This window comes from Strix uralensis, chromosome 5, assembly GCF_047716275.1.
Source record: "Strix uralensis isolate ZFMK-TIS-50842 chromosome 5, bStrUra1, whole genome shotgun sequence".
Lineage (NCBI taxonomy): Eukaryota > Metazoa > Chordata > Aves > Strigiformes > Strigidae > Strix > Strix uralensis.
Window position 1 is genome coordinate 82,522,009 of NC_133976.1, and position 64,764 is coordinate 82,586,772.

General features: G+C 42.8%; 5 protein-coding genes across 8 annotated transcripts in view; all 5 read left to right on the plus strand.

Annotated features, from left to right (window-relative positions):
• The first annotated feature begins 616 nt into the window (after positions 1-616).
• On the plus strand, positions 617-9,826 carry LOC141944810 (C-type lectin domain family 12 member B-like). 3 transcript variants are annotated; one of them, XM_074871996.1, is made up of 7 exons: positions 617-828; positions 3,440-3,538; positions 4,248-4,391; positions 5,514-5,668; positions 7,233-7,348; positions 8,168-8,362; positions 8,460-9,826. In XM_074871996.1, the coding sequence occupies exons 1-6, from the start codon at positions 738-740 to the stop codon at positions 8,331-8,333; spliced, it is 771 nt and encodes a 256-aa protein (XP_074728097.1). In that variant the 5' UTR covers positions 617-737; the 3' UTR covers positions 8,334-8,362; positions 8,460-9,826. The 3 variants fall into 3 exon arrangements, with proteins under 3 accessions (XP_074728097.1, XP_074728099.1, XP_074728098.1); XM_074871998.1 differs by lacking the exon at positions 4,248-4,391; XM_074871997.1 differs by lacking the exon at positions 3,440-3,538.
• Positions 9,827-11,268: 1,442 nt separating this feature from the next.
• On the plus strand, positions 11,269-21,601 carry LOC141944811 (natural killer cells antigen CD94-like). Its single transcript, XM_074871999.1, has 7 exons — positions 11,269-11,305; positions 12,182-12,446; positions 14,363-14,461; positions 15,843-15,929; positions 16,219-16,373; positions 19,942-20,054; positions 20,414-21,601. The coding sequence occupies exons 2-7, from the start codon at positions 12,320-12,322 to the stop codon at positions 20,532-20,534; spliced, it is 702 nt and encodes a 233-aa protein (XP_074728100.1). The 5' UTR covers positions 11,269-11,305; positions 12,182-12,319; the 3' UTR covers positions 20,535-21,601.
• Positions 21,602-25,957: 4,356 nt separating this feature from the next.
• LOC141943839 (C-type lectin domain family 1 member A-like) lies at positions 25,958-30,930 on the plus strand. Of its 2 annotated transcripts, none has more exons than XM_074869502.1 (6): positions 25,958-26,102; positions 27,233-27,322; positions 28,510-28,608; positions 28,862-29,016; positions 29,559-29,671; positions 30,701-30,930. In XM_074869502.1, exons 1-6 carry the CDS (start codon positions 25,991-25,993, stop codon positions 30,822-30,824), a joined length of 693 nt encoding a protein of 230 aa, XP_074725603.1. In that variant the 5' UTR covers positions 25,958-25,990; the 3' UTR covers positions 30,825-30,930. The 2 variants fall into 2 exon arrangements, with proteins under 2 accessions (XP_074725603.1, XP_074725604.1); XM_074869503.1 differs by having other exon boundaries at positions 28,931-29,016.
• Positions 30,931-51,119: 20,189 nt separating this feature from the next.
• Positions 51,120-55,521, plus strand: TMEM52B (transmembrane protein 52B). The gene is made up of 5 exons (XM_074869504.1): positions 51,120-51,567; positions 52,181-52,224; positions 52,917-52,955; positions 53,913-54,079; positions 54,530-55,521. Exons 1-5 carry the CDS (start codon positions 51,520-51,522, stop codon positions 54,778-54,780), a joined length of 549 nt encoding a protein of 182 aa, XP_074725605.1. The 5' UTR covers positions 51,120-51,519; the 3' UTR covers positions 54,781-55,521.
• A 6,704-nt stretch (positions 55,522-62,225) lies between these two features.
• Positions 62,226-64,764, plus strand: part of GABARAPL1 (GABA type A receptor associated protein like 1) — a 9,294-nt gene continuing 6,755 nt past the window's right edge. The window contains exon 1 of the mRNA XM_074872023.1: positions 62,226-62,440. Coding sequence (XP_074728124.1) covers positions 62,351-62,440 — 90 coding nt within the window. The 5' untranslated portion in view covers positions 62,226-62,350. The remainder of the gene's footprint in view (positions 62,441-64,764) is intronic.

Consider the following 64,764-nt stretch of genomic DNA (forward strand, 5'->3'; position numbering starts at 1 on the left):
AGCAAACTGAGTGGAAGAAAATTTCTTCTGAGATATAGCCTTTGTCAAGAGATTCTTCTAGTTTGGTGACATAGATCTCCCAGGCCAAACAATCACTTTGGGAAGGTGACATGGAACACAAGAGCCAACACCCTGACATATTCTAGCTGGAGTGCCAACCTCGAGCACAAGTGCTTGCTTCTTTTGGTTGAGAGCACAATTAAAGAAGCACAGCTTTAAGATGCAAGTCCACCTTCTGGTTTGCTTTCAAGCACATTCCGGTAGGAAACAGAAACTAAAGTGTGACCACGTATCTGCTTCTGAACACAGCTGCCTGAACTAAAAGACAGCTATAAAACATTTTATCCAAGTCTGTGTTTCAAGCCTGAACCTGATGTAATCAGCAGTTACACACTGCCTATCCAAAAGAAGAAGAGTTTTAATGAAAAGAGAAGAGTTCTACGAAAGTGTCTGCGTTTTCTTCAGTAATGGCAGAAAGAAATATATGCCAGTCAGGGAGGGGAGAAGTAAGGTAAAGAGGCAGAAAGAGAACATAGCGATGAGTGAAAGAGGAACATTTTCTTGTCAGTACTGTGATTGAGGAAGCTCACATGTATCTTGATGCCTCTGTTGCTTCATTTGTGTCTGCCAGTGTGAGGAAACCCCCGCAAAGGGGTAGATTTTCTTCCTAGCTTAGTAGCTGCAAACGCTAGATCTTTTTCTACCTTTTTGTTCTGACTTTTTTCTTTTTACCAGCTATGACAGAAGAAGTAACATATGCTAATCTGAAATTTGAAAACAGCCATGAGCTGGATAATATCAAAGAGCCTGAAGATACTAAGGAAAAAGGTGTAGTATTTATGAAGCTTTTATGATTTATTCTTGCTAAAGTAGATGGGATGGGAAATACTTTTAATTATATGCCCAAGGGGCCTTTGTTAACTTTGTTACTATCAGAAAAGTTATGCTAGCTATAAATATATCCTGGGTTTTGTTGCTTTCATTTCTGTCTGAACTTTTTAGAGTTTGGAAGGTATACTTGAAATAGTGATCTTCTTATTACACAGAAAAGCATATTGCTGGGTGTTATACTAAGATCTACAAATAAGCCTAATTGTCTAAACCTCAAGTTCAAGTTAATTTGAACTAATTTTTAAAGTGGATCAGTTCCATTTAATTTTTCCATGCATTTGCATTCAAGCTTAGAACTGAATTAGCTTTAACTGACTCAATTTATTTCACTTCTGAAGTTCTAGTTGAATTAAGGCGCTGGTCTTTGAAATGGCTATATCTGTTAAAGGGCTGAATGCATGTTTATTTTAAATACTAATTTTAAATGAATTTTCCTTAATTTGTGTTAAATTGCGAAGATGAGCTCTAGATTTGAGTGGTGCAACTCATGGGAACAAAGAACATAGAAAGTAATAGCTGTTTGTGGGGTCAGGCTCTGGAGCAGAGATTTACAAATAAGAGGACAAGTTGCTTGCGATTCAGAAGGAATTCTCTGGGGAATTCTGCATCAAAGAGCAGTGGTTTAGAACACTGTTATGTTTTTTGAACATATGTTATGCTTTCTGAACATATGTTATGCTTTTTGAACATTGTTAAGTTATGGGTTTGAGCATTGCCAAAGTATAATTCAGGATCTGAAAAAAAAAAAATCTGAACTGTTTTTGTGTCAAGCTCTGGGCTTCCTTTCCTTTAACATCCAACAACACCAGCATCCTCATACCACTCCAGATGTCCTGCTTCTGTGTCCCAGGGTAGACAATGCATATTTTGTGATGTGAAACCACCATTCTGAGAGGGCAAGCACAGTCTGTGCATTATTTCACAAACATCAAATTGAAACAACCACAGTGAATAAATATGTCCATTCTAGGACAACGGGAGTACATAGAGGAAGGAGGAACCAGCCCAAGACCCCGTTACCTGTGCTAGATGTAGCAGAAGCAATGTGACATTACAACATACAGTCCAGGGAACCATTACCTAAAGAAATTCTTACAGCAATATTTTAATTGAAACAGTCAAAGCTCATACGAGTTTATTTAGCAGCCTGCCCTAGGGAGTCAAATTTCTGTTATTGAGGTTCTCCAGGCACCTAATATTCAGCTTCAGAGCATGTACAGAAGCAGTTTGACCTTAAAAAAATCCATATGTCCAGCAGTCAATTTGTCTTTAAGTCTTGTTAGGGTCTATGAGGTATGTGATTCTCCTGGGCAGGCTCTATCTCTGAGTTCATCTGTTGAATGCCCGTGGGATTAGACTTTGGAAAATAATGCAGAAGGGAGATGTTCTTTCTCTTCGTGAAGGGCCTGGGTATTTCTCTTTTATGCAGTACCAAGCAGTTAGAGCACTTCCTTAGACTGAGGTTGCATTCTGTGATGAAATGCAAGTGCAGGGAGAGTGGCAGGAGTAATATATATTTAGCAAGGCTTTTGTCAGTGTTTCTTACAGTATTGTCATTTTAAAGCTGAGGAAGTTATGGGCTGGCTGGTGGACCGTTAGGTGGACTGAAAACTTACTGGACTACCAGGCTCAAAGGGGAGTAACAGTCTCAAAGAGGGTTACAACAGTCTGCCCAGGACTGCTTCACCACAGAGGCTGACCACAGCATATTTGTAGGAGAAGTATGCTGCATACTTTCTATTCGTGTTCCCTCAGCTTGACACACTAAATTTCAGTTCCCACTCCTTCAGCAATTCATTCCCCAATCTACTGCATTTACTGGATTAAGTCCAGCTGGTTGCAGCTCTCCACAGAGTCCATAGAGTGGCAAGTTTAATACCTGCCTTAGATTTAGTGCCTCCCTGAAAAATAATGCTTTTTGTCCCTCCTTTCCTGCATCTTAACCCAGAAAACTTTCCAGCTCCTATAAACAGGGTCTCTTTTGGATGATCCACACGCTTAAAATGTTCTTTGCTCGGGAAAAGCTTGTTCCTATTTCTCCTCATTGAGCGCTCATCTCTATATCTAGGCTGGAACCCTTATTATAGAAAAAATCACTATGAATTCCTAGCTAGAAATCTCAAACTACTGTAAAGTACCAGATGAGTTTACTGTAGCACTCAGGTTAACCAGATTACCACAGATATTTGCCGCACATCACAAATTACCACAACCATACAGCGTGTATTTTTTTTCAGCTTTGAGCAAGCAAGTTTTAGACTTTGCAATATCTTGCTTTCTGGATATCTTTCTTGCCACAGTCCATAGCCTTTGAAAGGACCAAGGCTGTCCACATTCTCCACTGAGCTGTTGTGGTCTCTCATTCTCTTACTTTGTTTGAGCATCTTTTGCTGAGTACAGAGCCTCTGCTGCAGGAACACACAACTGTAAAGTGAAAGCAATTATTTATTGACCAGTGCACCCCAAAGATGGCTGCAATTTAATGAGGCTAATGTGTTCACCATTCCCTTAGTATCACACCTCCATTTCATGATTGAATTCCTCCCAGGGCCTCCCAGTTCGTCCCGCTCTTGCTCGCCAGTAGTCCTGATTTTGTTCACGCTGTGCCTGGCACTGCTGATGGCGCTGGTGACCCTGGCAGTTTTCTGTAAGTACTAAAGCTTTTCTGTTTGCTGGGGGGCTCAAGCTACTGAATAACATCAGACTGACATCTCCTTCAGGTGCAATTTCTAGTGCAGCTGAGAACAGGCAATGAGGCAAACCAGCTGTTTCCCCTTGCCGCAGCATCTTTGTCCTCTTCTCAACGTGATGAGGCTAGAACTGAGCAACGTGGAGGGGAGCTGGAAAGGGGTGGAGTAGGACATTCACTGCTCGCTCTGCCTGCCATTGTCTGGCCTCCTAAAAAATGTATCCTCAATCCTGCTGTACTGACTAACGATGGAGTGAATTCCTCTTTGATAGCGCTGGATCTGAAGGGAAGGGAGAAGCTTTGTGTCACAATAAACAGGTTGTGCCCATTACCTCCCATCTGCAAAAATCCCACTGGGATCCAGAGCTGAAGTTCACATTTTTAGGAAGAAAGCACAGCCTGGAAACCAATATACAGAAAGATACACACTGGAAATAGATGATAAAAGGTGGCACTTCAATTTTGTTGTTCACTCACAGCCAATTAATAAGAAATCCACTATGCAAATAGTCTCTATCTCAGCAGCCCTTACATGCAACTGTTCCGGGAGGAATAACAATGATCCCAAATGGTTTATTTATCCCTAATGATGTAGTAAGAGATTCCCTATCTGCATCCCACCCTTTCTGAAGGGCTGCACTGGAAAATACCTCATTGTGAATTTCAGTTTTCCAGATTCCCAAGGACTACAAAACACAACTTAGAGACCTCAACATGACAAAGAATGAGCTGCATGCAAATTTCTCAAAGATGCTGCAAGAAATAGGAAATCAGCTGTGCTTGGAAGCGGGAGAAAGCCTTAAAAATAATGGTAAATCAACAAGTTTTGATGAAGGCTTATCTTTCAACATGGCAGGGAAGGAAATGAGATGTGTCTTCTGTGTCTAACTCAGGTCTGTCTCCTCAGGTGAGCCTGTGTCTTCTCAGATGTGACCACCAAAACGTAGGCAATGAGCATGTCTGCCTCCCGCAGTGCCTGGAGAGAGGTGCCCAGCCTGGCCATATGTGCACTGGCGTGGGACCTGGCAGGGGTACCAGGGGTTCAGGATTTAGATTCCCTAAGAAAAGGGTTCTGCAAGATGCCTTCTAGGCATGACAGTTCCCATCAGCACTAGTTCAGGGATCTCCACAACATGCTCACCTGCACCTAATAGACAATTTTACAGTGGTGCCTGAGAATTAAAGAACGTACTGTGCTCTATACAAACTTCAGTCCACACACAGGACAGTGTGCTAGTGCTGACTCCAGGTAAGAGAGGAATCTCCTAAAGTCAGGAGTGATGTGCAGTGAAGCATAGCTAAACCAAGCCGGGAGTTCACTCCCTGTCTCTTGACTGTGTACAGTGCAGGGCTGCTTCTGAAATCGGTTTGCCACAGCTCAGTAATTTAAGTGGCATCTGACAAGGAGCTACTGTGAGGAGCAGCGGCATTGGGCACAGGGATCCTATTGTGCCTGTCAGGAGAGGGGTTTCATTTGTCCAGATACTGTTGCAGAGACAAGCTAACTGTTGAGGTCTCTGTCTTAGTCAATGAAGAGAAATTGGTAGTGCAAGAACACAGTCTGTTTCCTGACAAAAAAAGACACCTGAAATGACAGGAAAAGGACACATGAGACACACCTACTTCTGTCCATTGACTAAAATGGGAATCCAGATAGGTTGACTTTGTAGACTCCTAAAATCAGGCAAAATAAATCCCATTTGCAACACCTGAACCTCCTCCTAGTGCTAAAGGAATGGGAGAGACAAGGGGATGATTCAGTTTGCATCTCTGTCATTACCTGAACTTTCTGGGATCACAGTGAGATTCCCACTGGATTAGGACCATCTCAAATATCCTCAGTCCCTATGGATCTTGTTGTCACAGGCCAACAGTGATGTTCTGTGAGGGAGAGCCTGGGAACAGAAACAACACAATGGTTTTCCTTTTCCAGGCCAGAACTGTGTTCTCTGCCCTGCAAACTGGAAGTGGGAAGGTGGAGATGCATGTTACTACTACTCTGAGGAAAAGAAGTCGTCAGAACGGAGTCGCCAGTTTTGTTCCTCACAAAACTCTACTCTTCTTCTAATAAAAGAGGCAGCAAAGCAGGTATGGGCTGGTTTCTAACTCTGTTTAGCATGGAGGAAGTTCATGCACCCTGTCAGCTCCTCACCTCACACATAGTTTTCTTAAATGACACTGTGAGCAGGAGATTTTCTACAGTGAGTAGGTTGTCCTGGGCAGTGCTAAGGTAATCACCACACAAAGCACATCATCAAACTGGGAGGACTGGTGAAAGCAGGTTCATGGCTGTTTTGCTGTGGGCAATGTTTTCACTAGTTTCACAAGTATTACAGATCCATATAAGGATTTGGTAAGATACCAGTGTGAAAACTTCTTTTAACTTGGTCTCCCCATACACAACCCATAGTCCTCCCCATTTTGTAGAAGTTCTTTCCACAAAAGTTGATCTCATCTTTTCAATCAAAATGAAAACACTTGGCAGCAAGTTGCTGAAATGTGGCCTAATCTTTTAGTAAATGACAAAAAACTGAGGTGGGAAGAGAAAATGCCAGGTGTCAAGTGAAACCATGCTTTTGCCTCTGCATGCCAGCAGACATATTGAAGACCAAAGGCAGAAAAGATGTGCCAAGACCTAGAGTCACGGGCTGGACCTGCCTGCTCCCCAGCACTCGACAAATGCCAGTTCCCCTCTCACTGAGCTGCAGGCCATAAGGATTCTCCCAGAAGTAAAGGGAAGCAGCTTTATTCTCACCTTCCCAAACTAGTGACAGCAAAGCTTGTGAGGTGCAGTCTGTTCTAGCTGTCTCAATCACGGCATTGAGAAGTATGTGGAAAACCAGAAAATGGAGAAGTGCACTGGGTATGACAATGATAAGTGAAGGAAGGAAGAGAACAACAGAAAAATAGAATTCAAATCTTCAGAGATTTCCCTCAAGCAGCAGTGAGAAAGGCAGCGTTATAGAAGTTTATATTCACGGAATCACAGAATCATCTAGGTTGGAAAAGACCTTGAAGATCACCTAGTCCAACCATTAACCTCACACTGACCATTCTCAACTCCACCAGATCCCTCAGCGCTATGTCAAACCAACTTTTAAACACCTCCAGGGAGGTTCTTTCTTACCTGTTCTGCTCAGAGCATTTTTTAAGAACAGAATATCACTAAATGCTTAACTTTAAGGTTGCTTCTACTTGTCATGGTCCAGCTTCTGGCAATAAATCAACGATGGTAGAGTCAAATGTGAAGGTTCAACAAACCCAAGAGCTCCCTGCAGAGTCTTCCTTTTCTCTGCTGACAAATACTAACGACAGAGTAAAGGGGGAGGAAGGACACATGAATAAAGGGGGGGAGAATGATCCAGTGGGTGACCCGATTTAAATCCCAGAGGGGTTTAAATCAGATTGATGAGGGTGACATTGCTCTTCAGAGCTAGAAGTCTATCTTCTCTCCAACTAAAAACAGTTCTACTGTCATTTCTCCTTTAATGCTAGGCTTACCCTTTCAGTACAGAACTTGTCCTGACAGGTTAATGATTTGTAGTATTTACATTCTTTAAGAAATTTCCATCAGTGCTTTCAGCTTCTGAGCCTAAATATTTATTTTTAATATCTTCCTGAATATGTTTTGAATTGCCCTTACTCTCCATAGGAAATGGTAAAAAAATTTCCCACAAAGTCATACTGGATTGGATTAACATTTAGAGATGAACAGACAGGCTGGTATTGGGCAGACAACACACCTCTTACAGAAGAACAGAAGTCTTGGTAAGTGAGCAGCTTTCCCACAGTACGTAAAGTTGGTCCTTACCCACACTCAACTCCCAGTTTCTCTGACACAAAGGGCACATAGAAGAGCCAACTTTTATGCAGCATTCTCTGTATTCTGGGTCTCATTCGTACATTTCAGATTTTTCTTGGCCTCACCCAGAACTGCTGGGAAGGTGATCAAGGTACTATTACTGGGCCAAAAAAAAGTACCTGCAAAGCTTATTTCCGCAATTTAGTTTCAGACTGACCATAAATGTCATATGTTTCTGTTGTGTTTGACATCTTGTTTCAGTGAGGCTACAAGGAAAAAACTGCAATGGAAAGGTGCTCCATGTCATGCTTTTGTTCTTCTACTTTTTTGTTTTCATATAAGACACTTTATTCTCTAGAATCATTTCACTTAAGTTTAACATGTTATTTCAGAAATACAATACATCTTTTTTTGTGCTTTCAAACCTGCTTTGGCAATTTTCCTTTTCATTATTGGGCAGTGTCCTCTCAACATTTCTGTCAAAGCAGCCATTGACACCCTTCAGGCAGTACCCAGGAGTTAGTGTTTCTGACTGTCAGGTACAAGAAATGGTTTAGGGTACACACTTAGAGTCTGCTGGGAGTGCTTGTTGGTATGTTCAGGATGGGGTCAGTCTCCTAGGAATTGGTGCACAATGTCACTAAATGCTTTATTTCTTTGTTGGGGGTATATATTCTTCGTGAAACCACATAAGTAATTCTTGCAAAGATGGGTCTTTTTGGAAGGGGCAAGGATGCACCATTTGAATGAGGTGAGATGTAACAATAAAGACTTTTCTTTCCTAGGGTAAAGTATCCAAACTCCCTCCAAGGGTGTGCATATTATTATTATGATTCCATATCTACCACACGATGTAAAGAAACTCTTCACTATATCTGTGAAAAGCCCGTCATCCAATTACAGCGAGGTAACAACCATTGGCAAGAGAACTGGTTTGTCAGACCAAAATGATTATGAGAAGCTAGAAGACATTCTGCAAGGTTGGAATTTTTTATTTTGTTTTTGAGAACTATCCCATGAGAATTGAAGTATGTTGGATTGGACGTAATACACTTCCCTGTTTTCATTCCTTTTTAGGCATATGTAAAAATACCTTCATACTACAGAAATGGGCATGGTGACGGGCTCCAGGAGCCACCCAAGTTTGTTGTTCCAGATCTAAAACTGCCAAATGATTATTCAGTTTTAACCAGCACAAGTAATGGACAAAATGGCCAAAAGTGCTGGCCAGGAAAAAAAGCACAGTGACAAGGCAAGCACATAAAGATACTGCTCCTCTCCCAGCATCCGCTGATCCCGTCCTAATAGCACTTGTCAGTTCTTACCTGTACAGCTGTAACACAACACAAGTGATGAGGATTAAACCCTTCCATTCAGGAAACACTACTGATGTCTTCTTGATCTGACTGCTTTAATACCCTAGTGGGCTGGAGTATACAACACACAAACACAGTCATCCTCAGAAGGCGGGCCAAAGTGTTCCCAAACTGTATTAATAATCATGTTTGCTCTGGAGCACAGGGATTCATAGTCCTCCTAGGGACTTGTGCAAGTGGCACAGGAGAAGACACCCTTCTGCTATGCATGTCTAGGTCTCTTCCATGCTTTATACTTCTTCCTAGCACTGTCAGTTCCCTTTTTTTTTTTTTTTTCTTCTTTTTTTCTTTCTTTTTTCTTCCTAGTAGTAATTCTGCTCTATTTTTTACTTTTCTAATTTTTTACTTTTTTGATCTATTGCAAGATTTACGCTAGGGTTCAGTCAGAGACATGAACAGAACCTTCTTTTATGTCACCCTCCGCAGCTCGGTACAACAACGACGGTCAGGTTCAAATCGGAAATCTCAATTCCATAACACTGTTTTGATTTGAGCAAAAAGTCCACAAATTCCTAGCTTGGTCCCCTCTGGAGACTTGTGTATTCCTTGTGGATTGTATCCCAGATTATTTATTTTGGACCGTCTACCACTGGTGTAGCAGGTGGGCTGCTAAAGCATTAGTCAGTCCCTTCAAGAATGAGTAATTCTAGTTCTAGTGCCTCACTGATCTCAGCACTACGCAGCAGTTTCTGATCATCAACATGAACATTTCGGGTGTTATTTTCAAATACCAATTTCACGCTCTGGAAATCTTAGTGAATTGCTCTTCATTTCTGCTCTTTAACTCACCACTTGCATCTCTAATGTGAGCTCTCCTAGCTGCTCCTCTCAGTCGCTCTCCTGGCTGTTCCTGTTTCTGGAGGTGAAAATGCAGAGTGCTTCTGTCCTGCAGTGCAGACGCAGCCCTGGTGACTTCCCAGACATTCATACCAGCTACACCGAAATAAGAAATGTCACATGGAAGGTATCCTGCCTGTATTTATGGTGTATCCCTTCTTGATAATGAAGGGCTTTGCTGTAATTTGGCAGGAAAACTAAACAAGAAAGATTAAAAAAAAAAACCAAAAAGAGTCTGATCTTGTTTTCTCTTACATTAGAGTGACTGTGAGGAAACAGGAAAGATATTTTCAGGATGTTTTTTCATTAATGGGGCATGTCTAAGAGCAGATGGGAAAATCCTAGGTGTTTCCGCAGTTTGCTGAAGACAGACATGACCTGAGATTGACAGCTCCCCACGCTGACAGGTAGTCACAAGGCTACATCATATCTTGCTGTGGCCTTGATCTTTTGGGTCAATTTACTGCCAGCCCAAAAGCAGTCTCTGGTGCAGCAACTGGATTTGTAACTGTAAAGGTGGGTGAGGTTACAGTATAGATTCATAGTGCGCCATGCTACTGAAGCAGAAGGAGCTAGCTGCTTCTCCTCAGAAAACAACAACTGAAACACCAAAACAAAAAAAAAAAAAGAAGAAAGAAAAAGTCACCCCCAGGGAAGTCAGACAGGAGTCAGTGCCCCAGCATCCACTGCAGGTGTTGGGAGCGCTGCAGCAAGCAACCTCCCCCAGCAAGGCTGAAACCATCAAAGGACACTCCCTGGTCCTGGGGTAACCAGGTAGGACCTAAGGATGCGCCGTCTGATGCATCCCCTTTTCCATTGGAAAGAGCTTTTCCTTACAGGGGAAGAGACATGGAAATGTTCTGTTCATGTATTGGTTGAGATGGCAGTTTGGAATCACAGTTCCTCTTAACAGCGTGTTCCCCATGTCTAAATTCCATCCTCCCCACACCCCCACCCCCAGTCATAGACTCCAGCCAATGCAATTTGATGGTCACATTCTGGTTAATAAATACAGCTGTTTTGTCCAGCCTGCTGACAGCATCTATACACAGGCTGTGTTCAAATGTAGACCCAAACTTCCCGCCTTAGTTACCTTTCTTTTCATCTGAGTCTAAAGAAACAAGAAATTTTGCCTGCCCTGGACCCTTACACAAGAATGGAGAGCATGATGATGAAGCCCCGTCTTAATGCTTTTGTTATTTCTGCTCTTGCAGCAGGATCTGTTTTAAAAGGTGACACCAAAAATTTAAAAAAAAAAAAAAGTGATATAATTAACAGACTACTTACTGTATTCAGAGCTACCAAAATAATACAAGAAAACTACTTTACTTGCTGTTTTCTCTCCAGAAGTAAAATCAGGTTGGTGAAAAGTTTCCCCAAAGGTGATTCATTACATGCTCGTGAAGTTGTCACTAAGACTGCAGAGGTTACTGTCATGAAAACTTGCAACAAAATTCAGTAGTATAGAGACACTTCACTCCCAGTTATCTGCAGTAAAGCCCTTTTTACACTAAGGTGCCAACGTACAGTTGTCAGGCCCGATAGACAAGCACTTTTTGCACCATATTTAGCATGAGGTTTTTATGAGGATATTACAGATACACCATGTGACCATGACTGCTACTCCTTGTGTGCCCCTCTGTGTAATAAAACTGACAGTAAGCACCCTTTGCTCCCAACTTTTCCATCATGCTTTCTCTTTGCATACAGGTAAGATATAATGCAAGAAATGCATGCAGCCAGAGATACTTCTCTCTGAACAGATCTATCCTCTGCACAGCAAGGCAGGAAGAATAGCCCAGATGTTAGAATGTATTTCAAGTCTGTTGATATTATTTTGCAAATGGGGAACTCTCAACTTTACGCACAAGAGCAGGAACAGCTACCACAGAAGTTCCTCTCTTGCAACTTCCTTCTGACTGACCCTGTCACCATCATGCAACTCATCATGCCTGGGAAAGTGCTCTGTTAAGGAGAGTTGGTCACTGAAGATGTTAAGAACTACAGCTCATCACTGGAGCAAGGCAGTGCAGAGAGCTTGAGATGGAGAGTGAGGATGGACAAACCACTTCTGCACAGTGACTTCTGTGTACAGTTCAACAGCAGAGAGGTCCTCAGTGTAGTCTGGTCTTTCTCTGACATAGGCTGAGAGGTCATGTGAATCCTGCCAAGCTCCTGGCCTCACCACCCTTTCAGCTCAGCTTTTCCTCTTCTTGCATTTATTTCAGTGGATTTTTATAAAATAATTTCATTTTTCATTCATTTCACAGCAGTGTATAGAAATGTAGTCTATTCCTTTCCGTGCAGCTGTTGTGTTGAATTTGTGCCCTGAGACATGAGCAGAACATCTTTCATACTTTAACTCAAAATAGCAACTATTTCTAGCACATCTTATATTAAGGAAGTAGAAAATCCTGATGTTTGCTGTATTTATGGGGTCAGATCAGGTGGATAGTTAAATCAAACAGCCTTAGGTTCCAGCCAGCAACCAAGACTCCCTGTCTTCACATTCAGGAAGAAAATATCCATCTTTGTCAGTGTCACCTTAATATGCTTTCAATATGTTACACTTCCACTATGCCACAGTAATCAGAACAGAGCCAGCTTCCTCCGTGGTTTCACTGGAAATGCTGAAATGTGAACCATTCTCATCGCCTTGACATTGGTCTCGCTGCAGTGTGCCCCTACTTCCACAGTGCAGGAAAGAAGGGTGACAAGCTCGACATGGAGGATGAGGAAGGCTACACCGCTTTAAATTTACGACCCTCAGCTTCAGCTATTACTCCTGGATATTCCAGCAGAAACAAACGTTCTGCATTTAAGGCTCCAGCCCATTGTGTTACAGTAGACAGTAAGTACAGATGGAAATTAGCTTTCTGATTTAAATCAGGGCATAACTTAAATCTCCATGTTTATGTTGATTCTTTAGAACCCTTCTAAACTCTGTAGTATATTCTTAGATAAATATTCATAGAAACAGCACAGAGAATAATTATGATGGAGTCTTGTGTGCTATTGTTTATGATCACAGATGATATTTTTTCTCAAGCCTATCTTTACTCTAGTATTTTTTCCATTTACTTTAACACAGAAGACAAATTCTACCTTTCTGTGGATTCTTTTTCCTTTTGCTAGGATTTATTACAGCATGGCACAAAAGATGAAGGCACTATAGTTTTATCCGATAATGCAGGCCTTGGAAAGGGAAGCAATTTCCTCAGCTCTGGGGAATAGAAAGGTGCCCTGTTTATCGGTCTTAATAGGGAATGTAAGCTCTGATAGGAGTATATATTTTTATTTCTTTATACTCAAAGCTTTTCTATAAACAAGCAGAGTGCTATCTAAGGTAGTGGACTGTGCCCATGGAATGCCCGAGTTCATAAAATGATGACTTGAGTACTGTTGCTGCTGCTCATAAATTCACCACATGGCTTATGTGTGAAATAAATATCATTGCTGCTCTTTGCAGGTTGGCTAGAGTAGACAAAGACTAAATTAACAACACTCTGGTGCTGTCTGGAAAAGATGTAAGGCTATCCATGGATAATGACTGCTTGACAAGGAGGATGGAGGAGAAGCTGTTAAGAAGCAGCAGCCAGAAAACCAAGGATAAAGTATTAGGGAGTGTGATCTAGGGGCAGAGGTTCCCCGAAAGAAACAGGGTGGCAAGCTCAGAAAACTCTTAAAATGGCCTTTTGATATGCATAGAGAACATGTATAGTTGATAGACTTATGACCAAATTAGGTTGCGAGGGACCTCTATAGTTCATTTTTTCTAATCTTTTGCTCAAGAGGGCTAGCTCTAAAGTCTGATCAAGCTTCTGAGGACCTTGCCCACTTGAGTTTTGGAAACCTCCGGGGATGGAGATCTCACAACCTCTCTGAGCACTTGTCCCCAATGTGGTGTCACCTGCAGTCTCTTCAAATGACCTTTAACTTGTGCAGGTTAGGGTTGTCTCCCTTAACTTTGACCATGTAAGTTTTAGTTGCCAAATCTGTCTGTACTTCTGGGCACCTCTGGAGGGTGTTTCTTCTCACCTAACAAAAGGTTAGTTCCCTGGAGGTGCTTGTTCTGATGCACTGGACTCCCGTAAAATACTTGATGCATGTAATACTTTTCAATTAACCTGAACACTCTAGAATAGATATGAAAGGGTATTATAGAAAATTGCAGACCACTGCTTCCCAAGAGGGAAAAATGCATATATATATATAAAAGAAAAGATTTTAATCAGAGGATATTCAGCTGTAAAATTCTGGAGAACTACATTCCTGATTAGACATTGAACCACAATGGAAATCTGGAGAAAGAGCCTTAAGAAAGATACACAGTTTAATGTTCAAACATCTCAATCATTCAGACATCCCAATCACAGGTTCCAGAAGTAATTATCCAAAACCAGGTGGTTATCCAAAACTAGATGGTAATTTTTCTTTTTCAAGGTGGAGGATTTAGAGATTGTTTTATTATTTCCAGGACTGTGAGAACTGCAAAATCTAATCTGTTTACCTGTCTCATGGGAAGATGTTTTACTCTAAAACACTAAAGCCTAATAAATAGTTAATAAATATTTTCAGTGGATAAAGAGGTATTTTCTCAAAATGACTTCAGGAAATTCAGAACAGTGATAACAACTGCAGTAAGAAAAAAAGAGGCTTTGCAGAAGGGGTAAAGGTGAACTGGTGTTGTCAAAGGGGAGGTAATGCCACTGTGTGGTGAGGACAGTTGCTGGTTTTGTTGCTGAATGGGTTTTTTGTTTGTCCCAGGAGCCTCTGCCTCATCTTCCATATGGCGGCCAGTGGCCTTTGCTTTCCTCGCTTTGTGCCTGGTGCTGCTGATAGGGCTGGTAGTCCTGCTGGCCCTGTGTAAGTACTGTGGTGTCCCAAGCTGTGGGAGTGAATTCCAGCCATATAGTTGCTTCTTCTCCCTCTGCGGATTCCTGGTGTTCCCATTCCCCCAGTGTAAATTATACAGCAAGAAAGGCAACAGTACAGCTCTCCCACAGAAGTACCCTCATGGCTGAGTGTCAGCACCAGTCACTCAGGATCACTAATATCTGCACTTTTAGTTACCTTAACCCTAAGGATTACATTAATACTAATGCAAGACCTACCCCTAACTAACCCTTACCCTAAAACTAACCCCTAAATTTAACACTAACCCTAACCCCCTAACTTTAATCCTAACCTTTATGACCCTAACACTAAAGCTAATCCTTAAACCTATCCCTAAGCACAAACCTAACCCCAACCCTAATCCTAAACTATACCCCTAAATATAACCCTAACACCTAATGCGTAACCCTAGCCCTAATCATAATGACCTAACCCTAACCCCCTAACTTTAATCCTAACCTTTATGTCCCTAACACTAAAGCTAATCCTTAACCCTATCCCTAAGCACAAACCTAACCCCAACCCTAATCCTAAACTATATCCCTAAACATAACCCTAACACCTAATGCGTAACCCTAGCCCTAATCATAATGACCCTAACCTCAACCTTAACCCTAACCTTCACCCCAACCCTAACCTATACCCCTAACACTTACCCTAACCCCTAACTCTAACCCATTTCTGAAACGCTTTGTTTTCACACCCAGAAGCTCACCTCGTTAGCCACACTATCTGGATGATGGTGCCCCCCTGTGACTGTTACCGCAATACTTCACAGTTACGGATCCCTCTTTTTCTTGGATTGAAAACTTTTTGCAGGGAGGGCAATCCCGGCGTCAAAGTATTGTGACTGATGCATTTGCCCAATGATTACAGCAGATTTTCCATAGAAACATTTCAATTAACAACCAAAGATGATGCCACGTTACATTTGGAAGCACAGACAGAGTCCCCAGCTTCTTTTTCGCAGGAGCGAAGCAGTTGCAAGTGCCTCGGACAAACACTCAGCGTGGTCCATGGCATCACAGAGGCAATTCTTCAGGATTCTAGTCTGACACCCAGCCTTTCCTCCCCACCATTCAAAGATGCAGTGTCACCAATCCTAGATAAATTCATTCATATCTTTGTCCAGATGCTTTTTGAAAAATCTTTCAGGGCAGAGATGCACCCACATTCCCAGGTGACCTTTTCCAGTGCTGCACTTTCTCCTGGTGAAGAAAATGCAGACGATGTACACACAACGCTGGACATAAAAATGAAGTAGACAAAAAATAAAAGAATGCCAAAAGCTACAAATTAAAGCTACAAATTTTTTAAAACTATCTTTGATAAGCACTTTCATGCCCTTCAGTTTTTCAGGTTTCCAAGGATCCCGAGGAAAGAAAGAAACTGCAGGAAATGAGGGAAGCATTGTGTTTTGAAGGGAAGGAGAACAATGGTAAATGTGTTTGTTATGTAAATAAACACAAATCACCCCCTTTTCAGAGCCCGTTGACTGAAAAACTATAAATCACCAGGGAAAAGATCTGATCGGTTAGTGTCTGTTTTAAACTGTGGAGTATTTAAGATGTGGATATGTGTATGCTAACATGCAAAACAACTTGTTTCTCACCCCTCAAGAGCTCAGCTGATTCATGGCTACCCTTAATCTTCTTTTCTCAGTCAATCTGGTAGCTAAAGCCCCTCTATTCCTCACAGGTCTGTGTAATACTCTCTCTGATTTCTAGAAACAAAATGTGTTCTGTGTCCAGCAAGCTGGCAAAGCAGTGGAGCTGACAACTGCTTCTACATTTCAAAGCAGAAGAAAACATGGAAGCAAAGCCAGGAGTTCTGTTCCTCAAGAAACTCCACTCTTCTTGTGCTAAAAGACAAAGCAAAGATGGTACAGTCTTAAACCCATGCTTTCCTTTATGTCACATTTTTTAACTTCCAGCAATCTTGCAGGCAAAAAATACTTTGGTCTTTTACAGTACATATATTTAATTTACTCTGAGTCAAGTTGCCTTCCTGTAAGTCTAAGGTTATCATCACTTGCAACACTTTCTAAATTATGTGCTGTGAGACATAGTGAAATTATGTATTATGAGAACTAGAACATTGTACAAAATACCTTATTTAGCTAATATTTAGGTTTTCACAGAGAAAATAAATTGCATATTATCAGCATGGAGGAGAGGCCCAGCACACAGAATGCATGTTTTTATTATCTCTTTCCACAAGTTTTGTTACTGAGGGCTCCCAGCATCAAACCCACATCCACTGGAAATCTAGGGAGTGGCCAATTCACCATGGTACTGTCATTTGCATGCTGCACTACAAAGTGACTATAAAAGGTTTTTTTTCTGACCTTGTGTTATCACAGAGTGGTGTCAATGATGGCACAAAGGCTAGACAGCAGTGGATTATATTATGATGATTGAAAAAGGTTTAGGGAATTAATATTTTTAAGTAGTCTTACTAATTTGTTTTTTTTTTTTTTTTCTGACTAATGAAAAATCTGTAATTTGCTACTGAGACCATATTTTCCCTTTTCGAAAACATGTATCTGGGAACCTCTTTTTCAACAGCTATTAAGCTTGCACAAAGCCCAAATATCCTTATTTTCTTTTTGCTACATAAGGCTTTTAAAAGGAAACAAGCTTCCCTGGAAACTCTTTCCTTTTTCCAGATGGAGTTAGCTTCATATGGGGGTTCTCAACTCTTTCATTTTAAGGCAGAAAGGTTGGCCTTTTGTATTATTTTTTTAAGTGAAAATCAGATGGGTAGAGACAAAACAGAAAGTGGAGAAACAGTTTATTATTGAGTTTAGCAGCATCCTGAGGTCAGAATCATGGTTCACACTACTGGGAGACACCTGAACACCACACCTTCATTGCTGAATTCCAGAGGCGATTTTGATATGTTATATAAATCCCTGGAAAGTTTGATTCCAGATGTCTGGGTGCTTGCTTTTTCTTCCACATGTAGTATATGCAGCTGCAGTCAGTCTGAGGCCAGACCAGTTCAATCCAACTGTGGATTTTAGATTTTGGATGAGTCCCTAAACGTGCTACTAAGCAGTAGTAGAGTATCTGGAGGATCTGAACAGGCTAAGTTGCTGAGGAATCTCTTAGGTAGCACTTAGACACTGAGGGAATGATTCAGGTGCCTAAGCATAGGTTTCTAGGGCAATCTGAGATGCCCAGGGTGATTGTCTTTGACCTCCAAATAATGCCTCAGCAAGACACTGTTCTCCCATAGGTTCTGACTTGTGCCTGTCAGCCATATGTGAAGATCTCAGACAGGCTGGAGAATCTCAAAAGGTGCTAGAAACTTGTATTTAGGCAACAGGCTCTGCCCTCTATGGTGTGATTCATCTCACCTAACTTCAGCCATCTACAGTGTAAGCAGTCTGCAACTTCAGAGCTACTTCTTTAGGTTCCATTACAGTTGGTGGGATATCTGGCCAATACAGTCACTATTCAGTAGCACTCCACTGGGTGAGATGAAACACTTCTCAGGGTCCACTGGATATTAGGAAGCATTTCTTTACAGAAGAGGTTGTTGGGCGCTGGAATGGGCTGCCCAGGGCAGTGGTGGAGTCCCCATGCCTGGAGGTGTTTAAGAGTCAGGTTGACCCAGCGCTGAGGGATCTGGTGTAGTTGAGAACGGTCAATGTTAGGTTAATGGTTGGACTGGATGATCTTCAAGGTCTTTTCCAATCTAGATGACTCTGTGATTCTGTGATCTGTTGGCCTCCGCAGACTCTAATTGGGGCTTAAACAGCGCTCCCGTATCTATATCCCACCTCTGTGCACAGCAAGATCATGGAGCAGATCCTCCTGGAAACTATGCTAGGGCATATGGAAAATGAGGAGGTGATTGGTGACAGCCAACATGGATTCACTAAGGCAAATTGTGCCTAACAAATTTGGTGGCCTTCTACAATGGGGTTACAGCGTTGGTGGATAAGGGAAGAGCAACTGATGTCATCTACCTGGACTTGTGCAAAGCTTTTGAGACTGTCCCACACCACATCCTTGTCTCTAAATTGGAGAGACATGGATTCGATGGATGGACCACTCAGTGGATAAGGAATTGACTGGATGGTCACACTTAAAGAGTTGTGGTCAATGGCTCCATGTCCAAGTGGAGAGCAGTGACGAGCGGCATTCCTCAGGTGTCAGTGCTGGGACCAGCACTGTTTAACATCTTTGTTGGTGACACAGACAGTGGGATCGAGTGCACCCTTGGCAAGTTTGCTGATGACACCAAGCTGTGTGGTGCGGTCGACACGCTGGAGGGAAGGGAGGTGCCATCCAGAGGGACCTGGACAGGCTGGAGAGGTGGGTCTGTGCCAACCTCATGAAGTTCAACAAGGCCAAGTGAAAGGTCTTGCCCATGGGTCAGGCAATCCCAAGCACAAATACAAGCTGGGTGATGAGTGGATTGAGAGCAGCCCTGCAGAGAAGGACTTGGGGGTGTTGGTTGACAACAAGCTCAACATGACCTAGCAATATGCGCTTGCAGCCCACGAAGCCAGATGTATCCTGTGTTGCATCAAGAGAAGTATGACCAGCAGGTCAAGGGATATGATTCTTCCCCCTCTACTCTACTCTCATGAGAACCCACCTGCACTACTGCGTTCAACTCTGGGGGCACCAACGTCAGAAGGACATGGACCTGCTCAAGTGGGTCCAGAGGAGGCCATGAAGATGATCAGGGGGATGGAGCACCCTCCCTGTGAAGACAGGCTGAGAGAGTTGGGGCTGTTCAGCCTGGAGAAGAGAAGGCTCTGGGGAGAACTTACAGCAGCCTTCTAGTACCTAAAGGTGGCTACAGAAAGGATGGGGAGGGACTTTTTACAAGGGCATGTAGTGATAGATGAGAGGTAATGGTTTTAAAGAGTCTAGATTTAGATTAGATATAAGGAAGAAATTCTTTACTGTGAGGGTGGTGAGACACTGGCACAGGTTGCCCAGAGAAGCTGTGGCTGCCCCCTCCCTGGCAGTGTTCAAGGCCAGGTTGGACGGGGCTTTGAGCAACCTGGGCTAGTGGAAGGTGTCCCTGCCCATGGCAGGGGGGTTGGAACTAGATGATCCTTGAAGGTCCTTTCCAACCCAAACCATGCTGTGATTCTATGATTCTATGATATCTAAACTGCAGATATCTAAAGGCAGTGTAGATATCTAAAGGCAGACCAAATAAAGCTTCATTTTTTTAATTTAAAAAATAAGTGTTTTTACAAATCCAGAGTATACTTGTCTTGTGGCAATTCAATAAACAACGGTATTTGAATGATCCTATAGTGAGAGCAGTCAGCACTGCCTCGTGGAAAACAAGCATGGACAATGTTACTCTGCTATTGAGAAAGAACTATCTCCTTTGGTTGCAGAACCTTCACAGCTGGAAAATACAGGAACTTGGGTCTTATTTTTTGAAATATTGTTGTGATTTTCCCATACCTACAGGTTTCTCTGCCTCACGATTCACAGTTTTACTGGGTTGGATTATCATACATATCTGAAAGGGGCGGCTGGTACTGGGAGGATGGAACAGCTTTTTCAAAAGAAGCAACAAACTGGTAAGCTTTCATAACTTAGGACCAGTGTAGTTCTATCCGATGGGCCAAGTAAATTATACGAAATTTGTGCTTCCTCTTACTTTCCCATGTTTGTCACATGTGCAATGACCAAGGAACATGGAGACTATAGTATCTGCTGTGGAGCTCCAGATTTGTGTCCTGTATAAGGAACAATGGCTGGCAAAGTACATCTCAATCACATGCACTAGCCTCAAAAGGACCACCTAGCAAAATAAAATAGCTCCAAGGGGGAAATAATTCTGCATTCCAGTGGCAAATCAGTATGATTACAAATGGCCCAAATATAGATCACATGAGGTCACTGGGACATTATTAAGCCATATCTTTTCATTTCCTAGGGTTGTGTTATATGACAACATCTTCTGTGCCTCCTTCTATGGATGGATTATTTATGCTACACAGTCCTGTTCAAGTAAGCAATTCTGGATCTGTGAGAAAGTGGCTGTTCATTTCACCTGAAGAAGCATTGCAAGAAGGGATGTGGGATCTGCCACTGTGAGATACCAACTTTAGGAACTAGAAGTTTTAAATATATTTTTATTTTTGTTTGTTTATCATGCAGTTTTCTCAGAATGGTGATTCAAACGACAGGTCATTAGAGACTAAATAGTTTTATTTGCCTGCATTTTCCCTCCCAGGCTCACAAATGAGAGAGATCAAAAAACTACAAAGCTAAACACTACGGGCCTAGGAAGCAAGTTAAAAGAATTAGCTAGAGTCAAGCAATGATTCTTGTGTGACCCTCCAGGTTGACAGCCACACATTCTCACAGATCTCTGTATTTCTTGAGCTTTAGACAGCATTTTACACTAACACCTGACAGTCATAAGCCAGTCCAACTACATTCTTGATGATTTTACTCACTGAAATGCTTACTGCACACACTACACTAACTACCATCCACCCATAGTTCTCTTCTAGACCAGTTTGGCTAGGCATGCCTTGTTCTTCCAGCTGTTCCCCTGTTTGAGGTATAGGGATATAGAAAGAACACAAGGCTCTATTCATCCATAAAATTCTTTTCACATATGCATTAATATTTATGGAAACAAAAGGACATTTTTTAGAAGACTACGGGGAATCCCTGGAAGCAACCTCTGTGAAAAGTAGAGTCAAATGTCATGGTTGGATCAAAACATTACCTGAATAACGCAAATAGCAGGGAGGATAATAAATACATGCTCCATTCAGAGCTACACATAATCAGTATTCAAACTGATGCAGAATCCATTGCCACAAATCTTACTTGAGCTCTTGTATTATATCCACACTGTTTGGGATCTCTGGAGTTGAAGGTACACACTATGCATAATGTGTTATTAAAGCACTTGTCATACTTCTTGAAGGAAAATGATGTCTCTACTTTTCTGGGTGGAGTTTCATTGCATGAGTTCTTTGAAGTTTTGTATGTCAGAGTCTGTTTTGTATAACATACACATAAATTCTGTATAGATGTACCTTGTATTTATGTGTATATGCCTTAGTATTTGGAGACTTTCCTTAAAATAAATGAAAAAATAATCATATGTCTTTAATACTCAATATTTCCTCAGAAAATATTCTCAAAGCAGTTCCTTGGTAAAAAAAAAATTAACCCCTTTTCCTAATGTGCCAAAAGATGTTTGCGACCTGAATAAATTCACTATACTCAGTAGAGCCAAGACTTAGCTATAGAAATTAGAAATAATTCACTTCTAGGCATCTAAGCTGCCACATTTTACCCATTTTTCTTCCCATAAACTAACTCTTGATTTTTTTTCTAGAAATCTGCTATACACCTTTGTTTGATGGCTGCATTGTGAAAACAAATGTTAGCCTCTGGGTTTCCTGCTGACTGTCTGGTGTCACTTTTTAGGGAGCGTTCACTATTACTGTAGGAAGGTCAAGTCAGTGCTGATAACTTGCAGGGCACATTTCTTTCATTTCTATGGCTGGACAATCTTTATATACTATTTCCATATCTTCATATAGAAAACTCCATTTGGTCTCAGCACAAATCTTGGCCCCAGGAGCTTGGAAAGGGTTTTTTCCCTGTTAACAGTGGCTTATTTCAAGAGGGGATAATTTGTAGTATATAGTATTTTAAATTCAAGCAAATCCATTATTTCAGCCAGTCTGTCTTCTGGCTGTTGAAGTTCTCCTGACTACACATGGAGCCCAAGACACAAGCTGTTCAGGGAGGTCGACTGTCTCTCCAGATAGGGGAGGTCCACAATCTTTCCATAGCACTGGGAAGTTCAGAGAAGAGCTTAATTTGAAGCACATTTTGTATGGAAAATAAAACCTAGTGTTGTATACTAAGTGTGAGAGTAAAGCCCTTGGTAGGGCCTGAGACATCATAAATCTTGAAAGAATTGGGAACTAAAGAGAAATTGTTGACTTCAATATCCCTTCAAACAGGACATGGACACGGACAGTGAAGAAGACAGGGGTGAAGTTAATAAAGGGATGCAATAGGGGAATGAGCCCTGCAATGCTGTTCTGAAGTGGAAGAAGCATGACAGCTTCAAACTTGACCATCTACGAGATAACCAGGACAGTGAAATGTGAGCAGCCCAAATGTCAGCTGCTGGATAGGAAAAAGCGGAATTCATGGATGTTGGGAAGGCAGGTTCAGAAATAAAAGAGTTGAACTAAACACCCTGGCTGGACAGTGCCTCTTCACATCCCCCACTACCCTCTCTGCTCCAGGCCCTGCACTGGGTTCCCAATGGCCTTGATCACCCCTGTTACGAGCACACCTGCTGCCCTGGACCAGGTTCAGCCTTGCCGGTGCTCACAGGCTGAAACACACTGTCAGCAAGATGCTGAATAATATGGTGCAAATCTGCATTCATAGACACTGTCTATAGAAAGCAACAAAGAAAAATACCCCTTCCCTGTGAAGGTCAGCCAATTTGATGCTCATCTGAACCTGGATCTTCCTTCTCTGATTGTTCTTTCTATTTCAAATCAGAATCTTAAAACCTTTAACCATTATAATATCTTTCACTGATATGCTTTTAAATCAGTGAAAGGTGACCAAAAGACTACAAGAAGATGCCCAGGAGCACAGCTACAACGGCAGACATGGGACCATCTCTTTATCAGCAAGTGCTCTTTTGGAGCCCTCTATCTTGTCCCCATATTCATACTCTGCCAGGGCTGATTAGAGCACTACTAGAGGCAACTAACAGAAACTCTGGTAAGGGAAATCCCAGTTAGACAGAAGGAGAACATTCTTCACAATGGGGATGGCCAAACACAGGAACAGGTATCCAGAGAGGATGGGAGATCTCTGTCATTGGAGACTGTGTGAACTTGACTGGACACATCCTTGAGCAACTTCATCAGAGTTCAAAGCTGCCCCAGCTTTGAACAGGAGGTTGAACCACATGACTTTCAGAGGTTCCTTTCCAACAACAGCACTTAAGACATAAGACTTAAGACACCATGGTTCTTCCATGCATCTTTTCTTGGGGGTGCTCTGACTCCTTGACACGAGTCTCATGTCATGTATCTCTAATGACAGGCTCCCAGTTACACAATCTCACTATCACCCTACAGATTCACATCTCTCTAAGCCCGCCTATTCTTTCCAACAGTACCTTCTGTCCTTAACTGGATCTTTCAATTGGTATTATTTTGTCCATGGAGCATGGTCCTTCACTCTGTCCCTGCCTTCACTTGGTCAGTTTTTGTATTCGTTTTGTGATAAATTAAATATTATAAATTAAATTCTTGTGGCCAAGAAGGCCAATGGCATCCTGACTTGTATCAGAAATAGCGTGGCCAGCAGGGACAGGGAAGGGATCTTACCCCTGTACTCAGCACTGGTGAGGCCACACCTCAATTCCTGTGTTCAGTTTTGGGCCCCTCACTACAAAAAGGACATTGAATTACTCGAGCGTGTCCAGAGAAGGGCAACGAAGCTGGTGCAGGGTCTGGAGCACATGTCGTACGAGGAGCGGCTGAGGGAACTGGGGTTGTTTAGTCTGGAGAAGAGGAGGCTGAGGGGAGACCTCATCGCCCTCTACAGCTACCTGAAAGGAGATTGCAGAGAGCTGGGGATGAGTCTCTTTAACCAAGTAACAAGTGATAGGACAAGAGGGAATGGCCTCAAGTTGCGCCAGGGAAGGTTTAGACTGGATATTAGGAAGTATTTCTTTACAGAACGGGTTGTTAGGCGTTGGAATGGGCTGCCCAGGGAGGTGGTGGAGTCCCCATCCCTGGAGGTGTTTAAGAGTAGGGTTGACATAGCACTGAGGGATATGGTGGAGTTGGGATCTGTCAGTGCTAGGTTAACGGTTGGACCAGATGATCTTCAAGGTCCTTTCCAACCTAGATGATTCTGTGATTCTGTGAAATAAACCTCTACTCATTTGAAAAATCTGAGGCAGCAGGTGAGGTGCCAACCTTTCAGAACCTTCTCTCTCGACATTGTGACTTTAATACATCCTATGTTCTCCTGGTAGGGGAACTTTCAGAGGAAGAGTGCACAGCACTTGTGCAGAAGGGCCAGCAAGATGTGAGCCAAGCTTTGCAAAAAGAAAAAGGAGCTCCTACTGTAGCTGGGTGGTGCAGAGAATTTGAGTTACTAAAGAAAGCAGTACCCAGTCTGTTTCTCACTTTCTAAATTTCTCTCTCCAAGTTACAAGGAAGGGGAACAGATGATTGTTATTTCAGGTGATCTACTACTGTTCCCTTGGGCATTCTCCCCTAAAAATCATAGTGAGTCTTCTCTTCATACTCACAGATTACAGAGTCACAGAAAGATTCTATTTGGAAGGGACCTCTGAAGTCCATCTGGTCCAAACTCCTGCTCAGCAGGTCTAATTTCAAAGCCAGATCAGATCAGTCCAGTCCCTGTCCAGTCAAGTTCAGAAAATCTCCAAGGATGCAGATGACACACCCTCTCTGGGAACCTCTTCCAATATTTGACCACCCCACCTGCAACTTATGACCATTTCTTCTTGTCCTTTCACTGTATACCTCTGAGAGTTTGGCTCCGTCTTCTCCATAGCCCCTTTATGCAGTGAGAGACTGCAATTGGATTCTCCTTAGCTTTCTGTTCTCCAGGCTGAAAAAATTCGGTTCTCAGAGTCTGTTCCTGTAAATCAGGTGCTCCACCTCCTAAGCATCTTGATGGCTCTGCCCTTGACTAGTTTTAGTATTTATGTGTTTTATGGGTTTTTCATTGTTTGGGGTTTTTTTTACTGGGGAGTCCAAAGCTGGACATAGTACCCCAGCTGCATACTCAGAGGTGATGGAGAGAAGACAATCATCACCTCTTTCACCCTGTTAACTACATTCTTGCTAGGTCAGTCCAGTATGTGGTTAGCCTTTGCCACAAGGGCTCACTTCTCTTATTTCTTAAATCCTGTCTGCATCTTTTTTCCCGTGCTCTGATTTCCCACTTCCCTCTCCAAGAAGATGACATTAGACTCTGGACAGCACTTCTGCCTCCTCTGTGTGATTAAACGGCTTCGGCAGCTATTTGCAGCTGTGAACTTTTCTCTCAATTGAATACAGACACCTAGATTTTTAGCCCTTAACACTGAATGATGAAAAAGGCACAGAGTGGAAGTCAGTCTGCCTCAGAGATGAATAAAAAGTGTTTGTTCTGTTTTAAAATGTGGAAAGTTCAAAAGAGATGAAAATCATGGGAAGATTAAATGGAAAAGAGGGGAACTACTAGGCCATATATTTACTGAGACTCATGTCATGACCCAGGCTGAGATGTGATGGGTGGGAAGAGAGGAGTTCCTCCTCTGAGGGAGGAAAAGGAGGAGTCACACATAACACTTGAATATGAATATCTTGCCTTATGGCATTTGAAGTGTGACTCATTCTCCTATCCCCTCCCTCTTTCTGTATTTCTTTTTGCTTCTCCTTCAGAAATCGTTCAGTCTGCCTTTTAAGAGGATCATTATTGAATGAGTTCTCAGATAATGCATATGAATACAGAAGAAGAGAATGGATACTCTGATTTAAATCACCTGCCACAGCATCCAGCCAGACACTACATGTCCCTGAACATCAACCGAGGTATGACTGACACTTGCTCTTTGAACTTTCTGCACTATGGCAGACAATGACAACAGGAACAGTATTATCTCATCCAGCTCAGTAAATAGGAAGAATGTTCTTATAGGTTTAATGTTAAAGGTTTAATGCACTGTTTGTATTGTTTTGTTTGACAAAAAAATCACACATGAATGCAAAAATGCGTAAAGTGGAACTACTGCCATTGCTTGCCCTAAATTTCTGTAGGAAAAGACAGGTGGCTTCAGGATCAAGCTCTGGAATGTAGGAATCAGCTTTAGTGTGGTTAGTTTTATTTATTGTTTATTTATTATTACAGGAAATGGCTATAGAGACAGGACAATCTGACTTTAATAGGAAAAAAGCTTCCACATTTTGCCCTCTGGACCTTAATTTTTCAGAAAATGTTTAAGATTCACAGCCTTTAAGGCCAGAAGGGATGAGACAGCACCAGGTCTGAATGCACAGGTCATGTCATTTCCCTTCTTCAAGTCCCATAGCTCTGGTTGGGCTGAACTATCTACTTCAAGAGGGCATCCAGTCTTGAGTTAAATATTTCTCCGTCTGAAAGGTCCCTCATACTTCATTGCCATGACTGTTTGGTGATGGCAACTCTCAGGAACTTTTGAATCCAGGGAAATCTCAGTGGGTATTTTGGACTCCAGAAATTTCCTGAACTGGACTTCAGCTGGGAGCTGGCACACAGCCTGAGCGCTGTGTGCCCTGAGAGCAGGAAGGATTTGTGCAAAGTGTAAGATGGCACACAAACACTTCCTTTACTCTGTTCTGACATAGCAGAGTAATACAGAACAGTCAAAGGAGGACAGGAGCATCACCTACTTCTAAGCCAAAGGATCACTACAATGTTTCATAGTTTCATCATTTGTCAAAGGCAAGGAATCCCCCAGCTGTTCCATTTAAACAGTATCCAGTGTCTCCTTTCAAACAGACCTCTTCAACAGAGGCGCCTCATCTTCTTCTCAACTTGCATTTGGGTTTATCCTTAAAATATAATACAGCCTGGAAGGGGAACTCTTTCAAGAGTCACCAGATGCTCTTCATGGAGGTGTGGAGGGTTGGGAGTGCTGCTGAACAGGGTGCCTGCCCTCAGATAAATTGTTGGTTTCTCCCAGGGCACTCTCTTCCCTTTGCTGTATGGTGGCCAGCTATCTTCACTTTGTTTGCACTGTGCCTGGCCCTCACCGTAGGAATGATAGTCCTAGGTAAGTGCTGAAAACCACTGTGTTCCTTTATTCATATTAACACCTTGGGAATAATTGCATTTAAGAAAGGTGTCAGACTGACTGCAACTAGGACAGTCAAAGCTCATCCTCCCCACATATACTGTCCTTTCCTCTCCTCCTAATTGCCTGTGATGAACACTGTGCAGCTTGGTGCACATAAGGCTTTGAGGGAATTAATTTTTTTAAGTCTGGACCTGTGCCCAGAGCAAGGATATAGAAATCAAGATGATATGTTTTGGAAAGAGTGGGAGGAATGGATTCTGTCCTCATCCATCTATTACTCATTTATTTGCTAATTCAAATTAAATTATAAACGTCTAATGTTGACTTTCATAAATCAGTTTGTTGTTTCCCTTCTCTTCCCCTGTTGTTCAAGTCTCTGTACTCTACTGGAATAGCAGTTCTTGTCTCATTCCTTTGATAAGCCTTTCATGTTTGCAGATTAACCTTTCATGTTTGTAGACTACTGTCTTAAATTAGTTTATATTAGTATGCTAAAAATGGACGTACTTCTAGCACGCAGATTCACGAGAAAATTCACTTTTTTCTGGCTGCTTCACTCAATCATCCCAGTTTACCTGAGATGTGCAAGAGAACTGATGACTCTCATATTTATATTAGCTTTTATCATGTGTGACATGACTGTACCTATACTTTCTATCACAGAGCCTGGACACAGTCATTCTGAACTGTTGCTACCAAAAGACAGTATCTAAATGTTGTTGAGGAAGGTATATAAAAAAACCCTCCCCACTTTCTTCAGAGAAGTTTTACCAACCTTTAAGAATAAAAGGTTTCTTCAACCTGAAGCATGTTTAGAATTTTAGTTTTTTTCAAATGTTTGTAAAGCTTCCTTTAAGATCAACATGTTTAGTTCAAGATAGTCCTTCCTAAGCATATTTTTTTCTGTTATTTTAGTCTTTTATTACATTACCAAGTGGCCTGCAATGTCACTGTGATTAAACTGCATTTAAAATTTGGAAATCTCTTTATCCATCATTTCCTCATCTTCTAATCACCTCACAATATGTGATGCTGTAGCATCAGAGTTGCCTGCGAGCATGCTGTTGCAAAAAGTGAATTTGCAATATATGATGAAGCATATATCATGCAGTAGCATCGTCACAGCTTTTTTGTCTCATGAAGAATATCTTTATAAACTCCAGGTCTCGGAGGTTCTAAGGTACCTGAAGGACATAATGAAAACTTGCAAGGACTAAAGGAGAGATTGTGCTTGACGGGTGACACAAACAGTAAGACTGGTAGTAAGTAGAACTACTGCTCACACAGCCTGAAATCTATGTGTTAGGCCTTATATCAGGTTAAACAAGGGTGTTATATGCTATATCAGATTAAATAATGATTTCTTTTTTTTAAAAAAAAAGTGTAGATGTGACCCATAAAATGCCACCTAGATTTCAGCTCTGCATAACTTTGACTTTCCAGATCTATGGGTTTAGACTCCTCTGCTCTACCTTTGTCTGTTTATGAGGGACTGATGGTTTCCTTCTGTTCTAGGACCTGCGTGTTCACTCTGCCCTGTAAACTGGAAATGGGTTGGAGGCGACACCTGTTTCTACTTTTCAGAAAAGGAGGCCACATGGCAGGAAAGTGAAGACTTTTGCTTCTCCCAGAACGCCACCCTTCTTACACTGAAAAGGAAAAGCAAGTTGGTATGGTTCCAATCACACTGGTATTTCTTTGCACTGGTATCAACTCTTCGAAACTCCTCATCAGTCAGCAAGTACCTCTTGATGTTACATAGTAATAGAGGTACTATCCCCATGGTCTGAGGCAATGCAGACTGCAGAACATTTAACCACAAATGTGTAATGGTGAGGTAGCTAGCAACACAGGATATTATTCAGCCAAACAGTGGACATGAGTGTCACGGATCCTGTGAGAGTTGTAAGCAGTGAGTCTTTCATTCAAGAAATCTCTTTGAATACTCTGAGAGATAGGGCTCTAAAAAGAATTGTTGCCCTGGTCTTGCATTTAGTAGAGATGCCAGACACAAAATACTCCTGTTTGCATGCCAAATAGAGATGTTTCCCCTTGGAAACTATTCTGAAGGCCTGATGAGGAGTTCAGAGAGTCACTGTCAAATGACCTCCTTTGGTTTTTCTTGATCACCTCCTTTCTCAACAGTAGTTTTTTAGGTGCAGCAAAAAAATACCCAATATCCTTGGTGATAAATGTTTTGCATTTTTCACAGATTAGCATATCTCAAATATCACAAAAACACTCTTATTGGATTGGATTATCATATGGAGTTGATGGCTGGACTTGGGTAGATGATACGAAACTTTCTACAAAGAGAATGGACTGGTAAGTTTTTTGAACTTAAACAGGTGGTGGGTTTTAATCTCTTCTTGCACAGTATCTTCCCTGTGCACTGAAGGAGGAGGAAACCAAAACCCCATGAATGGCAAAGCTTCAATGCAGAATACAGCTGCAGATGTATTTGGATTTAGGTGTGGAGTCTCTGAAACAGAGAGAGTCCCAGAAAACTGGAAGTGTGAGCAGGAGGAGTCAACAGTGCAACCAGTGACTGCTCTTACTATTTAAACCCATTCACTTTATGAAACATCCCAGGGAGCAACCCACACTTCCTTCATGACAGCCTACTTCCTGCAAAGCCTGCCTGCACCTTCCTCTTTCTACTCAGTCACAACTATTCCAAATTCACTACTCTCTTTGAAACCTTTATTACACAAAAATAGTCAACATTAGGTGGAGAGAACGTGTTTACTTGTCCTGTAAAATCTCATTAGCCTATTCTGTATATTTCTCCTTTACTAACCGTGGGGAAAAAAATCAAATTCCCTTTCGGTTCTGTGTGAAGCGATCACTGCATGCAGTAATATGAGAGTGCTCTTCAGGGGCTGGAGAACCTTCTTCAAGTGAAGATTCTCCAGCGCATCCTTGGAAACATGTGCTCATTCTGTCTTGCAAATTCTTATACTTCTCACGGCTAGTAGACTTTGGGCAGAATGATCTGGCTTCTGGTTGGGCAGACCACTGCTTTTCAGTTTCCAGACCCAAACTGCCACTACATAAAACTGGCTGAAGTGACATAACCACTGGTGAGGCACTAGTGCTACTTTCTACTCTGATGATGTTCCATATGTAGATTTTCTTTTTAACATCTTTGAGCTGAAGGCAAGTGGGAGAATGAACCTTCAGACTTGAATTATATGAGCTGTTATGTTCTTCAATATTTTGTATAAACCTTTATAAACCTTAAAATGACTAAGCAACTTTTGCAATAATATACGATTGTCCAAAAGGGCTTTAAGTTTTTTTTTTAATTTGTACATCAGAGTTCTTAACAAGATGTTCTGGGTTTTTTTCTAGGATTGATTTGACCTCTGAGCAAAACTGTGCATACCTGTTTTATCGTAAGTCAAGAGTTTACAGTGAGAATTGTTTTAAGAAATATCCTTGGATCTGTGAGAAGGCAGCAGTACAGCTGATGTAAAAAGATTATCAGTAGAAAAAGAACTGGAAGAATATGAAGAAGATTTTGATGTTCAGATTTTTCAAAGAAGGGGTGTAAAATTATGTTTAATACAGAGCAGAGTCTATCTTTTTTTCCTAGTGTATTCACACAAACACAAAACCAGAAGAGACAGAAAGCCTTTGCAGAATAAAAAGAACCAGCAGTAACAAATATCTACAAATCAGAGATGAGATATTAGTCTCATTGTTCTAGTTCAGAAACCTCTACCTTAGTGATGATGACAATCTTAAGCATTACTTACAGCCAAAGAAATCAGAAGTGTAAAGGTCTGTGGGACCACTTCTTGTCACTCTGATTGGAATTTCATGTATATCCATTTCTACCAAGGTTCTCCCTTTAGTCCATTTGACCTCACCCAGATGATGAGTCTTCTCTCACTTTGTAAAGATATGCTAACCTTCAATAACTCTTAACTATTTCCATCTCCCTCTTCAGCACACTCACTTTCAGTTATTCTATATTCCTCTAAAACTCCAAGGCAAGCTCTCCTGTCCTTTACTAGTCCAAGATGTGTGGCTCCCTTGATCACCGCTTGGCAGTGAAGCATCACCGGGCATCCTCATCCTCTTCTTGACTTACAGATTTTACTTCCAGATAATGATGTTTTCCCTTTACATGCAAAAATATGATCTTCCAAGAATTCTCAGAAGTCAGTGTTAAATGAGTTTTAATAAACAGTGTGCTACCATCATAATCACCATTGCAGTTATGCAGTGAGAATGGGACTAGTGATTAGATTTTTCCAAGAACACGATCTGAGTCTTCAGCTAACATAGAATACGTCTATCCCTTTACTTAATGCATCTCATCATACGAAAGGATGGATATGTGTCATGAATGGCTGCACGCTGAATGAGTGTGGCATGAAAGGAATCTGCAGAGAGCTGGGGATAAGTCTCTAAAGTAACAAGCGATAGGACAAGAGGGAATGGCCTCAAATTGTGCCAGGGAAGGTTTAGACTAGATATTAGGAAGCATTTCTTTACAGAACGGGTTGTTGGGCGTTGGAATGGGCTGCCCAGGGCAGTGGTGGAGTCCCCATCACTGGAGGGGTTTGTCGGGTTGACATAGTGCTGAGGATCTGGTGGAGTTGAGAACTGTCAATGTTAGGTTAATGGTTGGACTGGATGATCTTCAAGGTCTTTTCCAACCTAGATGATTCTGTGATTCTGTGAATGGCTGCACTGATAGCTGGAATGCTGTGACGGTATTCGGAAAAGTATTAAATGATGAATGGGGAATTGAATTTTCCAATGTATTGGAAACACATATTTTTGGTATTATATATTAATTGTCTTTTGGAATGGATTATTTTCTAAGTCTAAGTAACTGTATCTGGTGTATCTTGTTCAGGATCCTGAGAGGAGGGAGGTGGGTAAAAAGCAAGCTCACAACCCTGGATTTCAGGAGAGCAGACTTTGGCCTCTTCAAAGATCTGCTCAGAAGAGACCCATGGGATAAGGCCCTGGAGGGAAGAGGGGCCCAAGAAAGTTGGTTAATATCCAGGGATTACCTCCTCCAAGCTCAAGAGCAGTCCATCCCAACGAGCAGGAAGTCAGGCAGGAAGGCCAGGAGGCCTACATGGATGAACACCCTGATCTTGGCAAAACTCAAACACAAATAGGAAGCATACAGAGGGTGGAATCAGGGACAGGTAACCTGGAAGGAACAGAGAGACACTGTCTGAGCATGCAGGGGTGAGGTTAGGAAAGCCAGAGAGCAAAAGGAATTGAATCTGGTGATGGGTGTCAAAGGCAACAAGGGGGGCTTCTACAAGTACATAGCTGACAAGAGGAAGACTAGGGAAAACATGGGCCCACTGCTGAATGAGACCAGGGACCTGCTGACACAGGACCAGGAAAAGGCTGAGGTACTGGATGCTGCCTTTACTAGCAAGATTTATCTTCAAGAATGCCAAGTTCCAGAGACAGGGAAAAGTCTGGAGCAAGGAAAATGTACCTATGGTGGAAGAGGATCAGGTCAGGGAATACTTAAGCAAGCTGGACATGGATAAGTCCATGGGCCCTGATGGGATGGACCCACGAGTGCAGAGGGAGCTGGCAGATGTCATTGCAAGGTAATTCTCGATACTCTGATTGATCATGGCAACTGGGAGAAGTGCTCAAGGACTGGAAGAAAGCAAATATCACTCCTATCTTCAATAAGGGCAGGAATACAGGCCAATCGTCCTCACCTCAATCCCTTAGGAAGCTGATGGAGCAACTAATCCTGGAAACTATTTCCAGGCCCATGAAGGAGAAGAAGGTGACTGGGAGTAGCCAGCATGGATTTGCCAAGGGGAAGTTGTATTTGACCAACCTTATAACCTTTTATGATGAGATGATTGGCTTGGTAGACAGGGAGAGAACAGTGAATGTTATCTACCTAGACTTCAGTAAGGCCTTCAGCACTTCCTCCCGTAACATCCTCATAGAGAAGCTGTTGATGTACAGGCTGGATGAGCAAACACCGAGGTGGATTGAAAACTGGTTAAACAGATGGACCCTGAGGGTGGTGATCACAGAATCATCTAGGTTGGAAAAGACCTTGAAGATCATCTTTGAGTCCTTGAAGTCCAACCATTAACTGACTGTTCTCAACTCCACCATATCCCTCAGTGCTATGTCAACCCTACTCTTAAACACCTCCAGGGATGGGGACTCCACCACCTCCCTGGGCAGCCCATTCCAATGCCTAACAACCTGTTCTGTAAAGAAATGCTTCCTAATATCCAGTCTAAACCTTCCCTGGCGCAACTTGAGGCCATTCCCTCTTGTCCTATCACTTGTTATTTCGTTAAAGAGACTCATCCCCAGCTCTCTGCACCCTCCTTTCAGGTAGTTGTAGAGGGCGATGAGGTCTCCCCTCAGCCTCCTCTTCTCCAGACTAAACAACCCCAGTTCCCTCAGCCGCTCCTCGTACGACATGTGCTCCAGACCCTGCACCAGCTTCGTTGCCCTTCTCTGGACACGCTCGAGTCATTCAATGTCCTTTTTGTAGTGGGGGGCCCAAAACTGAACACAGGAATTGAGGTGCGGCCTCACCAGTGCCGAGTACAGGGGCAAGATCACTTCCCTGTCCCTGTTGGCCACACTATTTCTGATACAAGCCAGGATGCCATTGACCTTAATCAGTGGCATGAAGTCTACAGCTGAAGGCCAGTCACTAGCAGTGTACCCCAGGGGTCACCACTAGATCTGACCTGGTTCAACATCTTTTTTAATGACCTGGATGACAGGGCAGAGTTTGCTGATGACACAAAACTGGGAGGAGTGGCTGATACACCAGAGGATTGTGCTGCCATCCAGAGGGACCACAACAGGCTGAAGAAATGGGCTGACAGGAACCTCATTAAGTTCAATAAAGAGAAGTGCAAAATCCTGCAACTGGAGAGGAACAACCCCATGCACCAGTACACGCTGGGGGCTGACCAGATGGAAAGCAGCTTTGCAGAAAAGGACTTGAGGTTCTGGTGGACACCAAATTGACCACGAGCCAGCAGTATGCCCTTGTGGCAAAGAAGGTTTATGGCATCCTAGAATGCATTAGGAGGTGTGCTGCCAGCAGGTTGAGGAAGGTGATCCTTCCCCTCTTCTCAGCACTGGTGAGGTCACACCTGGAGTGCTGTGTCCATTGCTGGGCTCCCCAGTACATGAGAGACATAGACATACTGGAGAGGGTCCAATGAAGAGCCATGAAAATGATGAAGGGACTGAAGCATCTCTCCTATGAGGAAAGGCTGAGAGAGCTGGGATGGCTTAGCCTGGAGGAGAGAAGGTTTGGAGGGGAACTTATTGATGGACATAAATACATGAAGGAAAGGTACAAAGAGGAGGGGGCCAGGCTCTTTCCAGTGGTGCTCAGTGACAGGACCAGAGGACACAAACTGAAACACAGGAGATTCCCTTTGAATATCAGGAGACACATTTTACTGTGAGGGTGACCAAACACTGGCACTGGTTGCCCAGAGAGGTTGTGGAGTCTCCCTCCATGGAGATATTCAAAAGTGATCTGGACATAGTTCTGGACAACTGGTTCTAGGTGGCCTTGCTTGAGCAGGGGGGTTGGAGCAGATGACCTCCAGAGGTCATAGAATCACAGAACGGTTGGGTTGGAAGGGACCTTTAAAGATCATCTAGTTCCAACTCCCCTGCCACGGGCAGGTACACCTTCCACTAGACCAGGTTGCTCAAAGCCCCGTCCAACCTGGCCTTGAACACTGCCAGGGAGGGGGCAGCCACAACTGCTCTGGGCAACCTGTTCCAGTGTCTCAACACACCCATCACAGAAAAATTTCTTTCTTATGTCTAATCTAAATTTACCCTCTTTTAGTTTAAAACCATTGCCTCTTGTCCTGTCACTGCAGGCCTTGGTTAAAAAGACTCTCTCCATCTTTCTTACAAGCTCCCTTCATATATCGAAAGGCCACAAGAAGGTCTCCCCAGAGGCTTCTCTTCTTCAGGCTGAACAACCCCAACTCTCTTCATAGGAGAGCTGTTCCAGCCCTCTGATCTGAGGTGCCTTCCATCCTCAAGCATTCGGTGATTCTGTGTTTTTTCAAGAACTCAGATTTTAGACAAGTGAACAAAATCTCTTTGTGATAGCGATGCGGCCATGTTCAAATGAGGTGCTCAATTTAATACTGCTTGCCATTTTTTAGTAGGAACACCAATTACAAAAATCCCCTGGTTATGGTTCCAAGTTTGAAAGTGACGCTGAGATCTTTACTTCATGTTGGAAAATTGAGCTGAGTGGACAAATTAGAAGAGGTGTTTTGATGTATTTTTGTGACTCTTAATACATCCACTACAAATTTGATGCATATATCTATATGCATTTTGCATAGGGATGCAACTGGAACCACCATATTCAACAATGACATGTCTTGGTCTATGGATGTGTGATATCTGTGATACAGTCTTACTTATACAGCAGAAGAAACTGCTCTCTTTCCTTGGGTTGCAAAATTATGCTTCAAAATGCAGATTTTTTAAGTGCATAAGACTTTTGCCATCATAACATGGTCAAATTGATGTTAATTATTTACTTTCCCCTAGAAAATACTGCTTTCCAGCTACACAATTCTTATTAAATATCTGCACCATAATTCTGTGCTATGGCAAGCTTCAAGTTAAGTTGTTATTATAAATAGCAGCAAATATGACTTCAGCATGGTCATTTGACTGTCCATCTCCGGGAAATGTTTAACCCACAAAGGCCACCTGCACATCTTGTGCATTTAAGTGTGTTCTAACTGAGTGCATCAATTCCATATGCCACTTGAGTCAGGTTGTTTCATGTGCCCAGTGTTACTAGCTATGTTCCTCTGAGAAAAGTCCAATAAATCTAAGAATGAGAGAGGAATAAAATACAGGAAACACCGAATAGGGAGGAAATCCTGACTTTGCTCTTGATGGTTTAATCAGACTTATATGGTCTTTCTCAGCCAAAGAATCACAACTCTGAATATTTTTATTTCAAATCAGAAGAAAAGGGCAACTCTTCCACAGAAGGAGTGAGAATTTCTTCTTGCTCAGTTTCCTGGTGGGCCTCCAAAATGGTGGGGAGCAGGGAGGGTAAGTAAGTTTTCATGATAGCAGGCATATGTGCGATTGCAAAGCACTGATTCTGAATTTCTAAAACAGAAATAGAAATAGGCTTCTCTGGAAGCATTTAGACAAGCTCTGCATTTTAGTTTTCAATGTAAAATCACAAGTTTCTTTTTGCTAAATTTACAGGATGGGAATCTTAATTTAGCAAAAGGAGAAATCCCCACATGACTCTAACCAGAGAACTGGAGGATGAGTAACATTTCCTTTTTTGCTTCTTTTTTTATCATTAAAATTTGTTCTTTTATCCAGGAGGGTTAGAGATGAGATGCTGATGGAAAGAGAAGCAAAGATTAGAGAGAGGGCAACAGATTAGACTAAACAAGCTTGAATGCATAGGTTTAAATGCAGGTGCCCAAAATCCTGACTCTGCCTACAGAATTCAAAGTGCACAGAAAAAAACTCTCTTGACCATCTCTCATAGCTTTGACTCTGATTTTAGGTCTAGGACATGAACACTCATTTTAAACAAAACTGAAAACCTCAGAAAACTTAAATATTTCACTCAAAGCTCCCAATATGCAGCTGCATTTACTGTGATATATTCAGTAAATCAGTGTGCTTCTCTCCTTGCTTCCTTGTTCTCTCAGCGGTCCTTAGCAGAGGTGATTTAGCAGCATTTTCCATCTATCATGTGGCTGTGCAACTTGAAAAAATGACAGTATATTTTGCAAGGCCTGCTGTTTAAAGACAGCAGCTTCTGTCTCTGCATGAAATCAGGACACATGTATTTTCTCTGCTAATTATGAGTATTGGGATCTTGCTGCAAGAACATTTTTCCCCACTTGAATTTGTTTAAGTTTTTATGACGCAGGTGGTTTACTGACTGTCTGCCACCAAGGGTAAAGAGAATGACAATGCAGAGAAGAAAACTCATTAAAAAGTAAAGCTGTGACACTCCATTCAAGGTTGCATCTCTGAGCTTTGCCGAGAAATGAGTTACTTGTGCAGCTGTATGGCAGTACGAAGCCACTGAAAGCAATGCAAGAAAACTAAGTGAGCAGAACAATTTGTCTTTAAAACACATAGGCACTATGAAGAAAAACATTCATGAGTTTGGTAGATATATTGAGATGAATGCTCATGTTGGGAACAATAGGGAAATGATTTGCCAAGAAGCACTGAGAGCGGCTTGTGGGCTGAAGGCTTGTTTTGTGGCATGGGTACAGTGCTTATACTCTGATTTTAATGGACATTGTACTGAACTGAAAAAGGCTAATTATAGACTCAAGATTTTTTTATCACTGTGAACAACATAACATCAAGAATACAGAATTGGCTGTGCTCATAAAACCTATAGCAACAACAGACATCAACTAATTACTAATCTAGTGGTGGCTATCAAAAAGAATTTTCATCCTTTGTCTTTTTCGGTGTGCAACAAAACCTAAAGATTTGCCTATGAGCACTGTATGATTAGAAATGACTCAGTTCATTTGATCAAAGGTATGATTGCATGCTGCCTTTTGAACTTTGTCAGTTTTAAATGCTTTCTGCAGTCAAATGACAGCAGAGATGACATCGCTCTTAAAACAAATTAAGATTGAAATTGTGGTAATTTCAAAGGACCAGACTTCACAGGTAGCTGTGCAAAATGCAAGGGTTAGCATGACTTGCAAAGTTAATTGGGAAAGCTGTCTCTCTAACTCATTGCTTACTGAGAATATTCCCTTTACTCAGCAGCACAGAACAGACTCCTGTGAGCCAAATAGTTTAATGGACCCTGGGCAACCTGAGAAAGATTTCTGAAGGGGACATTTCAAAGGGAGTTAAGAAGAACTGCATGAGGAACGCACAGAGTGATTTAGCAGATGGTCCAGTGTGTGCAGGTGGCTATGGGAAAGGGTAAAGTGCAGAAGATATGTGCATGAAATTGCTTAGTTCTGAGTTGCTTTAAAGTTCTGAATATTTTAACCTCATATAACAAAATATATGACATCTATTAAAATAATTACTGTGTTGCGACTTAAGCAATCATCTTACATATAAGGCTAAATTTTTCTCTTCTGGTTTAACCCAAAATACAAGAACTGATTTACGCTACATATCAAGGAAATTCAGGGTCAGGTATTACTCAAACAAACACAGTAACAGGTTGTACACTGCATATCTCAGGGCAATTACCGGATGCCATGTGCTCTTCTGTTCTGTGCAACTTGGCTCATCATGTAGCGGTTATAATTACAAGTCACTGAGGCACGAAGATGTGGTATAAAATGAAAAAATCCAGACAGCAATGAGGATCAGGAACTTACCCCTTGTTTTATAAGTTTCTGAGCTTGTGAATATTCAGCAGCAAGGCATAGGGACCAAGAGGACAAGACAGTCTAATGGATTCTCTTCCCAAATGTAGTACAGAACAGCAGACCTTCAACGTTTTCTTCCTTCATTTTCTGCAGCATTTTGCTCCCAGCAGTAGTCCATAATACCAGCGCATTTCACATGCAACAACAGCCTCGTATGGGTTACCCCTTCCACCATCCACATCATACCTGCACCCCCTGTAGCCCAGTTGGTGCTGGGATCCCAGGTAGTATCTCCACAGCTACTGAGGCCCCGTGTTCAGACATAGAAAATGCAGCATATCCAGACTATGAGATGATAGCTATGTGGCAAGACACTCTCTGTTGTCCCTGCTCCTCTAAATTACTTCTTCATATCCATAATTAAGATAATTGCCATATTGCTAAACACTCATTTAGTGAGGGATGCAGCACACTTGTTGGCTGTTGCTACTGCAGACTTCTGATGCATAGCTTTATGTCTGAAATAAACATAATTAGAAGCTTCCCTAAATACCTTCCCAGACTTACAGTTCAATTTTTATTGAATGGCTCAAATTAGTACAAAATACACACAGGAACAGAAGTCCCAACCGTAAACTTGACTGTTCCTGAGAGATTGCAAAGACCTTTATTGTTTGCTAGTGCCGTAGAAGGGAGATGCAGTCTTCTCTTTGAACTGTCTCCTAAACAGCAGCCAAGCAGCAAGAGGCTTTGTATCATTAAAGGCCCTGTATTTGATGGTTCTTGAGCGACTTACTAAAAAGATACACTACAAAAAAAAGTCAGTAGCAACAAAATTTATTCCAGTCGTGAAATTCTGCAACAGAATGGAAAATGGATTTGAGAAATCAAAAAACTGTATCAGGTGTGACACGGATAATTATCAAGACAGACTTTTTAGAGGAATGCACTTTCCTCCCTAACACTCAGTGCAGCAAAACAATCCACTAGCAGCTGGACTGGCATTCCTGGGAATTAAATAATGCTGACTTTCCTCAATGAAATGTGTTGTGTATTTGCCTTCTGTTTTGAGCGCCTAGGGCATGCAATCTCTTTTGAAAGCTTTTCTCTCTAACCAGAAAAACTAGAAATAACTTTATTTGTCTTTTAATGTAGGTTCTGATTCTGTTGCACCTTCTAGTTATCAGCAGGTGAGGAGTGAAATTAAATCAAATGTTTGGAAATTTATTGTAAATTGGGAGCTCACATCTCTGAATACGCAAAGGATAGATTTTGAAAACATGATGTGTTGCTCTTATAAATGGTCACTGATTCCTGTTTCTGGTAGATAGGTATGAATCTTTAAAATAGAGTTCTGGAGTCATATACTTAATTTTGTTTCATTTAGAAAGGAATTTATGAGAAGTGCATAGAATTGGTTACACAAGAATGCAAGGGCTGAAAGAAAGAGGGAATTAAGTTGTTTTTAAAAAAGCCCAAGAAGGAGTCTGGCTGATGTGCATCACCAGAGGACAAGTTAAGCTAAGATTATCCCTGATGTTACATTAACCTGAGCTCAGACTCATTTTTCCTATCGCAAATCCTGGGGCAGAACTCGCCCCCACAACAGCATATCCCAGGATGGGGCTGTTTGCAGAGCTCTGCATGCTAGTGCCTGTCTGAGTAGGTCACTTGCTCGACCACCACAGGATCCACCACTTTCTCACAAATGTAAAATTTGTACTCGCCACACCGTTCAGCATCTATGTTTGCACCCTGAAGCCACACACAATCTAGGAAAGGACTCGAGCTGGCTCTTTGGATCTCAAACCTGTGAAAAAACAGCAGAGATATTCATCACCCCATGGAAAAAGTCCCAGGCTGATATAATAATTCCTGACCACCGCTACCCATCTGACCCACCACAGCATACAAGCTCTCTGATGGGGCTTGTCTAGGTTGATAAGCAAGAGAGGGATGGGTAAACAGTCTGCAAGGCAGGGGTGTGAGAGACTGAAATGTCCTATGACTGTCTCAAAGCTTGTTTGTATCTGTCTGTGCAAACCTCCAAGAGAAGCTGCTGCGGCCTGTGAATTGGTCTGGGGGATGTCGCCCAGAGGAGCGGGAGTGTATTGAAGGATGCACCCCCCCACTTCCTTGCGTTTGCATTGTCCCGACTCTTTAGACAAGCCTCAAAGGGGCAGAAGTGTGCTGAGTTGCCCCATCCTGTAGCCATTTGTGGCTCTATTGTGTAGGCCAGACCCCATGCGTGCATGGCTAATGAACTGACAAGAGGCAAACGTTTCTGCCCTGAAGCCAGATGCAACAAAACTTGCTGGACCAGAGAAAAAAAAAACTAAAGGTGAGCAGATATGTCAATCAGCGGATGCGATGAACTTAAAAAGGCAGGAGAAAATTTTGTCATTGTGCATCTACCATTGAAGCTTGATTTGTGTGTACCCACCACCAAAGAACTGAAGACTGAGGACCAACAGGACACCGCTGGATCCATGGTGGTGACTATTCTTGCAGCCCTATCCTGCATCCTTGCTTTCGTTCTGTCTTTTCCTTCCATTCTGTCCTATCGCTACCCCTCTTCACTTCTTTAATAATAAAAAACCTGGTTTGGGTATACTGCATTTGACCTCGTTTGTGTCTTAATCTCGCTCTTGGGATTGTATCGAAACCTACCCCGACATTGGATCGGGACAAGGGGGACAAGTGACTACTGAGTGGCAGTTAAAGGTTGCTGCTTCTGGCTCATAACAAATAGGCATGGATGTGGTCTGCTCCTATCCGTGCAGTGACTCACAGGTCAGGGGAGAAAGCAGATCCATCCTCCCACAGCCAGGGCCCCTCAGCTCCGCTGCGAGACAGCCCAATCCAGAAAGAGGAAGAACTGTAAGACTGTGCCGATCGCATTACGAAGTCCTGTACAGAAATAAATGCAAAGCCTGTGAATCACATCCCTGCTTCACTCGTAACAGCCTATAATTTGGAAAAGGAGAGAGGCAAATGAAAGCAACCTGCTCACACCTGGTTTCATAAGTGAATATGGGCAGTGCCTCCTACTCCTGGCAGCCAGTGCTGTTGTGGAGATAAGGAAAATGAACCTGCTGAGAGCTTTCAGTAGCTCTCATCTAAAATGACAATTGAGATAACCAAATGCCTGATGGGCATAGGATAATGGCTTTCTTCCAACACCCTGGTTCAATAAGTCAAGCAGGAAAAGGCCTTTGCATCACTTGATATCATTGTACTCAGAAAATTCAAAATACAGACAATAAAACCACAGAGTTCAAGACATATTCTCATTGCCATTAAGGGAAGAAGGGTAGAAATTCCTTCACAGTGAAGAGCTCTTCTGGCTGTGCTTTATCTGCTGCTTCATCTACAACTTAGGACTCAGAAAAAGATACGGATCCTCTTCTGCTCATGTGGGAGAAGAGGCCAGGGAGCAGGCCAGAATGCTGAGATTTCTAGTTGTGGACAGCAAGAAGCTGAAGGCCAGGCTTCTGATGTTTGCTAAACAGTTTGCTCCAGCAAACTAACAAAAGAGTTGCCAACCAGTACTAACTCAGTTATATTTGCCCTGAGGTGGGATGAGGATCTAGATGTAGACCCAAGCTGGAGTGTCTCAGTTAACTCCCCTGAGGTCAGCAGGGATGCACCAGGGAGGGTGCAGCCACAGTCTAGGTAGAGGGGCTCCAAAGGGGCATGGACAGGTTTCTCCACTCAGTCCAGCACACGCACGCCACAGCATACTGCACCAGTGGAAGGATGGAGTGACTGTTCAGACCACAGTAAAATGCAGAGTGTATAATTAGAGAGAGAGAAAAAAATAATCTTTACCAGCTCTTCCTTACTCTCTATCTTAAGAAGTCTGGACTCCAGAGCAGAGCATTGAGCCTTGCTTTCTTGCCAAGTTTTCCATTCCTTTGAAAAATGGTAGCAGTTCTCCCCATACTGTATCCAGTTCTCAGGACAAGGAATGCATTTATGTCCTTGAAAACAAAAGAGGACCTGATCAGGTTTGTCAGTGACAGCAGTGTCTAGTGATCTAGTGGATCCCTGCAGGATCACTAGAGCAGTGCAGAATCTCTCTATCACAGAGGAACAACAAATCCTCCTTCATTCTGCAGCTAAATTCATGTCTTCATTGAAGACTTAATAAACTCAGTTGCCAGAAGACCAGAAGAAAACATTTCTAAAAGAAAATCAGAAAAAAATTACATTTTTTTAATGTGACCAACAAACCTGAGGGTGCTAGTAAAACACAAATAGAGGAAATTTTGGAAGGTTGAGCTATGTTCACAGAGACATGGATCTCTGTGGATGTAAAAGGAAACCTAGACTTTCAGTCATATGGGTACATCTCCATTCATGTGAACTTACTTTTAACTTCTTGTTAACATCAGGGCCAGCCCTTTCCTGCTATATGCTTTACAATGCAATTTATACTTTAACTTTTCTGGTAGCATTTCATACTTGCTGTGGATTCAGTGTGCAGACATCAGACAGTGACGGCCAGACAAAGTGAAAGATAATGAGCCCATTGCTGTTAAAGAAAATACCTTTCTGACAGCTGCACCTTCACTATTTTCTGCCACATTATTCTGTTAGCTGCCTGTTGGGACCCTGAATAATACTGAAGCCAGAAAGTACTCAAAATACTGGGTTTTTCTTTCATTCTTGCACTATTTGGGGAACTCCATTTCTCGTTGGAGACTGATATAATCACAAGCAGCAAAAAGACCTGCCAGATAAAATATTTTGGAGATTCCTGGGAACTGGGTCCCAACTACTGGGTGAATCATATTCATTGCTCTATAGTTCACATAACCATTTTATAGTGTAACAAGCCAGTGCCAGCTGGGAATGCCAGGACTTAATGCTGGATGGCAACAGATAGCACAGCACAGTGCACTTGACTCTTACAACTAGCTTCTGGTTTGTGCTAAATTCAAATGTAGACATTTACAAAGAAAATAACCTTCCCACTCTTTTGTATGACGTTAATTTATTACGACTCTCTTCCCTCTGCTACATGATACTCTAGCATATTCAGCTCGCCTATCATTAAAGTTTCACACCACTATTTCACACAAGAAAAAAACCACCCTCAGCATATAGTCTGTAAACTGTCAGTGATTACAGTGATTACAATCCCATTTGGTACAGAGCAGCAGTTTTTCCACTGCTGCATCCACTACCGTATAACAGAATGAAGCTGTCTTAAGGAGTCAAAGCATTACAGACAATTAAAGCCAGCAGGAATTTTCCATCAAAATTTTTGTACTGTAATTCACTGAAACTGACTGTGAAAGAGAGAATGGTAACATCAGTGAGCTCATCTATTAGAAACACATTTTAAAAAAAAAAAAAAAGGTGTCATCATCACGGTATTTTCTGAATTAAAGTGTTTGGTTTAGGTTATAAAACAGCTCCATTACAAAAATTCAATAAACATACTTCAAAAAGACTGATACTTCAAAAAGACTGATACTTAAAATTTAACAAATTATCAAAATGGAAACACAACCTTTTGATTGACCCAGTTGAAATTGTTTTTCAAATTAAATAACTCAGGGCAATTTTAGAGATTTTGATTTTTCCTTCCCATATGATTGATAGAAAAAAAAAAAATGTCTGGCTACCATAATGTGATGGAACCACCATCTTCCCACCACTATGTACCTCTGGAGGTGGCAAGTTGCTTTACAGTCTCTGTCAAGTTCAAATTCTGAGCCTGGAGGAGCTCCAGCTGCTGGTTGAGGCTTTCCATAATTGCCTTTTGCAGGGTGAAGTTTTCATCCCTTTCACGCACAAGGTGGCAGACCAGGATGACTTGAACCACAGCGAAACAAGAATGAAATTGTTTCATTATTATTAAAGCTAAACTGCTCAGTGCGACCTGAATAAACTTACCAAAGACACACATACCTCCCCATGACTGAATATACTTGACCTACACACAGTTTGTGCACACCTATGAGCAAGACCTGATACATCCCAGTTTCAAAGACTGGGAGATCTCTTGAGTGGGTAAACTCTTCCAGCAAGGGGCACTTTTTTGCCTCATTAATCCCCTAGGCTAACCCTTTTCCTTAACTAGTTTCCTAGCTAGACTTTTAGGTCTTCATACTGAACTTGGAGCACCCCTTCTGTGACCATACTTACACTTGGCAGCCAAGACCCCTGCAGCTACCACAAAACTTAGGCAGAAGACCCCAAGCGCCACTGTATCCAGTCGCCAACAGGAAGACGGACTGGGGGAATCTGAGATAGACAAAAAGAAGGAAAAGCAGCAAAAACAGGAACCTCTCATCTTTGTATCTGCAGCTCCTACGTTGCACAAGACAACACGGCCAGTAGTCTGCCCAGTGAATTGCTGGGTTTCGGACCGGTATGTGGTATTACATTATGAAAATTGTCCTGCTATTTGGCTCCATGGCCTGTCCTCCTTAGGATTTGAGGGCTGGGAATTGATCAGGCCATGGAGACTAGCTTAGCCAGGAGCTTTTAAGAGAAAATGAATTGGGCAAATAAAGCTGAACAGCACAGAATTTCATATGTGGGGAAAGAACATCAAGGAAGTATTTGTGCTTACAACATGGCTGAAATTTTCATATGCATCCAAGTATTGGGGTATTTTCACTTTTGAGTGCCTAACCTGCCAAATTGGGAATTAATTCATCTTTTCAGAAAATAACCTCAGAAACAGTCACCAATGAACACCAGGTCCCTGTAAAATAATCTGAAATTAGGGCATACAGATGTGAACAAGACCACACAGCTGCAGTTGCACATAAACACGGTCTCACACCTGGAAATGCACACACCCATTCTTGCAATGTGGGCGGACGTAAACACCCATGTGAATTCACACAGAGCCCCAAAACACAGAGGAAAGGATTGCTTCCAGTTTAAGACTTCTGTGTTCTTTTATTAGGCTCCAGTATGAAATTTCCATGGGAATATTTATGTTGAAGTCACCAACAGAAATAACTGACATACCAACCTGTGGTATTTCTGCCTTTTTTCCCCCATGATCCCTAACTCTTTACCCAAACAGTTGAGAAGAACTCTACTAAATTACTGGGAGCTAAGCTTCAGGCTCTGAGTATAAAACTCAAGGACTCCTCAAAAAGTGAGAATGAGATAATCAACTGTCTAGCCAATAAGGGGAGGAAATTTCCTTCAGAAATAGCTGTTTAATCTATTACATTATTATCAAATTTCTCAAGTTCATCTCCACACGTTTAGTCAGGCTGGAACATAACATCTCCTAGCTTTACCACCACCTTTCATACTGAGCAATTCTAAAGCACTAATGCATAGCTTGAATAATATAGATTTGTGATCAGTCACATTCTTCCTTTCCTCTGTGAAGCTATGCAGCATAATCTTTATGATTTTTAAGTACAAAAAGGTATTTGTCCATATATTCCTTCCCTTGAGAGAAAGCACACTTTTCCCCTAGCATTTACTTCATTCAGTTAGTCAGATTTAAATAAGTAAAGCTGAAAAATTTTTGTAAGGTCCTTTAGGCAGATTACTTCACTAATTTCCAGAAGCTGACACTTAATGTCTAACTGGAACATGTTTATTTTTACTTAACTGCACCCCACATCCTTAATTATATCTCTCCTCTCAAATCCAAACATTTTTCCACATTCTCCACCCTTCCATTCTTTTTAATCTCCTGCCCTCTTTCTTTTCTCCCTCCAATTTCTTAGAAGATTTGAGTCCAAAGGGCTCCCAGAAGCCAAGATGCTTCTTGGTAGGTGACATTCCCCTCTGAGTGTCACATAAAAAATGTTCTCCAAGGTGAGAGTTTGCCTTGGAGAGAATCGACCCCCAACACCACCCACTACCTTTCGCTCTGGCAGTCTGGAGCTCCTGGTCCTGGGATTTTTTCAGTGTCACGAACCTCAGGTCTGCGTATGTCACTTCTTCACTTGTCATTTCTGGCAAGGTTACAAAAGAGTCCAAAAGTTTGGTTGCTCCCACAGGAGAAACAGGGATAAGGTTTTGGCTGGGATCAAATGAACAGTCTGTGTCACTGGGAGTTAACAGAGTGATTCATGCAGAAGTCAGAAGGGTTTTTTGGTTCATGCTAAAGGATTTCATGACACAGCGATACTGGGGGTTGCTTGCATGCAGCAGAGTCTCATAATAGTATTTAAATCTCCTCTCTGTGTGCAAAAATGCAATGGGGCATGGAAACGTCACAGTTCTCAGTTCCTGGAACGGATGCATAGAGTTACCCAGTTTGGGGGTACATCCTTTCTGTAGAAACAAAAAGAATGAAAAAGAAAGGTGAAGAGGAAATTACATTAATTTTGGATTGTCTAAACAATACCTTGAAGTTTTTCAGCAGCAGGGGGGGTTCTTTCCTGGCTTTATTATACAGTGATGAATATTCAGTAAATTCAGCCAGAAGGGCTCCTCAATCTCTCAAATGTCACAGAAGCACTGGAGGTAAAATGAAGTGAGAAATATACTCATCCCCTTTGCTTATTGCCTGTAAGCACATCGAGCTTGTCCCGATGGAGTATCACATTGACTTGTCACAGCCATTTCACATTCCTAGGGCGCAAATAAATTAATCCAGGTTTCCCAGCTGCCGTTCCAGGTATGTCTGCACTGTAAAAGGGAAAGAGCCAAAGAAATCTGCTGAACTAAGGGGGAGTCTGGGTAGAAAATTCATGTACCAGACTATGATGCTGTGCTCCTGGACTAGCTTTGGGCTGGAAGCAGTCTAGGCACAGTCACGTTTGGCAATCACTGCCTTTCAGCAAGAGTGATTAACAGAGCACAGCAGCGTGCCATTGTGCTAGGGCTGCTGCTGCATCCAAGGAGGGGTCACCTCTCAGCTTGAGCACCTGCACCATGCTCTCTCAAACACTAGGAATAAGATGGAGAAACTTAACTGGTCCTATGTTTTCTGGTATTTCTAGGTCTGCTGGCAAAATGACAGGAATTTTCAGTTTTATTTCATGTGGCTCTGCTGCGCATAGCCCAAGAAACGCTGGTCTCACCAGCTGTTAACTCAGGAACAAGGATGAGCACCAGGTAGCACAGAATGCTAACCCCCAGCACTGCGTCTCACCAGGGGCTTTGCCAACCCCAAGCTGCTGGAGATCAAAGCTCCCTGGGTACAGGGCAGAAGGCATTTTTATCTTACAGCAAAAAATTTGAGCACAGTGACTTAGATCCCAGCATCTGGGCAGAAATGTGTAGACAGAAAAAAATGTTAATTTCCAGGAGTGTCTTTGATACAAGGAAATGATCACCTACTTTGCAACTTATTTACTTATAGCAACTTATAATGATTTCTGAATATTGCTTAATAATCCTGCTTGCCCTGACTGTTCTGTGGAAGCTTACCAAGGGCTACTGTGTTCATCAAAACAAAGCAGTTTTCTGTGGAGACTTACCAAGAAAAAAAATAAGAGATATGTCCTTGGAAAGCAGATGTGTTCTAGCAAGTTTAGTCTTTGTAATGGATAGATAGCCATATATGGGTGGTAGAAATTAATATACTGGAGCTTTTAGATAAGATAGAGATGGTAAACCAGCTGGAACAACTCTTGTTATTCAAGAAATTGTTTAAGAGAATCTGCGCATGCTCCGGGGAAAAAACAAGGTGAGAAAGACTGTGAGCCTTCCTCCAACAGACCCCGAAGACAACCACCTTGAGGCAATGTGCAGGTGCAAAGAGAACATAAACTGCTGACACCAGCCTCCAGAACTAACCCAGCCTTACTCATGCATATGTATGTTGTGTTATGTAATCAATGAATATGTATATCCACACTCTATGTTTTTGGTAAAACGTGCTGTGGGTGTGCAAGCTTTGTGGAGAAATCCCCTTGCACCCCAGCATCAGAGTAAACATTCCTGCTGTATAACTCTCTCTGAATTGTAGAGTCTGTTTCTGCGAATCACCTTACCCTGTCTCCAATGAGCTGCTGCTTTTGAACCCTCTGTCACATTTTCTGTCAAGGGTAGGTAACAGCCCTTATGTCTTCAGTGGAAAGAGCATGAAATGTGGGAGGGAAGTGTTTGCTTCTTTACGCGCAGTTTCTTAAAAAATGATCTGGTTTCGTTCTACAAGCAATGGACTCTTTTTGGATTATCATCTTTCAGTGTAAAATACATGAAAGCTTTGATAATGTCTTACTACACCTGCAAAACAGGGGTCCTTGTGAGCCCCAAATGTATTCCCATATTTTACATTTCTCAATGCCCATAGGCAAGTATTGGGTATGACGAATCAAGCTGGGTCTAGTGGAATATTCATTTGAAGAGTAACAAGGAACAAGCAGCAATTTCTCAACAACTTCTAAGAGCAGTACAACAGCATTTCTTCAGCTCATTAAGAAGCTTTACTCCCAGTTAAGATCATGCTACCTAGGAAATAAAAGTTAGAACAGCCGTGAGATGCATCCCTTGATACAACCAGAACAGGGAAGCAGATAGGACAGAAGTATTTTCTGTCCATACCACAATCTGCTTTCTCTGGCATCCAAGGAAGGGTACGCTTAAATCATATTGCTTTCTGTGGAATGGACCCTTTGATTTTAAACAATCACAAGGAACAGAAAGATGTCAATGATGGGATATTTTTGTTCATTTTAGCAGTTCTGTAAGTGTTTGATCACATTTTTAAAATCTTTTAAAAGGTGGCAAGGGGAAAATATGAAAAAGTCACTACAGTGTAACATAAACCAAATAAAACTAAAATATTGAGATAATTGAGGCAAAATACCAAGAACATGTGGAGAAATTTAAATCACTGTTGAATGACAGGCTAGCAGGGCCATAGGTGGATTACTGGAATCACAGTATTAATGGCAATGCCATAAAAATAGAAAAAAAAAAAAAATGATCAGTAAGTTTCAGCAAGAATGAGTCATGATATGCTTTTGGAGGGGTCACTGTTTTGTGTCACACTGCTGCTTTTTCTTTAGAGAAATTTTTTATCACTTTATCTGATATTTGATCATTGTAGAATTTGAAATTCTCATGAGCCTGAATTTCAGCTAAAAAACAAGTGATAATCTATTATCACACTGATAGTAAAAAGCCCCTGAAAAACATTGGTAATTTGCACTTGTTTTCCACATTGAATCCCACCAGTTTTAAAAGTTGTATGTACACAAAAGGCTATTTTACAGTTCTGTTGGGTCTTTTCCTCTAAAACTCCTATAATACACAAAAGAATTTAAGGAGAGACAAAAAGAATATTGGACAATTCCCATGTAAATACAAAACCAATAGCTCATGCTTCTATGTTTCTTATTTGTCTATCAGGACTCAGAAACCTTCTTCCAACAGTAGACTAGGATGGATGGATGGATGGATGGATAGATAGATAGATAGACAGACCGACCGACCTATGCTAAGGCATGTTCATACTGCACCACTACTTTTATAATTATAGAATGGTAAATGGTTTTTAGCCTGCCTTGGGAGAACACATTATGTTCATGAATCCATTGGTTCTGCTCTGCAACTCTAATATGCATCACTGAGGCTAATGATTCACCAGTTTAATGTGAATGCATTGTGATTGCAACATGGGGCAACAAGTTTCTCTAGTTGCTAGCCTGCCCTTAACATATATTTATGCACCAGTCCCAGGTGGTTCCCAAACACAAATAGTAACACATTATTGAGGGTATTTTTTCTATCATCTCAGCTATTCAAAAGAGAAAGAGAAGGTGAACGCAATTATATGCCTGTAATAACATTCTGAATAGCCACAGGCAGTAACAGAAATCTAAAGCAGTTTTACAAGAGAGAGAAAATTAGTGGCTTGTTGAATGGAACCTCCAAATTTAACCAGCTGCAGGACAAATAGTATCCAGGATAGGAGAATCAACATGTATTCCCTGTGATGCAAAATATTTGGGGGGACTGGGCTGGCCATGCAGGAAGTTCAGGAGTGGGACCAGTGAGTGAGCAGAATGTCAGCTGCAGGACTGCCAGGTAGGAGGGATGGTGGCAGAGCCTTAAAATGGGAGATGGGAGATACAAAAGGTATTGCATATGCATATATGTGTGTGTGTGTATATACACATACACATATAACTATACATATCTAAAATGCTTTATATAATTATTATATTGCAAGTGCTTTCACTTCAGCAGGAACATCTCACTTGTAACATACACTCTGGATGTTGATCATATGGCTAAAGTCAATAGATTGAATCCACAGAGGCAGGACAGTATGACTGCAAGAGCAGAAAAGGTACTGGAGAAGGGAGAGGAATCTGAACTCCGTTTAAAAAGGTCAATAATGTGACCTTCAAAACACCCCCCTCAGGGTAGGGGCGGGGAGAGGAATAATTGGGAATGAACAAACCCAGAGACCCTTTCTGCTCACCGAAGGGAAGGTGCAGGTCTGCAGAGATCTCATGATGCCCTTCACCGAACTAGTTCAACATCTAAAGAACTTGTAGACACCGCTTTTCTCCTGATCTGACTGGAAGGCTTTAGAGATCCCTTCAAAAGAGGGAGAGAAACAGGCCAAGAGAATAGCAAAAGGAGACAAGCAGAAACAAACAGGTACTGCCAGTGACAAAGAGGGAAAGAGAGAAAGCAAAAACCTGAAGGGCAAAGAAGAATAGACCCAAAGAAGGACAGAAAGGGGTAGAGCAGGAAGAAGAGATTGCATTCAACACACAACAAGGAATCTGCTCCTCTCCTGCTCAGTGGACTGGTGAGGATGAACTGAAACTAAAAAGGACAAGAAGACATTGAGCAGCTTGAGACACCAAGAGGCCACAGAACCATCCTGTGGGGATGCGCAGCCCAGTCATGATCTGCATTGTTTTAGGGTGTTTCTTATGGGTAAGTCACATCTCAGGTTCCTTTTCATGGGGTCTCTGCTCAGTTATGGAGTTACCTTGGAAAGATGGAGAGGCATTAGCAATTGACAGTCACAATAATTTCCCTGATATTAAAAAGAACTGGACATATAAAAGACAAACACACAGAAGAGAATAATATTTGCTGCTATTCCAGGGATGGTAACACAGACATCAGAGTACTCAAGGAAAAGGAATGAGAAGGGTAAGAGTGCTGGGGGGATATGGAGCAGGACATTTAAGATTGTTAATATTTGAGCATGGAGAAGGATCTACATCTGTAGCATGACATAGCTTGTGGTGGGGAAAGGGAAACCTGTGGTGAGGCTGAAGGTAAGCCAGGGTCTGTGCTGGGAACAGTGCTAAGTAGGATTTTAATGACTATGGGAAGTTAAGATATGAAACAATGCAGCTGGTATCACAGTAACTTAAAATCTACAGCAGAATATATGATAGAAACAACGGAAGATAGATAACAGTAAGTCCTTACCGTAGGAGACTCAGACTGATAATAGTCTAGGTAACAGAGATAAAAGTTGCGTATGACAAAGACTTAATTCACTCTAGCTGTGCCTTGTTTGGTCTTCTCCTTCTAGTTCCCCCAGGTGAGAGGTGAGGAAAGCTGCCTCAACGCTGAACTGTGAGTATTTGTCAATCTTGCACTCTTTTCCAAAAGCAGGGTAGGACAAAGGCAGTAGTAGACATCAGTGTTATGACATGGTGACTGACACCTTCCAGAAAAGCTTATTTAATTGCAACTATTGAAAACTCACATAAAATTTCCATTGTTTTGAATGTGAAGTGTATTACTATTTTTATTGATCAACATACCCATCATGCAGTAGTGTTCCTGGCAGGTATTTGGGTAACTGCAATAGCTAAGAGCTTTCTGGTGTAATTTTGGTTGACTGAGATTATGAATTTGGAATTGACCTTTCCTTGAAAAATCAGTTTCAAATATACTGCTTTGGTGAATACTACTTTTGGTGATGTCATGTGTCAGAATAACAGAAATGATATTCTGACAAAAGAAGACACAACAATTGTGAATGCAGATCCCTAAGGTTTGCAAACAGAATTCGGCAGGCACAAATATCAGGAGAAAATAAAAGAGATAAAGCCAAACAGAACGGAAAGTCACCAAACAGGGAGATTGATGATGTTGGACAACTGTATCCTGCACTAAGCACAGTGAGTTTCTCATCGTTTTGCCATTTAGAAGCTGGACAGTAAGCGAGGAGTGTGAGGGGAGCTGGAAGAGGGTACAGTAGGGATCTTCCCATTTATTTAGTATTCTGTGGCTAACTATTTCTTGTACCTTCTTATCCTCAGTTGTTCAGGTACGGAGTGGGACCGTTTGTGGTATATCTGGTAAGATGGCATATGTTTACTCTAAATATCTGCATCTCTGGACAATTCCAGTAGTAAAGAGTGGGATTAAATGTGAGCTGCTCAAGTGTGATGCCACCCTCTGCTTTCTCTTGGGACATTCTAATGCTCTACAGTAGCAAGGCAACCCCTTAGCTATCACGTCGTCTTTAACAAATGTTGACTTGCCAGCCTCCTTTTTCATTCCACATACTAATTTAGTCAGATGAACAATATTAATAAAGCATTCATGGCACAATACGCCTTTTAAAAGGCCCATTTTAAAAGTAATTTCAGTCTGATTCCTTAGTAATTCTCACCAGGATGAGATTAAAAAGGATGGTAGTTGTTGGATATTTACAAGGCTGCATTAATAAGAGTATAGCCAGCAGATGGAGAGATATGGTTTCTCTCTGCTTGTCACTCATGAGGACACATCTGGAATATCTAGTCCAGTTTTGGTCCCCCAGTGCAAAAGAGATGTTGATAAACTGAAGCAAGTCCAATGGAGAGCCAATAAAATGGTCAGGGGTCCAGAGGACATGATGTGTGAGGAGGGGCTGAAAGGACCAGGTTTGTTTAGCCTGGAGGAGGCTAAGGGGGCAACCTAATCGCAGTTTTCCACTACCTAAGGTGGATCTTGAGAGAAGATAGAGGCAGAGCCTTCTCAGAGGTGTGCAGCAGAAGGACCTGAGGTGAGTGGCCAAGCTGCATACAGGGAAATTCTGAGTAGACAAAAGGAAAAAATGCTTCCCCCAAGGATGGTGCAGCACTGGAACATGTGCCTGGAGAGGACACGGGATCTCCATCCCTGGAGACTGTCCCAACTCTGCTGGACAAGGGGCCAAGACGACTTTGTCTAGCTTTGAGGTTAGCCTTGCTTTAAGCAGGGAGAGACATTAAGAGGTCTCCTGCAAACAAAACCTTTCTGTCCTAATTCTGTGTCCTCTCCCTTTCCAGGCTGGTGGTGGTGATCGGTGGGCTGCTGCTCCTGTGTGGCCTGGTTTCTGTCTGCGTGAGATGCTGTTTTCATTGCCGTCAGACGGGGGAGGAATCGGGTCCTCAGCCCTACGAGGTCACTGTCATTGCTTTTGATCATGACAGCACCCTCCAGAGCACCATTACCTGTGAGTTGGCTTTGACAGAGGCTGGGGACCTCAGCACACCCTGAAGTGAGGGGCTGCACTGCAAAAAGCCCAGATTACAGCACCCCAAGGCTGACAGAGGGAAGTTCACGGCCAGATGTGGGGAAAGCCGCATCTGTACATAGTACAAATTAAGATGCTCACGAGGCTTCATGTAGCAAATGCAGCCAGATGGTGAATCAGCTGTGAGACATGTTTGGGTGGAATTAGGGCAGCTACGAGCCTTGGTGGCATTTGAGGAAAGAGTCATTGTGGGATGTTGCTGATAGGGTTTCACATACTGCCCTTTTAGGGAAGGATGAAGGGGCAGGAAAAGGAAAACATTCAGGCTGTGGGGAGAGAAAAGCCTGTGCACTGCAGATATATTTGTCCTCCTCTAATCGCATGGTGCTTTCAGGTTGAGGCAAACAGCTTTTGTCTGCTCCCTTTCAGCTCTCCATTCTGTGTTTGGGCCTGCTGCCAGGAGGATATTAGCGGTGGCACACTCCCATAACGCTGCGCAGGGAACACCACCCCTCTCAGCATCAGACACTCCTCCAGTCTACGAAGAAGCTCTGCGCATGAGCAGGTTCACAGTCGCCAAGGCAGGGCAGAAAGTGCCAGACCTGGATCCAGTGCCGGAGGAAAAACTGCAGGCATCTGCTGAGGGCAAGGATGCCCAGCCAGCCCTCCCAGGACACTAGTGCCTGTTTTTACTGAGTAGCAAATAATACAGAATAGTTATGTGCAGAGACTCATTTTTCTGGGCAGGGTTAGGAATATCAGATTAACTTCCTTAGTCTAATGAGAAAGGGAAAAAACCAGACTAAAATTCCAATTATTTTCAGATCCAGCATATTTTGATGGCTCCTTTTGACACCTCCTTGAGATAATTGGCCATTGGCATTCTCCATGTCCATTTATTACATACACACATCACTAGTATCACAGTTTGCAGGAATAAACAGGCAGCAGGATCAAGGTGCTGAGCCACTTTGCAGGCTAGTGACCTGCAGGGAGATTGCAGATGCTGGCTCATTCTGCTTGCCTCCAGCCTACGTTTCCTGGAGATGGCAGAGAGGTTTTCACAACAGGAAAAAGCAAAAGACATGTGAGAGGGTCGTAATAACCAATAATAACACCAAACTTCTGGAAAGTGCCAACCACTTATAATTAAAAAAAAAAAAAAAAAAGCTGTGTAGAAACACAATCTGCATGTAAGCAAAGGGCAGCATACATTTGTAGTATGTGCAATATATGCCCTAAATATCCTACAGGATACATAGAATGAAGACAGACTGGTTCTGAATAGGATATATATCAATTCTGAAATAGTAGTCACAAACTCTTACATTTGAATTAAATATTATGATGTATGTGCTAACAGATCAAATGAGGGGAGGAGCAAGAACACTACCCCGAAATAAAGCTTAATCACATTTTAATTGCATTCATATTGTATTATTAATTATTCCTAATGTTGCTGTCAAAAGCAGATCAAATTAAATAAGACCATTTAAAACATTTAAACCATTTCTCAGATAGAAATAATTTATCTTTCCTGATTGATACAAATACACTGAATCACCCAGAAATATTAATCAAACTGTTTGGATGACCATAGGTATGGATAATCTGCAAAATGTTTTCTTGGACTAGGTACTCATAAGGGCACTGTTGGATTACATCAGTATTGTCTCTACCCCAGGTTCAGCAACTGAAAACATTAAAGCAGAAGGACATCAAATGTCACAGGATAAGCAGCCATGAATGGATTGCATGTATATGTTAATGTTGATATGAACACACAGGTCACGGATATCACATCTTTCTGAAGTGCCTGCATGGCCCTTCCTACTGGAGTACTCAAATTCTCACTGTCCTTAAGATGCTGATCTGCTTTCCTGTGAAATACAGAAAATACAGTTATTTTGTAGATAAGGACAACAAGGACCAGGTCCCTAAACATGTTTAGGAGCCTAGCTGCTGTTGAAGTTACAGCCATAGAGAATTTTAGAGAAGGTTGGTAAGATAGCTTCAGGTGTAGCATAAAGCCAAACTGAACAACCAAAACATCTTTGATGATGTCCCAGACCTTGACCAGTCACAGGAATTTTGTATCCAAGGGCATACACAAACTTCTTCCTGAATTGCCTAGTCATTACCTAACTGTACCATTAGTGAGTGATAAACTGGGATGGATAAATAAATGCCATATAAGGTTATGTCGCTTCTGCTAAACAGCACGCTTGAAATAATAGTAACAACTGTTTGTGGAACATCTACTGGAGTGACCTATTTCATCAGTTGTGCTCTGAAGCCCAGTTCAAGCCTGTTTTCTCCACCAAGCTGCAGAACATTTCCTGGAACGCTCTTGTTTACTCCACGGTAAAGGCCTGAAAGGAGCAGAGATATTTGGATCTGCTGAACCTGCGTCAAGCACTATCAAGCCCAGAAACTTCCTGGAAGCCTTCACAACCGTTTCCAGGGGGAACATACCGTTCCCCCGCCGCCTTCCCCGCCTTTCCTGCGGCCTACGAGCCCCGAGCTGTGCGGGCGTTGAACACGAGATGGCAGCGCTGCTCCACAGGGCCGCGATCCTGCCTCGCAAGCCAGGAATGCGCAATTATTATTCATTCGCAGTAATAATTACAGCGTGATTTTTTTTCTAAGATGTGCAATAAAAAGGGAAGTTTCAAAATTCTTAAGTTTTCCCCTCCGCTGCATCAAATCACCTCTGCTATCTCCTTTCTCAGTTTCAAGGGGAAAAATTACAGGTCATAGCCAGAGCTGGGCATTACCTGCTGACTTTGGCGTTTTTCCCTTGACCAGAGCCAGTATTTTCTAACTCTCCTGTCCCTTCCCGTCTGCTCACATCCTTCTCTGCTTGTCTCACTCAGTTCTTAGTTGCTAGAGCAAATACCTTCAAGTTTTTTTTACTGGCAAGACATCCAAAATATTTCAAGTGACAATAATGATAGATATAACTTCACTTGCTCAGGGATTTGTTTCCTACTAAACTGACTTCAGATGAGCACTCAGAGCCCATAGGACATGATAAAACACCAGATTAAAACAAACAAAAACCAGAAGCAGACCTACAGACACCCTATTTAACCACAGAAAGGTGTGTACGAAAGCAAAGCCAGCTCTCAGTGACTGCAGACACTTCAGTCTCGCCCTCAGATCTGTTACGATTCAAAAACATTCTCTCCTCACAAACAATCCAAACATGAGGACAGCCCATAAAGATCACATATACTTTGTGAAGAAGCAGGATGACAGGACATAAAAATAGAGCAAGTTTATTTATTTACAGTGGTAAACTGCTACTTGGTACTGCAATTTGCTGTTACTCAGCTGGATTTTTTTACACCATTAGTGGTGGTTCCATCACACTGATGAGTCTGGACACTGAATATACTTTGTGTGTTGTATTATACTGGCCAAATAAGCACTCTGAAATCTTTTATGCTTTCAGACTGATAATTAAACATTATTATTAAACGTAAAGAACTAATACTTTCATGCAACACAAACAAATGTTCAAGTAGCAACTGTTTTTCCCATGCTTAAGAGCAACAGGGACATGAATTGCTCACAAATACAGAATAACATACATTGGAAAATAAAAGGTTTCTATTAATCATTAAATAATTTTAGGATTTGTTCAGCTGCTGTTTACAGCCACTGGTGTCAAGGTGCTGCACTGGAGTACCCATTTCCTGCAAAGCACTCCAATATCCTGCACAATAAGTGAGAGAATACCATCAAAAGCAATTTTCTTTCATTATGAATAATTAAGTATCTGCATCCAAAGATCCCTATGGACTTTACAGACTTTATCCATGCTGTCACACTGCCTACGCATCAGACAACCCTTAGTATTCCATCTGCAGATGGGGAAAACGATGCGCAAAGTACTGAAGATAACTATATCATAACCCAGTCCCTGACCCTTGGCTCGGTTTCAGCTCACTTGTTCACCCAACCCTTGACCAAACACTGGGAAAAGGGTGGGCCCCAAGCAAGCATAGGACAAGTGATACGGAAGGAGAAAGGGCAACCAGTCTCCACTGGCCACCTTCAGCATGCGCACAATTTGGGCTGGAGCCACATGAGGGGAACAAGAGTACAGCGACACCAGGTGCTGCAAAGGAGTTGTCCACGCCACCCCTGGATTCCCCTAGAACATGTGGTATTTAAAGACCCGTCTTCAGAAACACCCCTTTGTCCCCACTGTTGCATTGCTCCTTTGTTTTCACAGGACTGTAAATAACAAGAATACACGTCCCCAACAGGCAACTCCGAATCATTGGCTGGAACAAAGGGATCTCAGACTTGTGTTATTCAGATCTGGGTTTCTGTCTGTTACTGCTGCTTTTCACCACACAAGGTATTTTCCTTAATCTCCTCATAACATCATTTGTATGCACATAAGCAACTCGAGCTGAGGCTGGGCCATGCAATCAAGTTTGGGAGGATTGAGTAGCTCTTTCGAAAAAATAAGAACCTGTAGAAAATAGAGCAGCTCAGCATAGACAATACTGAGCCATTTCCTACAGGAAAGGAAAACATCTACACAATTAGCCATTGTTTGTTGGGAGTGACTAACCCTGTGCCCTCACCCAGGGCCAATGCGCCTGTTCTGGCTCTGAGGCTGCAATAGATCCAGTGTCAAATGAAACTGGTGACCAGTCACGAGTGGTGCAGGAGAGACACCAGGCAAGGACTGTGCCATAGATGGACATCAAACAGAGCACAATCACAAGTGACTTCAGGTACACCATCTGTGGCTTAATCACCATTCAGACTACAAAGCAGAAGTTTTATGACAAGAGAGGCTTTAATATGCTGAATCCACACTAAAGATTAAAAAACAAAAATAAAGATAGCTTATGGAGGCACAAATGGAATAAGCACCCAAGGGGAGGTACTAATGAAAGAAATACCCAAGGGAGTCCAGAGTTACAGGTAGCTGAACAGCAGCTCCAAGGGGTTGCCAAGAGACATCCACCTAGATGGCATCTCCAAGAAACACAGCACAAATAATGGATCTTTTTATCCTTAATTCACAGAATTTTAGCTGGTTAGCTACCTAAGCTAGCTTCACTTCACAGCAGTGCACTGCAGATCTCCTAGCAGTGCCCCTGGAGCACTGTGTGGTACAGCACAGCTTACAAACCCTGCTGCCAGATTTGTGCAAATATTTTTATCTCCTGCTTCTATGGCTACAGCATTGGCAACGCTTGGGGAATCCCTTTTAGAGCGAACCTCTGCCTACATGAGCTGCAGACACAGCAATTCACTACATGCTCAGAGGTGCTCTGACACTCTAGGTTGAGAAGTAGTATATTGTTTTGACACTCCATGGAAGACCACTTTCTGCTGGCAGTCCAGGGTAGGAAAACTAGCCAACCCCATTTCCAGTTCCCCCCTCTAGCACACAGACCCAGAATGTGGGATTTGTCACATGCCCATGGGTTGACATTTTAATAAGAGCTCCAAGTCAGATGATTAGCTGTTTGTCACTGCTTCTGCATGTATCATCTTCCTGCCTGCTGTTGTGCCAGTGACTTTATTGTTATTATTGAGCTGGAGGAGAAGGCTGGGAATTCAGTGCAGGGAAGTGGGAGGAGTGAGTCTTGCGGCTGCACATCCAGGGCTGCATCATCAGGGCAGGAAGAGTTCAGTACGGAGATTCGTGATCCTCACGTGGGATCTGTTGGGGGAGGAGAACTAGATGCTAGCTCAGCTGCCTTGTGTATAGTCCTGGAGATGGAAACAGCAATTTACAGGACAACGGGCGTTTGAAATCATCTGTTAAAATTGCCAGAAGGTGTTCATAGCCTGGGTGAAACAGTCTAGAAAATTTCCTCTCTTTTGTCCTTGAGGAAGAGGAATCTACATCACTACAGACCTTCAATACACTTCAGCAACTGCTCTGATGCAGCCAGTTAGGAGTCAAGAAGGCCAAACATGGGTATTACAGAAAACCACAATGCCATGAAACCATAATTTTCCCCTGCTCTAAACCCTGGGATTCCTTCAGTCTAGGCTATTTGTGCACTATGGTACTGCACAAAAATAATGCCTTCCTTCTGACTCACCCTTCTGAGATCCTCTGACACTCCCTGCAGCCATGGGGAAATGCTGACATGTCCTAGGACGGACAGAAACCTGATGCTTCCTGTACAAACCTTACACACATGAATTTAAAGGCTGGGACACACCGGCCTGTGCCATTCCCACTGTGGGCTGCTCTGTCCCTCTGAGATTTGGGCACGCACCTGCTGGAGCTGAGCCATGCGAGAGGTCACACTACACCATCCTGAGTAGTAAGAGCTTAGACACTAAAGCACTTGCCAGAGTTCTTGGAGGCACGCTTCGGCCATCCAAAACTAGATGCCATGATTCAGGTGAGAAAAATCCCCCCCCAACATGCCTATTTATTGCCATTGACCACAAAGGCAGTTCAGAGTGACAGGCTCAGCTGTACATGCCTACATTAGAAGTGTAGGTGAGATTTCTATCCCGTGCCCCTTTACACTCCTGTGCCAGGCAAGATTATTTGGGAGCTGCCACCATCTGAGCCCATCTACAACTAAGTAAATGTATTTCCTCCATGTCTCTCCCACTTATGTTCAAGACGAGAGATCCCAGTCCACCAAGGCTTGGAGATGGAGCATTACCAAAAGGCCTCTGAGTTCAAGAAGCAGCGTGCTATTGAGTGCAAAGGCGAGTGGTGGCCAGTACATGATGAAACAGCTCTCCACAAGGCAGAAAGCACAAGCTAACACCCCGGATCTGCTGTGAGGATTTGTAGTTGACCGCTGGTGTCGGCGTGAGTCCCACCCTGCAGGCAGCTCAAGTGTGCGTATCAATATATAGGGATAAAACCACCAGTCCTATGAGTTTCTTGGGGCAGCTTAAAGGATTTTATATGAGTACTTCTAGAAAAAGACCAGGGCTTTATTGTCCCCTGATCCTATTTTTATCATTGAGGAGCATCCAGCTTGCTCTTCAATTTCTTCAGGATTCAAGCTGACTCTCTGCTATAGTCTGGATTTTTTCCATTCTAGCCGTGCTGTAGGAGCAGAGTGCCAGAGAAACAGCAACATGTCTTTTCCTAACCTTGTTTATTTTGCATCAACACACTGGCACAGGGTTGAATCAGACATGGGAAACATGGGTCCTCTCACCTCTGCCACTGGCGTGGCCTCGAAGAGTCACCTTACGCATCCAAAATCTGCTCAGTGCCTGCTACTACAGCTAGTACCTCCTTGGGAAAGTTCTGCTTCTCTGGATGAGGCATGCGATGAAAGAATTACTTGATACACTCCCATTCATTGTCCCCAAGGTAGAAGCAATTCATTCTTGTCCTGATTTGAGCATACCTTCCCTTTTACTGGTCAGTAAATAATTGTGAGCCCAACTACTCCTAGAAAAAAACAAACACAATCCAAGTATGTATCAGCTGAGTAACTGGGCTAAAATTGGCCGGCTGTTTTGGCTTGTTTGCAGACAGTTCCCTTTGACTGTCTGCTGTTTGTAACGTGCATCTGGTCTGGCACATTACGCCACACACTTTCTGCCCCTTGTTGTTGAACTGAGATGTTATAAACAGGGCAACAATCCAGATCCAACAGCGACAGGCACCGTCACGAAAACTGACGCTTTTCTGGTCTTGTATCTCACAGCCACTTAAAAGATTGGGCTCGTTACCCCCGTTTTAGCCAAGCAGAGGCACTCAAGCCTCCCACGAGGGACGCGGAGCTCCGCTCCCACGGCACCCGGGAGAGAGGGAAGGGGCAGCGCGGCGGCCATACCCGCCGGCTCGGGGGGATGATGTGCCTCCTCGTGCTGTATTTATAACCCCTGAGTCACGCTGGGGGGGGCGTTGTGTTTGCGGCGTTGCTCAAGCGTCTATTTTGCTGCCTTATTAAAAAAATTTGTTACTTTAAAATTATTTATTTTATGATTGCGGCGCAATAAATCAATGTAGGAGCAGAGAGGGGCACACCCCCCTCTTCCCCGATCCGTGAAGGGCCTGCGCCTTCCCGGCCCCACCTCCCCCGGGCGGTGCGGCCGCGAGCCCCGCCCCGGCGGCCTCGTGGCGTCACGGGTGGGTGGGTGTGTCCCCGTGACGTCAGAGCGCCGTCAGCGGCCGGTGCGCTCCGGCGGTGGGGCGGGGGGTTGCGCAGCGCTTGAGGGGGAGTCCCGGGGCTCGCTGAGGAACCGGCCGTCGGGGAGGGACCCGGAGAGCCCGGCAGCATGAAGTTCCAGTACAAGGAAGACCACCCGTTCGAGTACAGGAAAAAAGAAGGGGAGAAAATCAGGAAGAAATACCCCGACAGAGTCCCCGTGAGTGTGGGGGGGGCGAGGGCAGCGGCGGGGGTCCCCGCAGGCCCGGCTCGCCTCCGCGCTCGGCCCCTTTGTTCTCCCCGCCGCCTGCTTCTTGCTTTATTTCTTAAGGCGAAAGAGATTAGTAAAGGCGATCTTGATCTGATTTCAATTTCCAGGCTGCTTTTCTCTCTAGCGCAGAGCCGTGGGTGTTTATTCTGTCGGAAGGTGTGTGTGGGGGGGTGGGTGCGGGGCGCGGTACCCCCCCTTTTTTCGGGGCTCCGCAGTAACTCGGAGCGAGAACGCTGCTGGGCTTTTTCTGGCAGCCTGCGTGCGTGGGGTTGGGGGGTGGGGAAGGAGCTTACCATTAGCTCTGTGAAAATGGAGGAGAACAATGAGTGGGTTAACCCGGTACTCTTCACAGAAAACATCCGCGTCATCTGATATTTTCCCTTTATTTTTGTTTTACTTTTTTCTTTTCGATACAGTCTTGCGCTGTTCTTTCCCTTTGTATGAGAGAAGAATGATACTTCTCAGTCTTTCTGCCCTCCTGTTTAATCATCCTGTGGAAAAAAACGTCACTTGGAAAACAAGGTCATCTTCTAGCTAAACTTTGCTTCCTCATCCTCAGGTCCCTTTGGAGTACCTCTGGAAAACTTCTAGCTTTAAAATGACTAATAATAATTGGGAAAAAGAAATGACAAATCAAATTAATTGTGATTTTTTTTTTTGGTTCCTTTTTAATAAACGTTTTGCGAATGTTCTTTCTTTCCATCCCCACTGGAGAGGTCTGTCCTAGATTTACTGCCCAGGGGTACTGCATGCAGAATAACTTGGACTCCACTGTAAATCTAAGGACAAGGGGGAACAGTTAAACTACACGTTTTCCCTGCAGGCTAACACCGTTTTTCATCTTGGGAGTGGCCCTCAACTGGACTTGCAAAAGTTTTTGGAAGTCAGTATTTGGGTGGATTTGTTCTAGCTGGTTTTGGGAGGCCTGGCATAGCAGAGCGGATTGAGCACGCAGCGGGTCAGCGGTGAAGCGTGTGCGGTTCTGTCGTTTGTGATAAGGACCGCAGAGGGCTCTGTAGGTCAGGAGTGAGACGAGCTGTAAATTGAGGATTAACATGGCAGATTGTACAGCAGATCCTGAGAGATGTGTCTGGAAGAGCCATGTGGGGAGCCCAGGATCAGACCTGGTCTGGCAAGAGATAAAAGAGGTCAAGGTAGGGAGACATCAGCAGATCTTTATGGAGAAGGCCAGGACCAGGATAACAAGGTGTGCTGTAGTTAGGGATAAATGAAAATGACGCATGACGAGGCCCAGATGTGAATTGTCGGGGGTAGCCTGTTGTCAGAGCTGCATACGGAGCAAACGAATGCAGCAGACAACTTGTTCTTTACATCACTTCTGTCTCTGCCCTTCCCGACAGCAGGATCCTTGAAGATGACGTCCGTTTGGCTGCCTACACTGCAGTGCCCTGATACATCTCAGCATTTTGCTGAGATTATATTGTGGCGCGGTCCCGCACTACCACAGTCACCACCCAGCAACAACAGACATACAGATAATCTGTATCTGCCCTTTGGATTTTCTTTATAGGTTTGTTTGTGTGTGTGAAGGGTTTAGTGCTTCAGAAGAGATACCTGCATTATCAGGCAAACTGACTACCGTTGATAGATCAGCAGAGCACCTCTATTCCTTCCCTGCCGCTTTGCAAGAGGGAGATCTCTCTTAAACTCCGTGATGATCTGGTTTAAGTCTTTCCTAGGGACTTAGAAGCACCAACACTCTCACCTCTTCCTCATAGGCATGATTTTTTTTTTCCTTTATTATCTAATGACCAAGCTACAAGGCACCCTTTTAAGTCAGGGTGGTCATACCAGTGCTGCTAGCTAGCAGTTCTGCTTGTCAGTAGTTTTTAAAATTGGAGGCAAGAACTGAAGGTTTCCACTGCAGTTGATTGTGTTGGATATTGCCTTGTTGGATGTGTGGGTAAAAAAAATGTGTGAACTGCTGTTGCTGTTCAGCCTGCAGCTGTTCAGTGGGATTGTGGACCTGTCCTTCCTTCATAGCATTTACCAACTGCATCTTGTAGAGAAGTGCATGTCCTACTGCAAACTGCCTGAAAGAGCTTGAATGCCTCGTACTAATTGAGGTGCTTGAAGTTCCTGAAGTAGCAGAGACACCCACATTTCTATTTTAAAATCAAACTTAGCATTTTCAGGGTTTTTTTTCTGTGTTGGCAGCATCCAAATGGAGCACAGGGAGGAGATGCCCAAGGTAGCATCTCTGTGGTGTGACATGCTTTGCAGATATTCACTTGGATCTAGAAGGAGGTGAG

Bases quoted from the DNA above. Each gene is read 5' to 3' on its own strand.
- LOC141944810 (XM_074871996.1), top strand. From the start codon at position 738: ATGACAGAAGAAGTAACATATGCTAATCTGAAATTTGAAAACAGCCAT. The intron at 829-3,439 runs GTGTAGTATTTA...AATTCCTCCCAG, and splicing joins TGAAGATACTAAGGAAAAAG to GGCCTCCCAGTTCGTCCCGC. The intron at 7,349-8,167 runs GTAAGTGAGCAG...TTTCTTTCCTAG, and splicing joins ACAGAAGAACAGAAGTCTTG to GGTAAAGTATCCAAACTCCC.
- TMEM52B (XM_074869504.1), top strand. From the start codon at position 51,520: ATGCGCAGCCCAGTCATGATCTGCATTGTTTTAGGGTGTTTCTTATGG. The intron at 51,568-52,180 runs GTAAGTCACATC...TTCTCCTTCTAG, and splicing joins TTTTAGGGTGTTTCTTATGG to TTCCCCCAGGTGAGAGGTGA. The intron at 54,080-54,529 runs GTGAGTTGGCTT...GCTCCCTTTCAG, and splicing joins CCTCCAGAGCACCATTACCT to CTCTCCATTCTGTGTTTGGG.
- LOC141943839 (XM_074869502.1), top strand. From the start codon at position 25,991: ATGAGTTCTCAGATAATGCATATGAATACAGAAGAAGAGAATGGATAC. The intron at 28,609-28,861 runs GTAAGTAGAACT...CTTCTGTTCTAG, and splicing joins CACAAACAGTAAGACTGGTA to GACCTGCGTGTTCACTCTGC. The intron at 29,017-29,558 runs GTATGGTTCCAA...CATTTTTCACAG, and splicing joins TGAAAAGGAAAAGCAAGTTG to ATTAGCATATCTCAAATATC.
- LOC141944811 (XM_074871999.1), top strand. From the start codon at position 12,320: ATGGAGGATGAGGAAGGCTACACCGCTTTAAATTTACGACCCTCAGCT. The intron at 14,462-15,842 runs GTAAGTACTGTG...CATGCCCTTCAG, and splicing joins GGTAGTCCTGCTGGCCCTGT to TTTTTCAGGTTTCCAAGGAT. The intron at 15,930-16,218 runs GTAAATGTGTTT...TCTGATTTCTAG, and splicing joins TGAAGGGAAGGAGAACAATG to AAACAAAATGTGTTCTGTGT.